Below are 57,292 nucleotides of genomic sequence, written 5' to 3'. Positions count from 1 at the left end.
GTGAAAGCTACTGAGCAAACGTTCAAATTGTTTGGCCAATTTTTATGTAAAATTGAGTTGAAATATGGTGATTTTTGTAGTGGTTTATGGTAAGATGTGGAACAATGACTGAAGGTTGTGGACTTGTGAGTAACTTATACCATCTGCTAAGTTACGGTCTCAGTCTGAAGCGGCTTTGATTTGGTTCGCACTACCTTGTTTCTTACGACCCGCCCTTCTCTGCTTCTGATTGGCTTGTAGTCCTTACCTGGGAACTGTGCATGTGCAACTCCCAACAAAGATTTTGTACAAGTAAGATGCATCACTCTGTAGCTCAAGAGCGGAGCGTACAACACATAGGGTCAAAAGAGGAGCTGCAGTAATGTGCAGTATGAGAAAAATATGGTGTTTTTTGAAAATTAAACCATGTAAACCTGTTCTGGTACAACAACCCCTAATTAAGATTTTGAACCTGAAAATGAGCATAATACCACCTCTTTAAGGGTTTTCAATTTCCCAGAAGAGTGCTGAATGTCCTTAAATGGATGTACAATTTTACTTAAAGATACATTATACTGGGGAAAATGGTATTACTAGGGTAAAAAATAAATACATGTACAAAGTAGACCGCTAAAAATGTTAGGTTAGTTAATGAATTACTTTTAAAGTGTTCTTAGTGTTCTTAGTTGATGAAAAAAAAATCCACTCGTGCTTTAGTTGCCACGAGTGGATAACAAAACAATTATAACCTCATTATGTCTGTGCCCACTTTCACCAAGTGGTTTACATAAACTTGTTAAACACTGTGACCTTTCAGATTCATCTTATGACCTCTGGTTTACACCCCTCAGGTTAGGAACCACTAGTTCAGGTAACATGGCTAAACTTGCCATTTGTTTATACTCTGAGTGATTGGCTCATATTTCTTGTCCAGTTGGACTGTGTTGTAGTTATGTTACCATGATCCCAGATGTCATTAACTCATTGTAAAACAACATTGTAAAAATTCCAAGTGATGTTAGTGAAAACATCCACATGTATATACAGTAATTCCATGTGGTTACTAGGTCAGATTAGGTGAGCACGGACTACATGTTGAACCCCAACCAACATTAGCTCTTTCTCAACGTACATAACGTTTGCCTTCTGCAAGGCAAGAGGAACAAACTACAGACAATATTAGTATAAATGTTAAGTGTATCTACTCATTTATGATACTAGTGCCATGCCAATTCACAGGGGCCCATGTGACGCCTCCCTGCTCTTTTTAGACAATGCTTCTTCAAAAAGTGCATCTCACATTGGTTTCACCTACAGCATTAAACTCACAACTAAACTAAACAACTCCGTTTCAACACATCCGTTTCTAACATATATCAAACTTGCATGATGATGAAAACTCCTTTTAAAAAATTCACTACATGGGAGAATATAAGCCCCACCCCTGCGTCACATGAGATCTGTTTTGAGGTTGCACAAGGGAGCTGCTCTGGTTGGGGTCATTCCTAAGTTCCTCAGTTCTAGGGTCTAGGGGCTTCGGGAACTTATCCTGTAACCTGACAACATAGAAATGCTCCCCCTTCTTATATACATGCTGCTACTTGGTGACATCATTAGAGAGCAAAATGCATGTTAGTTATGCAGATGACACACATCTCTGCTGAAAGAAATGATGCTGTAGTTAAAAACTCAATTAATACCTCGTTTGGCAATATATAAATGAATGAGAAATCATTTTTAAAATCTTAAATATTGAATCTTAAATTGTTACAGTTCTTGGTGTTATCTGAAATTCAGATTAAAGCTTTAATTAACACATTAACAAGGTGATGAAAACCAAATTTTTCCACCTTAGAAACATATCTAAACTTCATCAAAAAGATGCTGGATAACTGATCATGCCTTTATTTAAAGCCAACTCAATAAATGTAACACACTTTTTACTGTCAACCCTGAAAAACACTCTAAGAGACTTCAGCTTATTCAAAATTCTGCAGTCTATTAACCAGAACCAAGAGGAGAGAGAACATTAGTTCATTTTTAGCTGCTCTGCACTGGCTTCCTGTGACATTTAGAATTGATTTTAAGGTCGTCCTCCTCATAAACAGAGCCCTTAATGGCCTAGGACCAAGCTATGTTGCTAACTCTCTTGTCAATTTACCTTCAACAACACTGCAATCATCTGCCGCTGGTTTATTGGAGGTTCCCAGGAACAGCCATTGTCAATGCCCCAAAGCTATGGAACCCACTATAGATCTATAGATATCATGGAAGCCAAATCTAAACTAAAAATGTTTCTCTTCACTGTAGCTTTTAACTAGCTATGACTTTCCTGATACAGGCATGAAAATCCGTTTGCATTTTGCTTAGCATTTATGCACTGCTGCACTTCTGTGAAAATGCTGTATTTTACTTGATTTTCTGCATCCTATGTATTCTCAATGTATTCTAATTTTTAACTTTATTTTTATTATCATTCAGAGGCTTTTGGGTTTTTTTTTACATTGATTATGGCATCTCTGTTTTTAAGTTCTTTCTAGCGTGCATTAAAAAGAACAAAACAAAACAGAAATACAAAGGATTTCCCACCAGAAAGGCTACAAGCCTAGGCATTGAAATACTGTTTTGTTTTTTTATTTGTTCAATAACAATAATCAATTTTATTGGCCATCTACAATTTATACACAGTACAACACATGTGAAATTTGTTTGGGTGCAAATGCCTCCTATCACTCCGTCAATCTCAAAACAGTAAAACTGCTCTATCATGTGAAGGATGATGTAAATGTAAATGCTCCGTACTTGTATAGCGCCTTTCTATTCTTTTCGACCACTCAAAGCGCTTTTACACTACATCTGCATTCACCAGTCACACACATTCATACACTGAGCCTAAGTGCTCAAACGGAAACTAGCATTCACACTCACTCATACACTGGCGGAACAGGGTTCAGTATCTTGCCCAAGGACACTTTGACACGCAACCAGGGAGCCAGGGATTGAACCGCCGACCTTCCAATTAACGGCCAACCCGCTCTACCTCCTGAGCCACAGCCGCCCCATGTATGTAATTGATGTATGTAATTTAATTTTTGTAAAAAACTTTAAGCTGTTTATTTATATTATCAGAGTGACATGATTACTCATTTACTTCACACCTTCACACATTCATTACTTTCTTAACCAATCACTATTTATTTTTTATTTTATTTTATTTACTATTTTATTTTATTTAATGTTTGTTCCTTCAGTCGACTTCCTCTGAATGTAAAGCTGCTCTGGAGGTCTGATGTACGGCATTGTGCATCGCCATGCCAGCAACCTGGACTCCCAACGCCCTGAGTCAACACGCCCCAAGGACAAACCAGCAAGACACATAAAGCCTGAAGCATTAATTATTCAGAGTGGAGACAGTTGTCTGAGGCAGATAAATGTGTATTACAATTCTACTCTGTTTTTTGCTGCAATTTAAGATGAAAAAAAGGAGCGCAGTTGTCCATTACTATGCACTTCCTCTTCTCAAATGAACAAACCCCCCAAAACAAATGCATTTCAGTATATTAAATGGGAACAAATGCAAACAGTAAGATAGAGAGCTTTGAAAAGCCGTGTTAGCATGCGTGTGTGAACATCACATTGTCGGGAGAAAACCTTGTAACCCTTATTTTGGTGATTTTCACAAATGCACTGGAAACTATTTTGGAATGTTGTTTTGGGGAACTGAAAGACACACAGTGAACTGAGAGATTACAAAGGAGAAAAGTAATTTTGAAATCCTTTCTTCAACAAAATTAAATTACATATCATTATTATCATTTTGGTGTTTTATGTCTGAATTAAAATCTTTGATTTAAGAAAATGCTGTTATGTTTTTATAATACATTTATAATTCAGAATAAAATTACAGTGCAGTAATGGAGGGGAATAAGCTTTCACTCCGTCCTCATACCAGAAAGCATTTGATCAAATAATCAATGCTGTCAATCAGAGTTGGATATCAGTTTGGTCTCTGTGTGCTCAGTGGACAGACTGCTGCAGAACATGTTAGCTTGGTAGAGGAGCTAGACACAGCTAGCCTCTACCGAAAGAGGAGACATGTGACTCCCGGACTCCAAAGTTGAGGTGAGGTCCCCAAAAAGGTTCATGAACTGGCCCTGGTCAAGGAACCAAAAACAAGCCAGTAGTAGTTTTCCTACTCCATAAAATATTTTGGAGATACAAGCTTTCCCTTCTGACTGCTGTGATGTGTAAATTATTCAAGTGTGCTCCAGATTATGTATGCAAGCATGTGTATGCCCCTGAGTGTCTAAATTTATGTGTGTGTGTGTGTGTGTGTGTGTGTGTGTGTGTGTGTGTGTGTGTTCACTTCTTGCGTGGGCAGGAAGATCTCAGCATTGCTGCATGCTCTGTGACAAAATGCTCCACCTAAATGCCTCTACTACTTATCTTCCTCTAGGGATTACAAAGCATTGCAAATAAATGCCGAGCGGCGTAACTGACAACAGACACATTATTGTAGCACGACTGGCGATAAGGCATCGTGTGCACCGCAGGGTACTCTGTGTGGCCTTTCTGCTGCTATCTGAAAGTGGAACACACAGTGAAATAAGCGTCTTGTAGGAGAATCTTTTCTGTATGAAATCTCTGTGATCTTAGAATTACCGCTCATCTCAGAACAAACTCACAGACTGCTTCTTTGCCAAAATATCACCGGACCTGAACAGGTTTCTCTGCCAGCTGCTCCTCTCTTCACATAATACAATTCACTCACGTCTTTCCCCCTTAATTTCACCACGACCACCTCATCGCTTTCTCCCAAAACACAGCAGGCCCCCTCCGCACCTCTCTGCCAGCCAGGAGGACGGAGGATGTCCTTACTAGAGGTTATTATGGCACGTTTTCTGTGTCATCCAGCAGAAGACAAACCCACACTCTGATCTTCAGCAGCAGGGAGTGTATTCACAGAGGATTTTACATGAGGTTAATACATGGATGTTCTTAGTTGATGATTTGAATTTTTGCACAGCCCGAGGGCCCTTTATTCTCTCCATGGGAGGCTTTTTAAGGGCAGCTGAGGTTTTTGCTAAATCTTAGACTTCTCCTCTTATTCCAAAATCCTTTCAAGTCATACAAAATTACTTTATGAGATGGCTTCCACTTCCAAGACCACCCAATAAAAGCAAACTAAAACGAGTGATGTATGTGGCCTTTGGCTTTTCAAGGGATCTTCTACGGCTCTTAGCAGAAAATGGGATCACTTAATCCTTTTGTCTGCAGAGCTACCTTATGTGGCCACTGCTGTTGCTGTGGAGAGATGCAAATAACAGCCAGCTGCTCCAGAGGTGGAGCTGGACAGCTTCCAGCTGAGAATGCGTGCAATTGTATGAACTTGATGCAGGCCGTCAGTGGAAAACAACATGCACGCTCAGCAAAACCGTTGGCTGGGTGAAATAAGGTTAATAAAACCAACAGCTTCCCAGAGCAAAGTCATGATGGAAACCTTGTTCTGCACTGAAGGTTTCTACCAATTATATCAGATTATCTGCCCTTGAATGCTGCGCTCTCTGAAAACTACTGTCCCAGATGTTGGAAACTGCCTCGGAGCGGTTACCATGGCATCCTAGTTAACTCAATGCAAAGTTTAGATGTGATTTGTTTCTCTTTTTTTGGAGCCAATGAACCTGTTTTATAAAGGGCCAAATGGTAGCAAAGAGTACAAAGAAAACTTAATTTTATTTGTTACCATTTAAACCCAGGGGGAAGGGCAGCAATTCCGCTGCTTTCCTTTAGTGAGCAAGTGGGAAAAACACAGCTGGAGTCTGGTGAAAACAGCAACAGTCAGGGTTTGAGTTGCTCCCTTCAGCACTTCAAACCTCAAAAGACATTGGAATTGTGCACAACTGTGAAAGAAATGTCCCCATCTTTGATTGAAATGGATTGTTTTTCTGCTATATTATTTCCACACACAAGTACAGATCTGCTGATAGTTTGTTTTGTTGTGGCAACACTCATTCGGACAAAAGGGCACAGAGAGACATGAGCTGGCTGAAGCAGTCACAGAGCAAAAGCTGAGTGTTGGCTTCTGGAAAAGAACGAAAGATCAAAGATCTGTTTGTATAATGATGGAAATAAACTAAATCTGGAATATCTCATTTACAAGATGTTAAAATAATGAGGATTTGATTCTCCTTCTTTGTGTCCTATGTGCTCATTCGATATGTGTGTGTGTGTGTGTGTGTGTGTGTGTGTGTGTGTGTGTGTGTGTGTGTGTACTGTATACATTTGCATGTTAAATATGCTACTGCTGTCACCTGCAGGGCAAACACAGCACTGCATGCCATCCTCACTGTGTCCTGGTTTGTTTTTCTTCGCCAGGAACGTCAACATCATTAAATATAGATGTGGCTAAAATAGAGCAAACAGCTCATGTTTGCATGGATTTCTTGCCACAAATAACATCCAATGGGTTGTTAATGACATGTCGACAAAATCTAAACAAACCCTGCTGGCCTTCCAAAAAACAAATTGATAGCAGAGAACATAAAGTAGAGCTTCAGTCCAGATTCAAAATGCCCCCCAAAGAAGAGTTTTCAGGCAGCAATGTAGACGGAAACAAAGATTGTGACTGTGATCAGAATCAATCAATATCATGCAAAAAGAAGAAAATGGAGTCCAGGTTCAATATGGAAAGAGTTATGTTTTCACTTCTAGCTTCTCGTCTTGTGTTACAGTATCAGAGTTTCTTTTACTGAGTAGCTCCAACATCCGTAACTGACTGGATTTGAATCAGACAGCTGCTGATGATGATGAACCAGGTCTGAATCCACCGTTCTGACAGAAACACGTTTTCTTGACAGTAAATTAAAAACACCACATTGTTTAGTATTCAGATAGTATTCTTATAGCTTGATCAGAATGAAGTCTGTCAGGCAGCAAGACTGAGAAGCTTTGATTACACCTGATTTGATCACACAAGTTTAATGCCAGACTTTTACTTCCACTGTTCTTCCTCTTCAAAATAAAGCAGATTATGAATTGTCATCTTCTTTGCCTCCAATTAAATAATGTTTTGATGAGGAAATAATTATTTCCTTTTGAAACGTTGACTGAAATATTACTGAAACCTTTCACTTTTTCAAACACATTTATTCAGTGTTCTGCTTTTTCATTACACAGATAAGGCACATAATTAACATGTAAAGCTACACCAAGACCTGTTTTAAGTCATTATTTTTCATTCATCGCCTCCTTTCAACAACTGATACCAATTGTGTTTCAGTTTAAAAGGGGATTATGATCATGTTGTTGGACTTCAAAGGCTGCCGTCAATCTGTCCTCAAGGGATTAATGTGCAAACCCACCAGCTTTCAGAGATGAATAAACAAACATTTTCCACATTTTCTCCCGCCAAACATCTTGCTTGGCTACAAAAATAACATCATTTTCAAAGATGCTGAAACAGCTTCTGCTCACCTACCAGGGCCAGAACAAGACACTGTGGGCCCTGAGCAGGCTTTATCACAAATCCCAAATTTGGAATAGCATCACCAAAGTTTTGTTATAACATAAAAAATTGTTTCTGTGCCCCTAAATCCCAAAGTTTGATATAGCACCCCAAATCTGCAATTTGTCACAGCTTCCCCAAATCCCATTAAAAACTCACAATCTCATAATCTAGTGAAACATCCCAAAAGTATCCCAAAATGTGCTATAATTCATATACCACACTAAATCTGTACGTCTGTTTATGATGTAAAAACAATTGTTTTAGCATCCATAATTTGTGAACAACACCAGTAAATTCCAAAGTTCTGTATAATGTCCACCAAATTTGTCATAATTTTTAGAATGCCATTACTAAAAGCATTCCCAAAAATGTGTTAAAATTTGTTCTGCATAAGTTATTTTGTTCTAAAATTTGTTATCTCCCTATGACCATGGCAACCACAGAAACCACAGCAAATGAAAAAATAGACCGAATCACTGCGATGTCACACTAACAGCTCACTTCCAGGCAGACAACAGGCAGTTGGTATGAATTGTGGCAATATGTAAAATTGGCAAGTTTATTTCCGTTGTCATTTTCAGCCATAACTGCAACATTTAAAAGTATATAGAGTTAAACACGGTGGTCTGACCTATCTGACGTTTCTGCTGCGCTTATTTTATGTACTGTGTTGCTTTGCTAGTGTCTTTGATAAACCAAATCTAACCAACAGGTTTTTGAAGGTACAGCTACTCTATTTAGCCTCGTAATGAGATAAGACCGGATCTTTTGACAGAAATGCTATATAATACACATATCATAATGTTTTCAGACCTTACATAATGAACCATTAAGAGAGCATGTTTTGTCTCTACGTTTAATACGTTCGAAGAAGTAGTAGTTGAAGTAGTGGCAGTAGTTGTGTGGTTTGTTAGACGTAGGAAGAGACTTGAAATTTGAACAAATGAGGACCACACGTATTATTTAGCACAAGAGCCCACAGAGCATGTCGGCCACCGTAGCTTCTCCTGCGCGCTTGCAAAGGGTGGGGTGAGCAGTGACTGAGCAGCTGGTTGTAATTAGGTTGCAATGCCCAACCCTCACCTCTAGATGCCGCTAAAACCTACACTGAACCTTTAACAGTGCCCCACAAACTTGTTACTATTCGTAACATTTTTACAGTGCCCCAAAACCTTGAGGTGAACTGGTTCTCACGGCATGGTGTCCAGTCCCATCAGAAATCAAAAGTGTTTATAGTAGGTCCGAATGGAGAGGGGCGATATGCGATATTGTTTAATGTGGGTATAACTGCACACATTTGCAGTGTTGCTCTCGGTTGTTCACATGAAAAGTGAGAGAAAGGTTCTGTTAAGAATTTTTTTTAAAGTGCTAGAGAGACTCCTAGTGGGGGGTGGGGGCGCTGGGGTTTCTGAAGCTATTCCACCATCTGACAAGCTGTTCTGATGGAGAATTCTGGCTCCTTAAGCAACCACTTCATTTAGCCTACTTCTGCATTATGTCTCTGTCACAGATTATAACATCACAGTGTGTTTAGTGATGAGTCTCCACTACTGTCCAGAGGTCAGAAGCTAAACACACAGAAAGAAAACAAGCTGTAAAATGAACATAATCTCTATCTCAGTGACCCAACATCTCATCTGTTAACACAAAATTCATCTTACACTGTTTCCTATCCGCAATCCCCCAGAAAGAGTGTCCCCACTCCTGCCACATTTATCTTCCATTATATGTCCTGTATGTATACAGCAGTGTGCTGCTTGGGATAGCACAACGATGAACAGCATGCAGGGAATGCAAACAAATCATTAATCTCCTCCCGCAGAGCAGAAAAATAACCCACACTGTGAGCATTTCCTAAATACTTTAGATTAAGACTGTGAAGTTGATGCAAACAATAAGGCCACAGTGTATTTGCTTTAAAAAGGAACCTCAAACAAAACAGTTTATTAATATTTTACTGTGGGGAACAGAGAGAGAAAGAGTCTGGTGCCTGGATGTTAAGTGGTTTAAAACCTATGTGTTTGTGTGGAGTATGAATAAATAACTAGGAATAGCAGGACCGTCTCTCTCGCTCTCAATTACGGTCACAGTTGCAGCTTTTGCTATTGGCCTGTGCTGCCAAATTGTAAATAGGAAAAAGTAATAAATAAATGAAGGAAAAGAGAAACATCTGGTACTAATAGTAGAACAGTAACCTGTGAGGATATCCCTTACAATATGGCACAATGTCTGTGTTCTATTTTATTTAAATACATCAGATCTCTTTCTGATGAGCAGAAATCAGGCTCCTACACCGCCAGCGAGCACAGGAACCTTCTGGAAACTGACCAACATACACATGATGGGCAATCAGATCTGATTGTGTTGGTAATTGGAGAAGAGTTTTGTGTGGCTCCTTGGCACAGTTGTGGTTGATTGTGTCTGAATAGCCACTGATTGCTGCAGCCAACTGTGCACACCGTGAGTCCCATAACAAAAAAAAAAACATGTTCTAAAAATTGGTTCCCAAAAATGAAGAGTTATACACTTGCAACACCATTCAGGTCGTAGGTTTTGCCCGACCGTAGGCAATGAAATGACTCTATTGAGTCACCGTTGGAAATACATTTCAAGGGTGGATTTTATAATGACACTTGGGCAAGCTGAGTAAGGTAAAGCACCATGCTGTGTCAAATATAACACTGTAATACTCACTGTCTCCACCTTTACCAGTCACTGGAGTCACACAATATGCTTTTGTTAAGGGAGATATTTTTTGTGTCTGATACAAATCAACTTTGTTTCAAGACTTTTTTCTTGATTCAACTTATTTCTAGAAACAAACCAGGAACAATTGTAATTATTTCACCTAATTGGCAGTTCTAGCTTGTGAGATACATTTAAAAAATTCAGAGGGAAAATTGGTGAAGATGACAAGTTTTTGGCGATCAGACCCCTTCATTAAGCTATGATTTTCATGAGACATCAACCCAGTATATAACATGTGTATGTGAATACGCATGTTCATACAGATGTGTTTGTGTTCATACGTACATGTATAAGTGCACCCATGTTATTAATGTAAATGCTTACTGGGCTCTGGTGTACTAAGAACATATTTTTTTCCCATTTTCTTACTTTGCCAGAGTAGTGCCTTTTTCTCTAGCCTAAGTATAAAGCATGGATTAAATTGTGTTTATCTCTCTAAAGTAACAAGTTTCTCCCCTTTGTAGAAGTCAGCCCTGGATGCTATCAGAGTGTCAGCTAACATTAGCAGCTCTGTCCTCCTGCACTATTTGATTTGGGGAAAGCTTATGCTGTTTACTGCTAATGCAGTAAACTAAAGTTAATTTTTGTATTTACAGAACATCAGTAGAGGACTTTCAAGCTTGGTGATGACATCTTTTCGTGGAGAAAGAGGAGACCTCCTTATGAAAATAACTGGATAAATGTGACCTGGGGGGTATTCCATCAAGACGAATAAAGTCTCGCTAATTTAAAGCAGGAGTGTGGGACTTTTACATATAAATGAACGTCTGTTACTTTCAACCCAAACAATGCTGATTAACCCTAGAACTAAATCTCTATGTATTTCACAGTATACCAGAGTTTTTAAATCTGGTGTCTGTGGTGACATTCTCATGATGGCGCACTGGTAATGATGAGTTTTAACAGATTTTTATATTTGAACTGCAGAAATGTTCCATTATTGTGGCTTATAGGATTCCCTGCTCAGTAACCATGGTAACTTATAACACTGAACTAGCCTGCTCTGTAAAAGACTCGTTCATTTTCACTTGTTGCCGTGTTTTTTCTGGCTATTGATATGGAAGAGAAGAATGAATGTTGGCCGAGGGTTACTAGAGTCAGAGTCTTCATTCATAATTTTAAACACATTTAATATTATCAAGGCTGCTGATAATAGATCCAAAGTCTTACTGTATCTAGTGATCTGAATGTTCATTAACATGTACAAAGAAAACAGTAAGTAGGCTTGTGCATTTTTTTGCCAAGTCACCTCCCTCACCTTGTTAATTGTGGTATTATTGCCCTTTTTGGCGTCAAGCCTAGTTTCAGTAAATGTGTACTAGACACAGCTGAATTGTGTTAGTGGAACGGCTTGAGCCTTGAGTGGAAGTCAAAGTTAATTCAAACCAGGCTTTTTCACTTAAGCGCAGATTTCATTATCTACCTTGATCAAATACCTCCCTGGAGCAGGATTCCTTGAGAGCTGACTGAGCCAGGACTTTGAGCTTAGTCACATTTTGGGACCGGCTCTGAAGAAGAAGGCCGCAGAGAAATGGAGTGTGTCAAGGAAGCAGTGAAATGACAGCTGAAAGCAGTAAAGAGCAGTTTTAAAGTCTTGACAGTGACAGTGTAATGGTTAAATCAGATGGGTTCAGAGTAGTGGGAACACAATAAGCTGATCCTCAGATGACAGCACAGGAAATATGCATAAATATGTTAAGAGCATGCACATGAAAAGTATTCTTTCTGGATGAACTTTCACTGAGCTTTTAAACTTCTACTTCTACACCACTCCATTTTGAAGGCTGAACTTGAGACTAAATTGCTGTGACGTGCCATGACAGATGTTTCTGCTGGACTAGCCCATGGAGGACAGGGTCCCTGGTTTGAATCCAACACCCAGCTGCCCCATCACAGAAACTGACTGGCAACAAGAGCTGGGGAACTCCCAGTTGTGGTTGCGTGTTGAGTACATGAATAAAACTCAGGTTGCCGATGAAAAAACAGCATGCACGCTCCATAAATCTGCTCCCTGGATGCATTAAGGTGAAGAAACACAGAAAAAACCTAATTTATTTTGCTAATAGAGCAGCAGGGAAAAGAAGAAAAGTTAAAACCCATATGTCTCAGATGCGATAATGGCAACACAAACCACTTAATTCCAATAAAAGAAGTGTTTTCTCATTTTTGCACTGCAACAAATTCTTCAGCTCTGACTCAGAGCATTGGAATGTGTCCAGCTCCACTTGAAAAGTGAGGTTCACCTGATTGTCCCTGAAATAGAACAAAACAGCCATAAAGACCTCCCCCTGCACCCTGGGATGGAGTCTATTTTGCTGCTGTTGTGGAAAAACCTCACGCCTCCAATTTTGATGATTTTAATGTTTTATTCTAAAGGAATTAATCAATATTAAAGTGCACTTTGGGCCCAGAAATGTAAAAATTGGGGATAAAAAGCAGGACATGCAAAGTTGTTAGTGTTGTTTAACATTCAGCAAACCATATATATATACTGTATATGTAGCGAAGGACTACCGCTGCCGACAGGTTGGATTGACTGCAACCAATCAGAAAAGCACAGCACTTCGCTATATCTATAGCCGTTATTCAGCACGGGACAGCCAAGGGAGCTCTGGCGGGGAAGAATGACACGTTTACAGTGGGGGAAAAAATTATTTGATCCCCTGCTAATTTTGTACGTTTGCCCACTGACAAAGAAATTATAAGTCTATAATTTTAGTGGAAGGTTTATTTGAACAGTGAGAGACAGAATAACAACGACAAAAAAATCTGAAAAAAGCATGTCAAAAATGTTTTTGCATTTTAATGAGTGAAATAAGTATTTGACCCCTCTGCAAAACATGACTTAGTACTTGTAGTTGGCCACCAGGTTTGAGTCATTAAGGTTTCGAGGACAATGTCTGGCACCTCGAACCGTCAGCTCCACAGATTTTCTATGGGATTAAGGTCTGGAGACTGGCCTGGCCACTCCAAGACCTTAACGTGCTTCTTCTTGATCCATTCCTTTGTGGCCTTGGCCGTGTGTTTTGGGTCATTGTCCTGCTGGATTACCCATCCACGACTCATTTTCAATGCCCTGGCTGTGCAAAAGATCTCCCCCAAGATCTGACGGTACATGTCCCTTTGACGCGGTGAAGTTGTCCTGTCCCCTTAGCATAAAAAAACCCCCAAAGCATAATGTTTCCACCTCCATGTTTGACGGTGGGGATGGTATTCTTGGGGTCATAGGCAGCATTCGTCCTTCTCCAAACACGGCGAGTTGAGTTGATGCCAAAGAGCTCGATTTTGGTCTCATCTGAGCACAACTCTTTCACCCAGTTCTCCTCTGAATCATTCAGATGTTCACTGGCAAACTTCAGACGGGCCTGTACATGTGCTTTCTTGAGCAGGGGGACCTTGCGGGCGCTGCAGGATGTCAGTCCTTCACGGCGTAATGTGTTACCGATTCTGGACAGGTGTCTTTTATGGAAGTAACAAACGTTACTAGGAGCACTCCCTTTAAGAGTGTGCTCCTAATCTCAGCTCGTTACCTGTATAAAAGATACCTGGGAGGCAGAGATCTTTCTTATTAAGAGGGGGTCAAATACTTATTTCACTCACTAAAATGCAAATCAATTTATAAAATTTTTGACAGGCATTTATCTGGATTCTTTTGTTGTTATTCTGTCTCTCACTGTTCAAATAAACCTACTATTAAAATCATAGACTGATCATTTCTTTGTCAGTGGGCAAACGTACAAAATCAGCAGGGGATCAAATAATTTTTTCCCCCACTGTATATATTGAAATAGTGTTTGCTGTGCTGCTATTTGGGTGTTCCATAAGACTGTGTGTGCTTGCAAACAACCAGTATATAAACTTAACATCCAGCTAATTTACAACATTGACTTTACTGTATAGTATTAGCCGATTTACCATGATGCCTTATTGTTGTATGTACCTATTTGCCAGTTAAATTTGAGTAGATATTTCAGAGATATGAACATTTCCTCATTTAAGTTTGGATCTGCTTTGGATTAAGCCTGTGTTATAACACTAGTTAAGTCATGTCTAGCAGTAATGTGATTTAGTATGGTTGTTATAGTGTATAATTGTATAAGGCATTAATCTGTTGAATATATATAGATAGAGTGTACTAATTATATTTCATTTATCTCTGTTGTAGAACCACACACACAAACAAACCTTCTCAGCCTCTGTTTCAATAAACAACTAAAAGGGTCATCTTGTTTGGACTGCAATCTAACTGATGCTCCTGAGTGGCCACACAGCGTCCTAAACATTATATACAGTCCCTTTCCAGTCACCGAAAAAGTATATATAAAATCCACTTTCATACCAACTTATAGCCGTTTTTAAGGACTCAATACTATCAAAGAAAAGCTATAAAACCTCTTAAGACCAAATACCTTCCTGTGACATTTCAGGGGGGCGATTACACCTTGTAAAATAATTTAAAGCCTTGAAGGATCATTGAGCATCAAATGATTCTGTGCCGGGAGTTCATTTTTCCATGCTTAGGGGACTATAGAGGAAGCTTTTATACCTCCAGCCCTCCCTATGCTTCACTGCGTAGCCCGACCTATTCTGAATAGAAAAGATGATGGGTTTGAGTGACCTTGGTGGGCTATGGTTTGTCTCGTCACTGAGCACCAGTCCCGTCCAAATCAATGTCTCCCAGACTCAAGTGCTGCCAGTGGGAGAGGGAAAACAAGACCCCCAGGAACCCTCTGCTCCCCCCCCCCCCCCCCCCCCCCCCCCCCCCCCCCCCGGACACATACACCCGTCTCGCACTCCAGTCACGCCTTCTTCATTCACCCCACCACTGTGACATCAAGATGACAGCAGCATCAGTGTAATGTGAAAAGGTATATACAGAGATGAGAAACATGAGAAAGGCAGGTCAAGTGATGAGCACAGGTCTCACAGCCCCACCTTGTGTTCAAAAGCGGGAAGTGACACACACACACATCACACACACACACACACATCACACACACATCACACACACATCACATCACATCAAGGTGTAGATCGAGAGTAATGCCATACCAATGGAGCCAGAGAACTGAGTTGAAAGTTAGTTAGTGTGTAAAGTAATTATCATGCCTTGTTGTCACTCTGGGTCCCAGTGGCACCTGTCATGCAACTGACAATTGTTTTACACTGCATCTCTCTAGGGATGTCAATTTTAGTCAATTTGAACTGAAATGTCTAATAATATGTATCATATATTGGAGAGATTGAAATTTTGTAAAAGCATTCATAGTACACCAGAGGATGAATCCTTCTAATTTTGGTGATCACCTGGCTTTTCCTCTGGCACCAACATAAGGTTGACAGTTGTGGTTTGAGTGAAACTGCACGGATTGCCTTGAAATTTGGTACAGACAAAAATTCCCTTCGGTGGAATTGTAATCACTTTGGCAATCCATCCTTTTCATCTACCACCGTAGTCTTCAGACTCAACCGACGTTCACCCAAGTGACTTCACGCAGCGGCCTCTTTATGCAACTTTTTTCACATATGCAGTTCCAATTGTGAATTTTCACAACGAAAAGCATTGGATTCCGTGTGTAGGCTTTCTGTGTGTAACAATTTTTATTGGATAAAAGATTAGAAACACATTAGAAAAATATGAACTTGGTGTGAACTTTAGTCTTTTCTGCTGCTGCTTCTAAAGCCGATCATGTCCTCAGTTTTTAATATGTCATTAAACAGTAGAGTTTTACTGAAGATGAGATTGTGGTGAATCAGCAACACAGCAGAACAGAGGAATTGTGCTCTTGGAATGAAAATATTGCAGTCAGCCAACTGACGTGGAACAGATTTACTTTTATATGAATAGTGAGGATGTATTAAGTGTTTGCAATGGTAACATTTGGTGTCTATACTGATTTTATGCTTCCTGCAAGAACAAAAACAAGCTGAGCTCACAGGAGATTGGGTAGTGGCAATATTTAACTTTCCTCTCCCAGGGGGAACTCAGGGCTGGTTGTGATACCAACCAGCCCTGAGTTGCTAACATTTTTTAAACTTTTCTTGTAAATGCCACTTTGAGACAGTTGAGCCAGATTTTAGCCTGTTTCTACATTCCTTACAGTTTTAATCCCCAGTGAGTCATCTTGGCACCAAGAAAATTTCATTTTATCACAAATTACATGCTTGTTTTTTGGTTGGTTGCCTTAATTTCACAAAAATCAATTGCACATGAACTGATCATTCATGCACATTATTACAGATGGATTTCATTCTCTCTGTGTGTTTCTCCCTTCCGCCCCCCTTCTTTTTCCCTGCAACATCTGTGTCAAATCTAAAGAATACAATGTGACCGCACTCAAGCATACTTAAAACTTATCCACCCAATCTGCAGGCAGGTCCAATAACAAGGATCTGCCAAGGGACTCACAGCTTATTGCTTCTTGATTGGAGTAGAGGTGACCGGGCGGGGGGCTAGCAAACATGGAGGACCAGGTTTTGGATTGTTCTAGGGGTTAAACTTTATCCACAGGATTTCCATCACAAAAGCCTCCTCAGCAGCAAGCAGACGTGACCTTGGTGCCTGCCAGGGACAAACTGAGGAAGTGAATTCACTGAAGCGTCCTCTATTCACGTGCAGGCCTTATAGGTCGCTGTCTATCACACCAAGTACCCGACCCTTGCCCCACCTCCTTCTCCTCTTACACCGGCCAGAGTCCCTTTATTATGCTGATCTAATGACTGTGGAGGGTAATCCAAAAGACCTTCATTGGAATGAGGGTGGCATGTTCCGCACTCAGCCAGATCTGAACTGACACTAGGTGCTATACCTGCCAACTTGGGTGAGCTTCAAAGGGAGCACCAGTGGCAGAACCTTTTGTGTTTTTGTAATTAATCAATTTATTTATTTTGATCTCACAGTGGGAAATTTCTTTAGTAACTGAAATACCTACAGAGATACAAAGAGCAATCAATGCACTGCCCACACAGACAGAAAGCACAGGAAACTTGCGCCACTCTAAGAGAACTTGTTGCCGGAAGAAACATACAAACATACAAGTTTGTACGATGTGTCATTCAACTACAGTACTTCTGAGGGCAAAAGTGTTCTGAGCAGCCACACTCAAAGGCAAAAAACTTAAATTGTTCACACAAAGAGTGAATGTGACTTTTGTCATGAATGAAAATAAGAACTTGTGAGAGAAGTTCAAATCCTGCCTACTTTCACACCTCATGAAGTGGCCGTGATAATGAGATTGTCGATCTTGGAAAGTTACAAAATTATCTGAAATGTGGAGGGAGGTTCCAGATACTATTTGATGATGCAACAAGCATTTTGTTTGAGGCACACCAATCCCTTTACACAGTGACTGGCACCATGAATGCCCTCGAGGAGAGACTGTCTGAACGTGTGTGCTGTTTTCCCTGTTTGTGTATTGAATTGCATCAAGAAGACAAAGATATGCAACAAAAGACACAGAGTTATTGAAGAGACAATGGGGAAGCAGTGTGATACAGCCAGGAGGAGATATTGTGGAAGTTTTTTTGCGCCTCAAAGTGTGGCCATTTCGAAACAGTATAAACACTTGCCTTATACTTGATCGGATTACACAGCGTATGATTTCATTTCAAGAAATTTCGATCAGTCGGTCCACCACTTTCCACAAACTATCCACAACTATCGGATGGATTGCCATAAAATTTTGTACAGACATTCTGGGTCCCCTGCGGATGAATCACAATGGCTTTGGTGATCCTATGACCTTTCCTCTTGCACTGCCAACAGGTCCAGTGAAATATCTCAACACCTACTTTGATGGATTGGCAAAACATTTTGTACAATCATTCATGGTCCCAAGACAATGTATCTTAATAACTTTGATGATCCCCTGACCTTTCCTCTAGTGCCACTATCAGGTTGATATTTTGGCTTTTTAATGAAATACCTATTGGATGAATTGCTCTGACATTTTGTACTGACATTTATGGTCCCCAGAGGATGAACTATAATAACTTTGATCCCCCAACCTTTCATCAAGCGCCATCATTAGATCAAAATTTCATTCTGTCCAGTACTTTGGTTTATGATCAAATACCTGCGAAACTAATGACATTCCCATTAGCCTCAGCTGTACTTTGTGTTTAGTGCTAATTAGCAAATGTTAGCACATGAACATGCTAGCGTTATCTTTGTGAGCATATTAGCATGTTGAGATTAACATTTAGGTCAAAGCACTGCTGTGTCTAAGCAGAGCCTCACAGAGCTGCTAACAGGGCTGTAGACTCTAAGTCTAGTTTAATTGATAGTGAGAGCATTGCACTTCATAACTTATTGTTCTCTCACTGTTGCTGGTAAATGTGTTCAGCCCAACAGACTACTTGGTGAGTCCATTATTACAAACTCATATTGTGCACACAAAGATTGTGCAAACCCAGATCATAATTGTTAATTCTAGTCTAGAGCCCAAGGTTTCCCAGAAAACTAAATATGTTAGTCTGAATTACAGGGCAATGTGCTTATAATGATGCAGTAGACATCTGCAAGAAAAAAATGACTCCCCAAAGTTCGCATGTGTAATACACCATCAGTAAAGGATAGGAACAAATAAATAGAGAATACATACATATATATATATGCATATACATATATGTATATATCTTGGGGTGGTACGTGTCATCCTGAAGCTTGGGTCCTCTGTGAGGGTTCTGTGCAGTATCTTAGCTGTTCCTAGGACTGCACTCTTTTGAACAGAGAGCTCAGATGTCCTGTGCTTACATGGAGTTTGTGTTGGAATCTGTGTTGTACTGGGAGCCGGTAGTTTTTTGGATTTAGCAGACTCCATCTCGTTAGCTGCTGTGTTGTTGCTGCATGGCTCAGAATCAGAAGGCAAGAGGCTCGGGAGTGCGCATGCGGGAAAATCCGACCCGGAGTCTTCACATGGGATTAGGCATACTAGCCGTCAGAGGTAACAGAAAAACTCGGCAAGTGGATCTTATTTATGTGATGTTACAACACCTTCACACACAAGAAATAAAAAAGTGATTTACTTCATTAAAAAAAACACATATTGCCCCTTTATTGAATTGCCATTTTGTTTGGGAATTTGACTCACTAAATCATAACCACCATGTTATGAGTCTGAAAGCGGATACTGCATTACTATTTTATTTGTGTCAAAATTTACATGTTACTAAATTAATGTGTTTCACCAAATTACCACAAACTAGGGGTCAGTGGGGGCATTGAGCAGATGTTTGCCCTGGGGCCCCCTTGTGGGTTAATCCAGCCATGTTTGTGGGTCAAGCAAAATGAGTCAAGTTCATGAGCGAGATGTTCGAAACGTCACAGTTTAGCAAAATGAAATGCAGATTTTTGTCCAAATTCTAGATAAGTTTGTAAGCTATCTACATGAAGGTGTTTGCATGATCATGTGCCACCTTCCTCAGTCACCACTTGTGGGTACGTGTATTTCTTGTACAGAGTGATCTGTTGAGACCAGAAGAGATTTTTGACTTCGTCCGGTCTAAACTCCTTCAAAGTTGTAAAGGAGATTCAAGGCTTGAAAACAAGAAACCGTTCAGAAACCCTCACCCCTCTTTACCCACATTTGAACATTTTCACCTGGTCTTTTTCTTGTCTAAGGATCTGTTTGGCTTTTCTTTAGTTTGGTATTTACATTATTGTGGGGAAGGTAGTGAATATTTCTGGCATTCGTTTTCTGGCTAAAGTTCTCTTGTACTTTTTATTGATGGTTAGTGTTCAACAATGGATTAATGTTGAAATTAGATTGTGTTTAGTGTTACGCTCATAGTAATTCACTTTAGAAAGTGCATTTTACAATGTAAAAAGAAGTGAAACGTAAGCACACCTTGTACAGCCTTAAAGTATACTCATGTAAAACCTGTTGCTGCGACACACTGTCAAATTCTTAGGCTATAAATTTCACAGTGAAAATAAAAATCCTCGGTCCTATAAATTTCTATGTAAACAAAACAAGAATAGCATGCTACAATCACACACTGAGCCTTTATGTGTTTTATTGATCCTTGAACAATCACCCCCACGGCTTGCTTGTCTCCTCGTGACTGTGAGGCATTTTGGATAATAGTGATTTATTATTTTTCTTTATTTGTGGAAATTGTGCCAAAATAGGCATAACTATGTGTGACATTTCACACAGGAGGAGTATGTTTCACATCGAGTGCTGGTTTGGAGCCAGTTATTGAACAATTTATTCCTCCTAGTTTACAACTGAGCTTCCCCTCAGGCGTTTCTACAGATCTCAGTGGATTGACGCCTTGAGAAGGCAGAAGAAAAGAACAGTGCTTCCAGTAAGCTATTACCTCTGACTATGGGGTTATTAATCCAGACAATAAAGGCTTTAGCTCTCAGCAACCCATGTTTTACATTTACAGTCTGGGATTTTAGCTGGCGCTCAGAAGAGAGTTACAACAATTTCAAAAACAATGAGTGGTAACAGTGGTAACTATAGGTCTTATTAACAAGTGGAGGAAATATATAGATCTTTTAAGTAAAAGTAGCAATACTGCAACAAAAAAATGCACCATTACAAGTAAAAGTCCTGCATTGAAAATGAACAATGGCTCCTGGGCATGTTATACTATGTTATATTATTGGATTATTGTTCCTGATTACTCATCAATGTATAACTATAATACTATGCATCATATTTTATACCTCATATATTTTGTATGTAAAATCTGTAAAGTAACTAAAGCCGTGAAATAAATGTAAATGCTCCGTATAGCACCTTTCTAGTCTTTTCGACCACTACATCTGCATTCACCAGTCATACACTGAGCTTAAGTGCTCAAACGGAAACTAACATTCACACTCATTCATACACTGGCGGAATAGCCGCCAGGGGCAAATTGGGGTTTAGTATCTTGCCCAAGGACACTTCAACACGCAACCAGGGGGAGCCGGGGAGTGAACCACCAACCTTCCAATTAACGGCCAACCCGCTCCACCTCCTGAGCCACAGCCGCCCATGTGGTGGAGCGAAAAGGACAACATACAAAAATATCTTCGAAATACAGTGAAGTAGAAGTGTTAAGTAGCATGAAATATAAATATTTTAGTACAAGTACCTCATTTTTGTACATTTGTCATTAACGAATCAATAATGAGGAATAATTTCATAATTTCAATACAATTGTTAGTTTTTACATTTTACTTTTATTTTCAGTAATCATTTTGTCATTAAATGTCTTGTTTTGTTTTGTTTTTTTGTTTGTTTGTTTTTACAAAATATGAACTACATAATTTCAACAATTCAATTTAAAAAGTTTAAAGGCTTTTACATCCCCTGGTCACCTAGCAGAGAGTAGGCCCTATAAGGAAGATGTAATGGGAACTGGCAGTCATATGGTTGCAGTTATCTTGTTTTAGCTGTTTTGTATTAAACATAATGAGGGCCATCAAACGCCACTGAGGACTTCTCACATGTGACACTATAACAATTACATGTAAATGAGGCCAGCAGGAATGTAAAAACAAATACTGAGATCGGATGGAAATGTAACGATCTCTGTGGGGAATTTAGGTCATTTCAGCAGCAGAACTGAACATCAAAGATAAATACAAGTAAATAACATTAGAGTACACATTCAGGGTACTAGATCAGATAAATTAATGCAGATGGTAGATACACAGAACTTAAGCAGACGTGCAAGTGTTTGTTGTTATCATTTCACACTTTCTGATTCAAACTGAAGTCTATTTTGTTTTCAGGAACTCATATATACATTAAAGCTAATGTTTATTAATGTACACTGTCCCTGTAAACCATAGATCGTGGTTTCGGTTAATTATTCAAGTGACTTTTTCCAACCAAAACCACAATCTTCTTCTAACCCTTAACCAAGTGCTCTGAGTGAGGAAAAAAAGTTAAATAATGTTTTAGTTGCTATTGTCATGGAACATTTTGCAGATGCGTTTTGGATGAACATTTTATGTTGTGACAGATTTGTTAATTACATTTCCTCATTATGGCGGCATTTCTTTCAAAACATATCTGCTGTTGAAAATCAGTAGTGTATAAACATAATTTCTAGGATAATAGTTGGAAAAATGTGAGGATTCATGTAAATCTACACAGTAACCTGTTCACAGAGAATGAGATAACATCATTATGTAGGCTACATGTGCTCGCTGAATATTCAGAGCCATATGCCTGAACCTAAGTCGCTCTATATTTTTAAATGTTTATTAACTATATTTCAAATTACTCATGTTTGGAAATGGGGTAGAAATTTGCAAAACAGTCTTTAGCAAAAATACAACAACTCCTGTAGAGAAACTACAAAAAGCAAGTTTATTATACTGTTTATTATTCAGATCGAATAAAACCTGGAGTTTCCTGCACAGATTGTAATCAAGAGACTATTAGGCCATGTATGGGTTTCCCAGCCAATTAACAATAAAGATTGTGCCCCAAAGCTGTAGTTTAATATAATAAAAAGAAATATGTCTGGTCATTCACCTGTAAAGTAATGTGTGGAGGTGTGTGTCAATGTCAGCTTATGGCAAAAGTAAAGTCTGCAAAATGGATCCATTCCTGGTTTCTGATTTTACTTGATCATTTGGCAGACATTTGACCTGAAACCAGTGTGGACTGAAACATGGTTTGCCTCGTGGTTGCACGATGGGGACTGATGTTAGAGATGGAGTAAGTGTTTTAGTGCTTTGTGGTTGCTTGGCTGAATGATGGGAGAGTTTGCACAGTTGCACAGCAAGTGGGATTACACTTACTTTAAATATTCCATGAAAGTGCTACAGTAGCACAGTGATGTTTGAACTGAGAGAATTGTTGAACAAAGTATTTAATTCATGCATTGACTTTTCCCCTACAGTTTAAAAAACATCACAGAACTATTTCTTGGTTTGTAGATGTTCACCAGCCTCTGGTTGGTCGATCATATTGTTCTGCCTGCCTGGTGTCGAGCCTCAGGCCCTGTTCTCATTTGTTACACCAAAACAGACAATGTTATTCTGTTTCAGTGCTGTAGTTATTCATGGATAACGTGGATTAATGGAGTACAGTGAAAATGTCACAAACCACTCTGTCAAAAAAAATGCTGATAAATGTCATCCATCCCCAGACTTCATGGTGTATTATAAAATGTATGCAGACTGGTTCAAATTGGAAAGTTACATGTGGATGATGCCCTCTGGATGGTCCTACACCTTTGAGGTGCTTTTTAGTAGATTGCTGTGCTTCTCATAACAAATATGAGGCCTATAAGTACACCATATTACTCATACTGCAGGAAGATTCAGCTCCCCACATCCCCTCAGAAGAATTAAAAAAACTCACCTCAATGAATCACGAGTTTCAGTTCCTCTTTTAAAGGCAATCCTTGCACAACCTTGTGTGTGACTCTGTGTGACACATGCACAGTTCTTTCTCCCACCATTTACACTGTGCTGTGTCCACTGATGATGCAGCTTTTGTGCAGGCCTCACTCACACACACCACAAAATAAATGCTAATACCAATCTTGACAGAAAATGTAGTGTGACACCAACATCTCACCTCAACGCCCACTTACTAGCCTTTTTCACAGCTTACATATCATGTAGGTAACAACTACATGTGTGACAGGTCAGACTGATTAATCCAAAATTCAAGTTTTAAGCATGGAAGTACATTCTTCACTTTTTCCAACAGTATGTGTCACCAAGTAATCTATGCTTAACATCCACTTACTAGCGTTTCTGAGATTGCTGCATCATGGTCTTCTTCGCTGAATCATGTGACTGAACGCTACTAAGGGAATTGTGGAGTTTATATGATTTTATTAAATGGCAGTTTTTTTTCCTCTTATGCTTTCGCTCCTGCTGTTTATGCAAAATCATGAAGTAGCCATACTGTTCGGAATAAAACGTTAATTCTTAGTACCACTTGAGAAATTTTCATCTCCAAAGTACACCATGAATTGGCATCATGAAGGACAAATCTGTTAATGTTTGGTTGCATGCATTCTCTGAGCTTCTGAATTTTCCTTCGTGTTGAGCCTGAAAGCACAATTAGCCACCCCACCCCCATTGCTCGCTGTCTGTTTATAAGTACAAAACTGGTACTGTTGGACCAAATAAGAAGTAGTTTGAAGTCACCATGACGCTAAAGTTGGCGACAAGAGTTTGTACTAACCAGGAAAATGTCTTCTTGCCAACTCCTTTTTCATGATGCAGAATTACACTGTCATCACTGTTTTAACTGTCACAATGCTATGCAGTGTGGGTTATTCCCTTGAGCAAATTCTGCAGACTTAATGGAAAGTGTGTGTAAAGAGCTCAAACACTTGCTGGTTTCACAGTGGGACAAGTCTGTGAGTGCTTAACCTGGGATATTGGAGCATGGGCCCCTGAGTGCAGACTTTAGCCGGTGACCCCACGCTTTCATGGCAATACCTCATTCTGATTGGCTAATTGGGCGAATTAAAACATGTTTACCCAAAGTTAATGATGTGATGGGTTAAAAAGTTAGTCTGTTGTACAAAGAGGATGGTTAGCAAAGAGGATGGCAAACCAACCTTTGTATTTTGGTCATTAAAACTGTCTACTATTGGGTCCTAAAGGCAGGGATGCCTGGATCAATCTGTCAAAATATTGGAGCAAACTCTGTGTGTGCATATGGTGTGGACATTGGAACTGGGCCCATAGTAGCCCTATGATGTGTGCATTGCAATAAGGGAAGAAAATGCAAAGGGCCAACATTTCCTGCAGATCGGGGCCCATCTGCAGCTACAACCCTTTATACACACAGGAGAGAGTGAAAAAGACATTTTATAGACACTGTCAGCTTACATGTAACAGGACCAACACTGTTGTCTTTATTTATTTTTTTTGTTTCTTCGTTGATTAATTAGTCTATAGAGCATGGCCTCCTGCAGGCTACTTCTCTTACCAATGCAGCCCACGTGCACGAGCAGTGCGCGCAGGACGGGAGCGCGCGTGGAGGCGGTCCGGGGCTGCCTCAGTTTTCTGTAATCGTTTTTCTGCTGCTGCTACCTCCAGTTAAATAGCTAGGACACGGGAGCGAGCAGACGGCCGTGTGAGGATATACTTTTTTCGGTACCTTGGGATTACGACGCGGAATTGCAGCATCGACGGCCAGCCGCCAGGTAATATCGACACACGCATCTAAACGCCCCCCGTAGATACGCGAAAAGTAAGTAAATGTCCCGTGAAAAGTGTCGTTTTCCAGTGAAAGAAAGAGGAGGAGGAAAGGAGAGAGGGGGGAGTGTATGTGTGGGACGAGCCTCCCTTTGTGCCGAGGAAGGGTCACTGCTCTTCAAGGCACAATGTGGACACTCCAGAAACGGCCAGGATCCGCACATTTCCCCTCCGCTGTCCCGCTGGCCCTGCTGTTGACCGTCCTCCATCAGCCCTGCCGTCGGCTGTTTCGGACGAGTCCGGCAGAAACGCCTTCTTCTATGCGTATTTTCTTTGAGTTTAAAAACAGCGAGGCCTCTTCTGCTTTTCCTTTCTTTTCTTTTTTTTTTTTTTTAAATACCCCCCAGCGGTAACGCACCCTACTTTCCACCTCCTTCCCCAGGCCTCGTAACGTTAGCTAGCTCCCAATGATGTTTATAATCGCTTTTGTAGGACTGCTTGATTTCAGCCCCCCCAGACGACCCCTATTGTGTTTTTCACCCCGACAAATGTGGACCTACACGGTTTGACAAAGCAATTAACTGATGTCTGATATCACACAAACATCTTAACTTGTTTCTGTTGTTATTTTGGGGGGCTATAACGTCCCCGCCTCGACGCTGGCGTCTAACAGGGCTAATATTGAACCGGGTACATATAACCGTTGATGTCCCTATCATTACCGCGAAACGCCCCCCCCCCCCCGGGAAAGGCGGGCTGTCCGTCACTTCACTTTGTCGTTTTGATTAACTTCATGCCTATCATAGTTCATATCGGTCTGCTTTTATATCACATTTCAAGCACAACGCATCTGTGTCAGCCGTGTCTTTGTCGTCTGTAAAGGGGGGAGCTTGAAATAGTGTTAAACAAAACCTGGGCAATGCTCGTCCTCACGGATGGTATCTTCAAGTGTCGTTTCTGATCTGTCACTGATGATATGTGTATTACTTTTGTTTGTACAAATTCAGCCTGCAGGGCTATTAAGAGTTATGTCGTCCATCTGTTTGGTCAGACAATTTAACCCCAAAACCTCATTATTATCCAATTGTTTTGTTTAAATAAAGGGAAAACCACAACACAGGGCAGCAAATAGTCTGTCTTATAAACCTAGGCCACTAAAGCTACTCATATAAAGTCTTCCAAACAACTAGTCTGTAATTTATAACCTGTAGTAGATCATTAGGTGAGTGGCTTATTATATTGTTTTTAACAAGGGCTCTATAGCTGTAATTTGCAGCACTGTGTGTTTTGACAAATGTCTTTTAATCAGCTCACACTTTGCACAACCCTGCTCTGTTTGACTCTCCACATCCAATTGTAAATTGATTAAATTTAACCCTTCTTACTGTGGCTTCCCTCAAATCTACCCATTTTGCTGACATGGCGCATGCAAGCAATTTGACATTATATAGTCTTTATTGCCCATCCAGAGTGGAAACTTGCTTTGCCTTGCTCACGTTGCTTGTTATGTCTTTTCTTTCAGGGCCCACGATGTCCAGCGAAGTGCAGAGACCGGATGACAGCCCCAGCACGAGCGGGGGAAGCTCAGATATTGAACAAAGGGAATCTGTACCACCTGAACAGGAGCGAGAGCAAGCACAGCCCAAAAAGAAGGAGACTAAGATCTCGAGTAAAACCGCTGCTAAACTTTCAACTAGTGCCAAGAGGTAAGAAAAGTCAAAAAGGCCTGTATCTGGCTCTGGAGAGCCGAGCAGCATTTACACAGGAGTTGTTTGTTAAAGTATAAGCCTCTCCCCTTGTGCCCAGAGGGTGTGAAGTTATAAAAAAAGACTATAGTCTCTCAGGCATTGTCATTTCAAACATCCACGCTATTCAGTGTGACACTAAACCCACAGAAAGGTGGTAAGTCACACATCCTGGCACATGAGTATCATTGCTGTCATTAGAAAGAGATATTCCCATTCCAGGCTGTTTGTTTGAGTAGACCGCCAGCACCAACACTTACCTCCACCTGTCTTTGCATTTATTCCCCCCCAAAAAAACAGGTGATAACATAATTATGCAACCGTATGAGCAAAGGGTTGGCTGAGGTCGCTGAGTCTTATGATAATGGCGACTGATATTATGAACATCTCCCTTTTGTATGTCTGTGCCACTTAAAAGCAGGCTCTATGAGGACCTTTAGCACAGTAAGGGTCTGTAAGATGGAGAGGCTTCATTGTTGTCTGAAGTACTGTGTTTATATTAATGTGAGTTTAGCTGCAAAGTTTGCACTCCACAGTCTGAATCATCATTTTGTACAGTTATCTGAAAGTAGTCATAATGCAGTCATTTATCCTCAATCATGATGTTCCTTTTAATTCTGTCTATGCACCTCAGACACGTGGCAACAATGAGGAAGATAAAAGGCATAAAACTTTAATGATTTATCTTGTATTTAAGCTGGTATGATAAACTGAAATCTGTGGCTTTACTTGATTTATGCCCTTCATATGGACAGCAAATAAAGTACCATTTGACACAGTTTACAACCTGCATGTTATTTGTTATTATATGAGATCCTCTCAGCAGCTATGAATACTGTGTTGTTAACAGCTGTAAGTCCACATGGTTGAAAATAGGGATTAAGAGCAACATTTACCTTATCTCAAGCTCAAAACACTGACTTGATGTACGAGAGAATTGTCCATTCCTTCAGCTTATATCCTCTGGAGATTTGCCCTCCCAACACCGCTTTTTTACAATAAAATCTATCTCTTCCAGGATTCAGAAAGAGCTTGCAGAAATAACACTAGATCCACCTCCAAACTGCAGGTAAGAAGATGTTATCTTTTCAAAGCATTTCTCCTTTGAATCATAAGACTGTATGTACAGATGCTCAAGCTGTAATGGATGTAGACGGCAGAAATGTGCCTTTTAAAAAGTAAAGGCTGCGCTTCGATGCACTCGCTTTTGTCTCCTTTCCCATAATACTGTTTGTGTTTTTTGTTTGAGATAGTAGTCTCAGGTGAATTAGAGTAACTGTAGCCTATTCTTGCGTTGTTGTTGTTGTTGTTGCTGCATAATGCACACTGCAACCTCTTGATTAAAACGCAGCCTTTTAGGTCACAGGGTTATGGTTGCACTGAAATGGTGGAAAATGAGCGGCAGTGTGACTTTAAAAGCTGTTTCGATTCTCATGTGGTTCCCCCCTCACTCTGCTGGGGATTTACCACAGACAATGGTTATTGTGTGCTACTCTCAGCCCTTTGAGGAAGAGATATGGTCGCTAGCGAGTGGCAGACCACATGTGCATCAGTCTCTCTTGACTTTACAAAAGGAATGCCTTTGGGATGCAGCGCAGGAGCCAGCTTTTATTAACCTAAATAACACAAAGTGACACTGATTACGACTCTGTTTATTACAGCACAATAATTACTCTCTGAATCAGCACTCCACGGCAAATTAATAAAGAAAATGGAAGCCAGTCCTCGCAAGATCGAGTACACTCGAGATGCTGGTGTTTTTGGACCATGTTGGGTTGGTCGTATTCGTTCGTAGGCACCTGCTTCAAATGTTTAGGAAAACAGCTTTGTATGACTCATCTGGCGATTTGGAATTACTACACCCTAGATGGATTTGTTTGTTGCATGAATTAATCACCCCTGCTGGGTCTCATCAGAACCCCACCCTCATTAACGATAAACATTGAGCTAACCTTTTCATTCCAGCACATAGCCCAGTTTTGTTATTGTACTTGAGGCTAAAAGATATGTTGTTTTCCTCGAGGACTCTAATCTATTTCAACACCCCCCACCCCCAGGAAAAAAAAACTAGGTTGACTCACATGGAGGATTTAGCTGGAGGACACGAGTAAGTCATTTGAAAGTAAAATAATCGCTAGCGGAAATTTCACAGTCACCGTCTTAGTGGGGAACTAGTTGCCTGGGAAACAATTAAGCTACTTCAAGATAATCCTTTTCTGTGTGTGCATACGTGTTCCCTTTCTGTACACTTATAGTGATACCAAAATCTAATAATGTGTTTTCACTGATGCACCCAAATAGATTAGCCGTCTGTTAACAATGGCGGGGGGGTCAGATGCATCAACCACCAAATTTCTCATGCCAATGATCACAGCACCATTTACATTCGCATGAATGAGTGCACACGGTGGAGCTAGTGTCGTCATTTGTATGCCACACGCTCCTCGCTCCCGGCCAGGTTAGCCTGAAAGGTTATTCATTTCATTCCCCGCGACAAATGGAGTCACCGACTGTTGGCCCCCTTCAGGAGGCAGACGGAGAGTTATGTTAAAGAGATTCACTTAGGTACATTCAACAAACGCGGTGCTGCGGGCCAGTTGATGTATGTCATCTCATCTGTTTCTCAGCTGAGGAGCTCAGACTCCCTCGCCACTTTGTCCTGGTCAGAGAGAATTTTCCATCCTCATTGTGTAGTTAAAATCTGTCTCCTTCGCATCACCTACAATCTTTTCAGTATCACCTTTGGGGCTGTAGACAGGATCATGCTGAGTTTTCTCTCTGCAAAATGGAGAGCTCTGCTTCATGTCTTCCAGTGTAGATGTGTGCTTTAACACCTTGGACATGTTGAGGATCTAATTTAGTGAAACATCTGTGACAGGAGGTGTCCATTTGATAAGTCTATTAAAACCCCCCACGCCTTTTTCTTCTATCACCTTTTTTCTAGCATCCATCTATGGTTATTGTGTTAACCATCAGCTGCATTTAATATCACTGTCTGTTTGTGACGTCTCTGTTAATAAATCACACGCTTTCTAATGTTTCCTGGAATGTAATATAAATGCTTAAGTCGTTTTAAAATAAAATCAATTTCCATACAGTGTGAACAAAACTGTCATACTTTTAGTGCTATGTCACTACTTGGAAAACGATAGCAAGTATTTAAATTAGACTCCAAGCTTTATCTCACTCTCGGCTTTGTGACAGCTCGCATGTCACCTTGGCAGTTGTCATGCATCAAACAAACGGGAAAACATTGAAGCCCAAGAGGATTTGACACGGCAATTATTCTCCCTGTCACACACTTCATGTATATTGTACATGCAGCTTGTGCTTTTACACCTATTGTTGCAAATGAAGCAGCTTCTGTTTTCCTGCATGCAAGTTGCACAAATATTACTAGGAATAAAACTTTGATTTGATACGCTAAAAGAGAAACATGATGGCCTCGTTGCTGTTATTTCCAATGCCATAAAGATTCATATTCATGCTGTCATCATATGAAAGAGTTGTGTTGCTCCGTAGATAGAAAATACAGTGACTGAGGTTGTTTTGAAGTCTTTTTTTTCCCCCCAATTTTTGTTTTTAAATTGTGAACCAAAACTGTAGTCTAATGCCTTTAATTCACCTGTGTACTTCCTCTGTGGAAAAGTTTTACACTGAATGCCTGATACTAGTGCTGCAACTATCAATTATTTTCATTATCGATTCATCTGCAGATTATTTTCTCAATTTATAGTTTGGTCTATAAAATGTTTTGTCCGCGCACCGGTCCAGAACCCAGATATATTATGTTAGTAATGCTATAAACACAGAAAGGCAGAAGCTGGAATCAGAATCAATGTTTTATGGCATTATGGCTAGATTAAATGACTTTTAAAGATAAAATAGTTGCAGATACATTTTTTCAGCTCTACCTGACATCATGTTTGAACTTTAGCTAAATTGGTTAAAATATTATGTGTCTCCATAGACCATAGAACAATAGTAATACTAAAATGTAATACTAGTAATACTAATAATACATTTTAAATGGAAATAATAATTCTTCTTTATCTCACACTGAAACATTCCACATCTCCCACATATGATATGCCCCTGTCATAAAAATACTCCTTTCTGCTTCTCAGTTTATTTTTACCCACCTATCACGTCTGTCTTTTGCATTTGCATTGCTGTCACAGGAATTGTTTTAGCTGCATTTGTTTGTGATGCCGTGTCTGTGACTGTTGTGACTTGTTTCTATTCCTTCCTTGTAATGTTGATCCACCAACGGCAACCTTTCAAGCAGAAACCCAAACAAAGACACTTTTACATTGTTAAAATAACAGCTACTGGGGATGTACCGTGCAGTTCTGGACCACTGTGCTGTTTGATGTGTTTATCTTCTTCGCACATGTGGACAAACAGATTTTAAATGCTGCTACAATGGAGTGGTAGCAGAACAATGTTCAGCAGCCTAAAACATGAGAGTAAATGTCAGGTTTTGGTGTCAACCCGTCCAGATTCAAAGATGTTGGGTTCTTTTTTAAAGCTGCCTACTGCACACTGACGTTCAGCAATCACAAGAATAATCCATTGCAGAAGAGGCACAGATAACATTTTCCCATCCTGAGACAACTCAAATAGATTTAATGCAATGCAGCAATGCAGCTGCAACCCATGGTGCATTTTGAATAACAGGTCACAAGTCATTCTGGGAAAATGTAAGAAACCACAATGAAGTGGGTGAAGATAAGATTTGAGGGAGAGCTGATACAGCAAAAGTAATTTATAAAACATCACAGAATAGCTCATGTAGTGCTTTGAACATTTAGGAGTTGTTTCTGTTTGTATGGAAGTTTGAAATTAATAAAGAAAATAATCAAATATGGTTACCATTTCTTGATTGAATTTACAGAACCATTACTGTGTAGTGATAAATACTGCTCTGTTACATAAAAATAACAAAGTGATAGAAGATTTTGGCCCCTGCCCGCTGCTTCAGCGTGTGGTGAAATCCAAAGCTTGACAGGCCGATTTACAGGTACTAAACTATGATTGGACAATCTCTGTTTGGGGGCGGGGTTTAGCAAACTATTGTTAGCATTAGGGCTGTGCGATCTGTCGAAAACTTCATATCCTGATGTAGGTCATTTCATATCCTAATAATGATATATTTCCCAATACAGTGTTTCCGCCATAGTTTCAAAATGAACCGAAACATATTTTTACAACTCATAATATCTTACAGACCTCTAACGTTGTGTTTTGTGGGCGCTGTTCTGTGCTACTGTAAGCTCGCATGCTCAGACACTTTGGCCTCCGACTCGAGACAACCACTTTTCAGAACTTCAGAACATTTTTTGTAAATTGATTGAAATATGGCATTTCCAACTGTAACTTGGGATATTATCTGGAGAAATCCGACACCAGGACAAATTCCATGTCATAGAGTGAGCAATGACACAGCAAGTAATGTAACTAATCTTAGGTAGGTTCTGGATTAGCAAACTGATGCTACTTGCGGCTGCAAAGCTAACATGAGAGGACAAGAGCATAAGCAGCATAGCAGGTCCAGACAGTGACACTCACAGCTCTCCTGCTACTATAGCTAACAACACTGGTGGCACAGTGGTCCAGTGGATAGCCTCACAGCAAGAAGGTCCTGGGTTCTAACCCTGGTCATCATGGCCTTTCTGTGGGGAGTTTGCATATTCTCCCTGTGTCTGCGTGGGTTTCCTCTGGGTGCTATGTTTTCCCCCACCATCAAAAACATGTCAGGTTCTTCAGTCAGTGCCATTGACCAGTGACACTGATATAGATCTGGAATTGGTCCCCATGCGCTGTACAGCGGCTGCTCATTGCTCCCCTAAGGGACTGGTTAAATGCAATAAAGTAAAGTACCTTTCTAATCACAACAATAGCATGTCTTTGCAAACTATAAAGTAAGCTGAATGTCCACGGGCAAGTCATTTAACGTTACCTGACTGACACACACATGATGGCTGGCACTGCTGGATAGTGTTGTGTTGCTTGTCCATTATTTTTAATGCAAAATTCTTCTTTGCAACACCAGCACGTGTGGAAGAACGGACCGCAGTGAAGTTAGTTTCAAGTTGGATATTAATTTTATGTTGGGCATTGGATAGATGTCGAATTCCAACTTCAAACTTACTTTACCTCCAGTGCAAAGCGCCTTTCCCTCACCAAAAATGTACAGTAAAGTGTGGAATTTGCAACACAACCAAATAAACGATAGAGCATAATTGTAAACAATTTTTCTATCGTCGATAGAAAATATCGATAGATATTATCATATCGCACAGCCCTAGGTAGCGTATTGTTTGTCTCTTGATTAGAGCATCAGCTGAACAACTTGAATGTAATTCCTCCTTTAGTACAGCTGTAATATTTGGCTGGTCTTGGGAAGAAATAGCCTTCTTGGGTCCCTGAATTTTCCTGCCATGATGTAATGTCCCCATGATGCCCAAAACAGAGCTGTCACTCCCTGATGACATCATGCAAGCTGCAGGGAACAGGTCTTCTCACAAAACACACACAGCTGGTCACTGCATCACATGCTCGCTGGCTTAAAGCCTTGACATGAATATGTATCTCCATCACCATCAAGTCTCCCCAAGAAATGAGGCACTCTTTATTGCAGGTTCTGATCTCCAATGTTCTTCTGGCTGATGGGATCATCTTCATGTCTGTGGAAGCTGCATATTAGTTTTGTGCCATGCCTCTGAGGGATTATGTGCGAGTGACACACCCAGCATCATTTTTCACAGCGTAACCATTAAGCACAGCGGGGAGTGTTATCAATATTCATGAGGGGGCGGAGGGATGTGGACCAGGGGCAGGGGGGGGATGAGCTGCAGGGATACCTCCTGGGTGTTCGAGTTGATCACTGTATTGTGCATGGCAACTTCACTGACTTACCGTGGTTAGGATCTTTGCAATGTGATGTCAGTTTGAAGGGAGTAAAAAAAACGTGAATGCTTGCAGATGACAGCTACATTTGACCTTGAATGAATCAGACCTAATCGATGTCTTGTTCCATAATCACCCCCTTTATAAATATTGATGAATTATAGGCACCCATCTGTGTCAGACAATGGCATGTTCCTGACCTTTCAGTGAAGGTCTTGTCCATTGACTGCAAAATCTAAGAACTGTCATGAAGGCAACGCTTCAGAATAATTTTGTTCACCAGGCAGAATAAATAAAAAGGCATAAGGTAGGGTGAGAGACTAATGACGAGGTGTGGACAAAATTGAATTTAAAATTGACGAGGAGGGAGCAAATACAAATGGGAAACTAATTGTTATAGAATTTACCTCATAACCACATTTCTTTTACGGTGGAATTACTGTAAAATAGTGTAATGTATGTATTAAATCTCAGTTAAATAAAAGTGCCCTCAAAGGATCAGAATACAGGGAGAAATATGCTATCTGGAGAAATAAAAAAACTACCTTAAGATAAATAAAGATGGTGTAGCTGGTACAGAGCATAATGATGTTGTAGCATACAGATGGATGGTGCCAGACTAGGGTCTGCTGGTTTGTTATGGCCACTATTCTCCTTCTGCACCTATGAAACATCTGCTGAAAATAATTTTCTTCCAGAGCAAACCAGTCTGCTTGAATATATTTCTCCTCCCACAAAGTCGTGAGTGGAAAAGAAATATATTTGCTCCTATAGAACAACGGTAACATATGTTCTCCCTCTGACACCGGCTTGAGTTTAATTTATCCTTAATGTTTTCCACTGCGGCACTTGTTTGACAGTGAACATGGCCTGCCTTGATTCATGTGTGCCACTGAATTCTCAACGTTCTCATTTGTGAGGTAGTTTTTTGGCAAACGTTCGTCCAGAATGTTATTAACGCATTTGTGGGGAAGCCGAACATGAAGCACGGCGTGTGAACATTTTGTGGTGCAGTGTTGTCATTACACCGCCGGTTTCACAGAAGAAGTTTAGGTCATTGAGAATGACTGAATGGTAATATGAGGCTGGCACAAAAGCAAACAGAAGAATCTTCTGGCAGGAGAACAAATACAGTAACACTGAAGTAAACAATTGCTCTAAGATCCCATTACCCCTGTGACTGGGATCTCAAAACTCGAAAAATAGATTTCCCCCTGAAGTCAAAAACCGTAGCTCCTGCCAAGAAGAGTTAAAGTGTCTTAAAGACGTATTTGCGGTTTGGGGGATGAAATGTTAACACTCTTAAACATTCTGTTGTAAATGTTGAAATAAATAATTACCAGTGAATAACATCCCAACTGAATGCCCTTTGCCTCTGTGCTGATCTGTTTAACCTACAGATTAAAAGTCTTGTTTCACAACCTGCAAAACTTGGGACAAATATGGTGTCATTGGAATAGACTAACAGAGTATCAGGCTCCACAGCAGATCCGGCAGCTCAGCTTGTCCTGATCACTGACCTTTTGGTAATAAGTCCGTTCTCTCGGCCACAGGGCCAAATGGCTGCCCATGGTGCTTTTGTGGAGGGAGCAGAGAGGCTTAAGAGACTGTCTGAATAGGCTGTTGTGGCTGAATAGACTTTTGGTGCTGGGCTGGGAAATTAAAAATATTAACATCATACTCTTCACTAATATAGATAATAAAGGAGCAAGAGGCTGCAGTTTTGTCTTGTATGCAGATTTGTTTTTAGGCAGTTTCCTTTCCTGAAGCAGTGTTCCTGTGAATCCCTGACCAGCAACACAATTCGCATGTCAGCACAAATTCTAACTTGTTTTATTCAAGCAAAGCAAATGTTTATAATTACCCCTCAACTAGAGAGACACACACACACAGACATTTTTTCTTTTATGTTCTTACAGAAACTATTTTAAAAAACGCTGCTGTCCACATCTGCGATTAATATCTCAACATGCTCTTCAAATGTTTTTATTTTCTGCCAAATTGTGCAACTTTAGTTTGAGTCATGAGGTCCTCCTTTATTTATTTATTTTATACTATTAGTTGTTGTGTCATCCTTCACCCTGGGTACACAGCAAGGCTTTGTTGGCTAAGTGATATTTTTATGACTCATGATGTTGCCTTTATGCAAAGCCTGTGTATTATGATAATAATATATGCTCTGCATTATTCATTTTTAGCCAGAGGCAAACATTTGCACTGCATCAGACGCTGGGTGCATGTAGCAGCTCGGATGCGGAGAAGAAAAATGCTTACCACACCAAAATCTGTTTTACCTCAAAAGCATCTTGCTGAATTTAAAAGGAAGGCTGAGGATAATAAACAGATCCCCTGCTTTATTTACAGCTTTCTTAACACGACTTTAAACCCCAGTGAGAACAAACTTCCTGAGTGAAAGGCCAGTTCTTCAAACCTCTTTCGAAGTATACTTCCTCAGTTCAGTACTGGCTGCTTTTGAGATTGATTCAGCCCAGCATGTGAGGTTGCCCTACTGTGGGAATAGAATTGTGTAATTCCGTTCAACTTGGAAAGCATGCAGCCACCTACTCAACCATTTCCCTTGTTGCTGGATAAACCGTCCGGTCAGTAATTTCAGTATTCACTGTGCAGATGAACAATATAAGGCTTGATTAAAAAACAAACCATGTCATTTGAGACAATAAAGACGAGCGCACAGAGGAAGGAGGTGTCACCTCGGCCGTTGAGCTGCACAGTAATTGGTCTTGGGGCTCTTTCACGGTCGGGGAGAAAGAAGATTGCTTCATTAAAGTTCCTCTCCTGATAACTGCAGCAGCCACACTGATAGAAAAGAAGATCTTAACTGAATGACGGTGCCATTAGGGGGGAAAAGTGCCTGTGGGGAATGAACTGGAATGGCGAATAATGCAGATAATGGCTTTATTTGTGCATGGCGGTATTCACAAGCTCCAAAACATACTGATTCACATTCAATTACTGGTTTACTTTCCTGTTTTATTAATCAGCCCCGTGGTGCAGTTATTGGCTCAGTCAGGTATTTACCTGCTACAGTAAACAGCTCGCTGTGAGACAGGCTGCTTTAGCAACACATTGGTTTAATGCTTGGTGGTATCTCTGTGATTGTGTTTGCATGATTAGTTTTCTGAGCTTTTTTATGTTGCTACGTTAGTGATATTCCACCTATCCGATCTTTAAATGTAACCTAATCTTTTGAGTATTAAACACTCACCTCCTTTAGACTATAAAGGTAGCTGTAAAAAGTGTGTAATTTCTTATTTCACAGATCGCACCAGCTGTGGTCAGCTTGGATTCATGCCAGTCACAAATGGATTCCTACAGGGACCAGTTTTTATGGTGGTAAAAATAAAATCATTCAGGCTTTTCATACCACTCCTGCAGCACGTCGCCACTATCCGTCCATATGCTCAGTATGTTCCAAAGAATCATATTTTCACGTAAATATGACTTAATACACTGCTTTCAACTAGGTGCATCTGTTACAGCTGTTTGTCATTGTAACTAAATTCAGCCAAACATTCTCGTGTTTGTGAAATCAATATCAGTATCAGCTGCAAAAGGCGGAGAAACACATTTCTTTGAAAGGGTGTGAATGTGTCTTGACAGTTTTCTGAGAAAAGAGGTAGAAGAACATAATTTTACAGCATTTTATAAGGCTGGACATTTCACAGATTACCCAACACCACCACAACATCTCACATGCCTGTGAGTTACATGGTTAGTTTTATATAACTAGGCAGTGAGTAAAAAAAAAACAATTAAAATCCTAGAAGCCTGTGAATTGACAGCCAGCACTAACATAGCCGGTAATCAGAGAGACAAAACTAATCTTTGAAGCCTTACTAGTGCCGTTTCTCTGGCAGTGGGCAGGCAACTGTATTTTTGTATTTTGTCTAAATTACTATCTGTTGGACTTTCTATTGGTACCACACACAGTCATTTTAGGTATACAAGACTGTTTGTTCCTGCAGTTTCACAGCAAATGTGGTTTTAACTCTTGCATTCTTTTACAGTGGTTGCTTGCAATTTTGTCTTTGTAAGAACTTGAGCTTATTCTGGTCCATCATTTCAATCTGTGTGAAACTGTGAAATTTGAATAACTAAGATAATTTTTTCTCCCTGTAAATATAATCAAAGCCAATCAATTTACCTCACCTTATGAATTCACCTGTGAGTGGCACAGGCCTATCTCATGACTGCATCTCTTTCATCTACTTAACCTGAGCCCTGATGTCTGTGGGAATTGGCTCTGGGTGACGAGATAGGTTAGCGATTTTGTGGAGATTATCCCAGCAAGATAAAGGTTATCTGTTGGCATTGGCACCAATCAGCAGTTTGCCCTGTCTGTGAAATAATAAGGCAATGTGGATGATTAAATGGCCAAAAAACTGGTCTCACATACTGCACTGTATCATGGGAAGGAAAGGTCATTCAATATATATGGAAATTATTAATGCTGTCTGTGATTATAGGGCGCAGCTCAGATAGTTCAGCAACGGAGAACGAGAGGAAAAATGACGAAGTAGGTCTATTGGAAAGTGTTCCCTTATATTGTATGAAGAAACCGTTTTCTTAGTCCTCCTACTCCTCTGGGTTTCAAAGTGTCCATTCTTTCTCAACCTTGTGTCGCTGATGAGTCTTTGTTGAGGTGAAACACTGAACAAGGTCGGTGTGAGATGCAATTACTCGCTCCCTCTCAGGTGCTACAAACACAACCTTATGACTGAACCATGCTGACTACACAAACTGGTGTTTGTACTACGTTTAGCAAAGAATCTAATCCGTTGTTTCTATTAAAAATAAGAATAATCACAAGTCCATGAACTGTAAGGGAAAAAAGGACAGATCACAAAGAAAGAGAGCAGTGCGAATACGTGGTTAAGCACTATTTTGGTGCTCTGTTGCGGAGGAAGCAGCCCAGCTGTCAAAGTGGGCTCTTACATGAGTATAATCTCGGAGGACAGGGCAGTGGCAAGATTCTCATGGACACCCGCGCCCTAATGTATCCCAGACCCTTGAAACAAATGACCCAAATACTCACTGAATCAAGGCGTTTGGCTGACAGTGCACTGCAGATGTAGTTTTACTTACACAGAGGTTATTATTAGTGCAGACTACAACAAAGCCCATAAGCAGCACTGTTACACCAGTTAACGTCATGGATTTGTGCTGAGCAGATCTGTCTATTTGAAGAGAAGAGTGTTTTTCCCTAGAGAGATAAAAAAAAGACAGGCTGACTGTCGCTCTCCGTTCAGGGGCTTGGTGTTGCATTATAGTGCGGTTGTTGTTCTTGATGCCCTCATTGACTTCAGATTGATTCAATGATACAGATTTTTTTCAAAGCACAAATGAACACTTTGCAGCAGTGCATGACAATACAGAACCCTGACGTTTGGAGAAATGAGCCTGGTTTAAAGTTTCACTTGCAGAATTGAAATCTATATGATGCCTTGATTACCCAGTAATTATTGTGAATTGAATATGTCAGTTGCAGAACATAATGCTCCGTATAGCTATTAAACGGGGTCAATGAGTCATCAGCCATTTAACTCCTGATTAAAGCCTGGTGAATGGGATCTCATACAAACACTCACTGATGCTACGAGTCTGCAGATTGACATGACACAACGTGAGTTTCTTACGACAGCCACACCGCTCAACTCTCCCAAAACTAATGGCCCAGTGATAGACTGTCAGATCCTGAAAGAGCTGGCCCTGAACCAGCTGCAACAAAGCACCACAGGAACGCCCCAGACGGTGGGGGGAGGAGGTCTCCAAGCAACGGCCAGCGGTGGCATGCACATTCAGCTATTGACTTAGCCTTTATCCACAGTCTTGTGTGGTTGTCAGATCCCCTACAGCAATCTCGCTGCTGAGCGAGGACCTCTGCCATGCCCGCGCATCTCTATCTTTCCATCCTGTCTAAGTTATTATCATCGCTACAAACTCATCTGCCTCAAAGAAAGTGAGCATCAGTCTCAATTGGAGATGTTTGAAAATAAAATAGTCGGCTGTTTCTTTCACTGTGGTGTCAAGGAAGCTTTTGAATAGTGTGATGGAAGTGTTACCTGAGGTGTGTGTAGCACAGACGCGTAAATGTGAGTTTCAGAAAGGGAAGATTGTCTTGACAGGGCGCTACGCTAACCTTTTTCTCAAGGAGCACATGTGCTCCTAAATGAGAAAATTTAGGAGCACACAGAGTTTAACAAATTATTTATTATATACACATTTATACTATGTGTTTGCTTCTTCTCCTTGTGTTCAACTATGGTGTGAAACCATTGGAGGACTGGAAGTGAAGACCCTTGTATCTGTACACTTGGCATCGGCCTTAAAATTTTGTTAAAGCTTTTTAAAATATTGAAACAGATGTTTTGAAAATTTGACACTGAAAACAACATTTAAAACACTGATCACTCATCACAAAAAACTTTACTGTGATTGGTGCTTGTGTAGTTTTTGAACCAGAGATGAATTCACAATACACCAGCAGCACCCACATAACCCACACTTAATGTAAACAAACTACTGAACAGTATTACAATAACTTTAGTAAAACAGAACAATGGTTGCTCTCAGGAGGAGGCTAGAAGGAGCACATACTGGCACCCTGGCATCCTCTGCAGTGGAAAGATGCAGATTTCCACTGCAGAGGCTCTTTCACACAACATGGAGGAGAAACTCGTTTAAATGAGTGTATTCGTATTTATATTATTATAATAATATTAGATAAAAATGTCAATTTTAATCTAATAGTATACTGTATGCTAATATATTAATGATTTAATTTTATTATATGCATTGTCATTTTATGTAATGGTATACTATACAGCCCACCACTAGTATAAAATTAATTCCAGTTGGACTAAAGAGTATTTTCATTTTCATTCATTAAGTCCTTGTGCAAGAAAAATGGCGTACATTTGCCTCTTAACTTGTTAATGCTACTATCTCCTCAATAATCAGAACTTTTCATGCAGAACAAGTTCAACATCTGGAAGTTTACTGTAGTTCGTCAATCTTTCTTTATGTCCAGCCTGTGATTGGTCTGTTGACAAAAAGTGAAATTGATAAGCTCATCGACTTTATGAAAATAACATGTTTCAGCAAAAAGCACCTGATATACCTGAGTAGGCAGCTCGCCAAACCCACAGCCTCCTTATCTTCTCCCTGCTGTCTTCTGTCTCACCGCTCCAGCTGCTGACAAGTTATCTCTGTCTTTGTTTTAACGAGCTGCTCAAGGAGCCACCGAGAGACCCGCCCACCGGTGACCAACTGGCTTTTTTCCTGCCAGAGTTTCGACAGCTCTCATTTGACTGACATCACCTTTGCGTCGTGCCATGCCCGCTAGTCAGGGCGGAGTGCTTTGAACGATAAGCGGCGCGTTGCACTGCGGCGGGCGAGGTGGAAGGGGATTACGGTAGGGTGTAGTTACTCGCACATGTGCTCATAAATAATTAATTCAGTCATCAGCCACATTTGAAACTCAGATGTTTCTATTAATCAATCTGTCAGGTTCACACTGCCTAATTACAAGCCAAACAGCACTTGTATTCAAAAGTCACACAGAATCATAAGTAAAGGCGGGTGAACGCTTGAAATGAACATGTTTGTACAACATGTTGTCCGACCACATCTGAAGTGTTGCTAGTGTTTATAGCAGTTCTGAACTGCCCCACACAAAGACGGGGTGAGAAGCAGGCTGTCAAAAGAGACGAGCGAGATGCGATAATCATTCAAATATGACGATATAGGAGCAAACTTTAAGACTATCTTTCCTTGAAGGGATTCATAGTGTAGCTATCATTTGTAGAAAAAAAGTGCCAGAAGTAATTTTATGAAGAATGAAAAAAGAGAGCTTAACCCTTGCCTACTTTCTCACCTCCATACACCTGGCCAATATCTACTTGCAGTGGACATTCTTGTTGGATTGAAGCATGTGCCTTAAGGCTGCCCTCTCTTAGCGGCCATTCAAACTGTCATTTTATTACATGACAAGTAGTTACATCTATGGTTCTTTGCTAGGCACCAGGGGCCTCATTAAAGAAACGTCCCGAGTCTGAAATCCTATCTTATCTCAGTGTAGGATGACATTTAGGATTTTTGGTCTTACTGAAACATGTTTTCTAACTGCATTTAGGAAAATCTATCTTATCTTGGGATAGGAGTTTATCTATTAAAGAACAATCCTAACAGAAGAATTTCTTAAGTTAGGAATCCTAAACAAGCTTTAGGTTTCATGTATAAATGGGTAAATATTAGGGATGCACTTAACGTTCAGCCTCCGAAATTAATCGTCCGAAAATAACAAATAACAGCACTTTCGGTGTTCAGCCGAATAAGTCAAAAGACCAAATAAATTTTACAGAACATTACGTTGACATGTCGGTAGTGTGGAAGCACTTCAGAGAGAAAGACGCAAAAATCGCTGTTTGCACTGTTGAACTGAACACTGAATTGTCTCCTAGCACATTAACTCCATCTGTGGCTGACTTCTTAGAAAAGGGAAAAAACGGTCTGAACCGCTTTGAGTTTTTCTGTCACTCATTTGTGAGAAGGGGATTAAGCTAGCTGCACCTAAATTTGGAGTGCACACCCATTCAAGCCTTGATGGTAAATCCTCTGTTTCTCTCTTTACAAAGACAAGTGTTGTAGTATGAGAGTCTTACCTGAAGAGAGGCTATAAAGTCTTCATGTTACGCAAAATAAATGGAAAAAATGTGAATGTACTTGTTCAGTATTCTGCAATTTTTTTCCATTATATTCGGTTTCGTCTTTGGCCAAGAATTTTAATTTCGGTGCATCCCTAGTAAATATCGACTGCCAATATGATTATATTTTAATTGAACGTATTACATCTGTTCATGTCTTTATCCTGGGCCTATAATTGGAAAGAAAACATCCCAAAAAGGTGGTGTTTACTGCCCTCCACTGACACGATTAATGCCTTCGACTCATTGGAGGTAAAATTGAATGCCTGTCTTTTCTTGTCCATTATAGTAAACTAGCTAACTATTGACAAGTGAAATGAGACCGGTGTTGTCAAGGATACATGCAGTCTCGTGTACATTCCCAACATAGATACAGGCATGACAGGAGGAGTGTCGATTGAACAATCAAGTGTACAGTTTTAGTTAGGATTTAAGATAGTCAAGATAAGATACAAAGTCTGAGATAGGATAGGACAAAGCCATGCGTTTAGGAATCACTTCTGTAATAGGAAGATAAGATTTTTCCTAATTTCAACAAGCAAGTTATGACATTTTATCTCCAGACATCTTTTTGCATGACTGCATTCATCTGCAGAGGGACAATAAATACTGAAGAAATAATTGGACCAGTCAAAGAACTCCTGCGACTAGGAGAATTAGAATTTCTTTAGTCAAGGACAAGCTCTTAGGCCATTTAGGCCATTTACTGAACAGACTTTTGGCAACCTGACATGTTAAATGTTATGGAAATATGGAATCCCTCTGTTAAATAACACAACAGAAGAAGGTAGGAACAGCTGAATATGACCAGCAGTTTGTGCCGTGGTTTGCCCTCACTTTATATTACATGAAAGGCTTTCCAAGCACACCTAACGGATGGTTATCAGATGTCAACATCTGTCTCTGTGTACCTATAAATCCCTGTATTTCGAGGTCATTTCCTGTTTTGGTTCAGATATTGCACGACCAAAATGCAACACCGTTTGTTTGGAAGAGAATCAAAACCTGCAATTTCTGGGTATTTGGTGCCATTTGGTCAAATAGGGATAGCAATGCTTGTGCCTTCCAAAACAGATGGAACCAATATTGTTAATACAAATAAAACTCCATTAAACATGTTTAATGTGAACATCTTCTTTAACACATTTGACATCTGTCCTTTGTACAGTAAGCTTGTATGTGGTGGAAGTTATCAATTACTGCGGCACCAGTTTAAGTATTAGGTTCACAAAGACGAAAGCCCAGTATATGTCCCCTTGCTATGCACCAACATTGTCCAGCACGATCCGGGTACATTCTTTGCTTTTGTTATTTTATTTTCACTCTTTCAAAATTCCAAGATTTTCTTTGTGCCTGAAACAACACAAGTCCAGATTGGTCCTTATCGACGGTGTATTTTGAAGTAATTCCCCAGAGAAGAAGTAATCATAATTAGCTAATTAAAGAAGGCTTAAGAGAGGGGCTGAGTGAAAGAGTGGCAAAGTAGATTAGTGGAAATGTGCATGTGTTGACACTGAAGGAGGAAGGAAATGTCTACTGTCTAATTTCTATTTATGGAGAATGATCTATTTTCAAGGGCATGCTTAGAGCCAGATGCTGCTTTTAACAGTTTGCTGTTTGAGATTATTACACAGTCTCGTTCAGGAAATCTCTGTCTGTGATTATTGGTTTAACTAAAGGTGAACAGTAATACAACGGCCTTGAGTAAAAGCAAAACCCTGTGTGTCGGGCAGTTTGTATACACATTTGTGAGCCCATCTGCCAGCAGCTAAGGGTTTGCGTTAAACACCATCCCTGGTAATTACATGAAATCGGAGGGATTGTTTATTGTCCCGGGCTTTGTGATCTGGACATTGTCCCGGTTTCTTCCTGGCTCTATGCCAGCTCAGGGTCTTACCACAAACAAAAGTGGGGGAGGGAGCCCTTAATATGGAAATGGCATTAATTACTGGGCCTATATAACAGATGTGACCTTCAGTCTCCGTTCAGCATAAATACTCATCTCATGAAAAAAAACTGGATCGAATATGAAATAATTTTGTAATGGTTGGCCTATAAATACCATTTTTTACACAGTATCTCCTTTCTTATTATGTAAAAGTCTTTCTTTCAATCTTTGGTTTTACTGAGCACTCAGTTACAAGCTGAAACTGGTTCACTGGTGTGTGTCAGTATGGTGTGTGCTTTAGTAACTCAACTCCCCAAGCAGGTGATCTAATCTTCTAATCAAAATTTTGAAAGATAATCTAAATTCTACTAAAATAGACATGAACTAAAAACCCTCAAACCTCCATGGCTTTGGCATTCCCCAAATCGCCGTCATTAACTTGTCAAAAGCTAGCATTTACTGCCTGAGCTGCTTTTTCACTGGCAGTTTGAACACCAGGCTGTCGATTCCAATGCACCGTGCTGATTAACATATTAACACATCCTTTTTTTTTCAATTTTCTAGCGCTGGCCCCAAAGGAGACAATATCTACGAGTGGAGGTCGACAATCCTGGGACCCCCGGGCTCCGTGTACGAGGGAGGCGTCTTCTTCCTGGACATTGCCTTCACGCCAGACTACCCATTCAAACCCCCCAAGGTCAGCAGGCAGTAGACATAACTGTTAAAATATTTGTATGTTTGGGTAGCTGATCAACGTCCTGGGAAACAGTGGAGAATATATGTAGTCATTTAAAGATCTGGAAAAGTTCAGAGATGGACCACACAATCTGTGACCACACATTTTCTTCCGCCATCGATAGGCTTGGGCGGTATCATGGTAATATGATATACCAGGGTATTTAGAAATCCTTATGTTATGATTTTCAATAGCGTCAAAAATACAGACACTCCACTGTCTTTTAAACTGATATGGAGGTGCTGTTTTTAATTGTTTGTATTATAGTGTAGTCTCTCAATATAGGTAGGTGACTGTAAACTGTAACACCTACACCTCCCTGCTCTCCTTTTCATATTCTCTGCTGGGTTCTCTGTTCTCCGCACTCTTTCACTCAGCCACACACTCATTATGTACACAATAAGGGCTCGTCTGCGACTGCAAGTGATGGGATAACGTTACAGGACTAGTAAACTAGAAATATGCCTCTGCCCCTGTTTGGGAGTATTTTGGTTTTAGTCAGATGATAAATATGAACCAGCCAACACAGACAAAGCTGTGTGCACATTAGGGGTCGACCAATAATCGGTTTGGCCGATTATCAGCGCCAATATTCAGCATTTTAGCAATAATCTGCATCGGTCATTTCAAAAACAGCTGATATAATCCAGGGATGTGATTTTTTTCAGTACAGGTACAGGACCTGGCCGAGTGAAATGGAAAGGATCTAGGGTGACGTGTGTAAAGTTTTCTTCCTTTATAAGTATCAAGGATGTTCGTTTACGCTCATCTGCCAATTCCACACCTGCGCAGTGTGTACCACAGGCTCTCTCGCGCATTAGTGGTACGTAATGTGTTGCGACCGCGCTGCAGCTCAGCGGCACCGGACTTTATGTTGTTAAAGTCAGCTGTTAGCCAAGAAGCTAAAGGACAACTGGAGAACAGGGAGAGAGAGGTATTTTCGACAGCTGTAAGTAACGTTATTGCCATTACTGTGTCACAGTCTAAGATGCAAAGAACGTACCAGCAAAAAGTTTTATATCGCGAACAGTACTACATTTATACTTGGGCTAATTGAAGCATCAGCTAAAGCAACACAGCAACGTGAAACTGCTGCCAGTGATGCTTGGACTCATCGGGAGAGAGTGTCTATCACCCAGTAGTGGGCCTAAGTAGAGTAGCTAATATTACTTTTTTAAAGAGTATGTCTCTAGCCTATGCTAAGTAACTAGTAGTTAATATTATTTCCGATCTGCCGGCTTGCTGCACTTAATGAAAGGTATGGAGCAGATTTTATCCGCCTCTGAGCGGGGAAAGATGGTGACAGACACAAGACAGAAAGACCGAAAAGCCACAGCTGACATGCCACAGCACGGCGCTGGTTCCGGTAAAGCCGGACCGCTATGTGAAAGTACACATGATTACGGGATAAAGCTGCAAACTTGTTCAGTATGAATAAGCGAATGCGACATATATGCGGATATTCTTTCCGCGCTGATTTCTGTATGAAAGCGACTACACTCTCACTCTCCCTTCTCGACTCCCCTAACCCCCACCCCCTTACAAATCTACGCCAATCATACACAGGTAACATGAAAGAACATAAACAAGAACCAATGAACGCCCCTAATCAGTGTGTTACACGATTTTAGATACCTTGGTACATCGGGGACCAATTTAAGTGAGATATACAACCAGCAAGCACGCCAATCTGATGATAATTACCATCAAATAGAAAATATATGCCGAATATATTTACCCATGAATGTAGCGGGTAGACTTCCAACATTTGGCTGCCAAACGGGAGATCCACCCGCATGTGGCGGGTGTTAATTCCATCCCTGCAGCAGAGACAAACGAGCAAAAAAAAAAGTTCAAGGTAATTCCCACAAAATAGCCAATAAAATCAAGTCATTTTTATTCAGTTTTTTGCCAAATCATATTGTTTCATTGCACCGCCCAAGCAAGTAAAGAAAATTAAAGGACAGATGGACTGATGATGTGTAGATTTTATGCATGTTGGCGGCAGCATAATGTGAGAAAATTGAAGTACCATTACAAGGAAGTTGCTAGTAGAGCACATTATATCACACTGGTGTAAGACTGCTGCAGCTTTTTGACACAGCTTCTTCACAGCTTGGTTTGCACTTTTCTACACTTTTGTTTTATGGAGAATCATTGTGATTGGAGCTCGGAATCTGGGTCGTGCTCAGCTTCGGAAGAACTCCTTTTCTTGTTTTATGTGGTGTTTGTCTGCAGAGTACTTAAAGGATGTGGAGTAGATGTCATTATTGAACATGCAGACCGTCAGGGCCAATCTCCCTTTAGTTTTCAGTGCACCCCATTACCCTTTCACTTGGCCTTCATTTTCTCTCCCCTCTCTGTTATGCACACCCCTCCCCATCCTTGCTCACCCTCTTCTCTCCCTCTTTCTCGCTCTTTGTGCTGTGTAACCACCAGCTCTGTGTTTGACAGCAGACTCAAACAAATCCACAGGCTCCGGCCCAGCTTTCTGTTGCCAGAGGGACTTGAGTGTTTCCGCCCCCTCCAATACCTCCTACCCCTCTCTACACACTGTGATCTGCAGCCAAAACCCCCTGCACACACACACCAAACCCTTCGGCCTTTAGCTGCCATACACCTCCCTCACTATAGAACCGCTCCACTGAAGCTGTTGAATATACTCAGACCTCAGACATTTGGACCCAGAACCCAACTTTTTTAAATCTCAAGACTCTAAAAGACAAACAAGAGCTGACAAGTTCGCCAGGTGGATGTGTTTCTGTCTCTGAACTCAGGCCAGGAGAGGAGCACTGTGCCTGCAGAGGCGGTGGGGGTGGAGAGGTTATTTTAATGTCCTGCCCTGGGTGATCTTTTAGGGGGCGGGGGATGCCAAGGCTCATTAGAGGTTTCCTCTGGAGGGTCAGGGTGGCCAGATGTTGGTGAGTGGTCCTGACACTTGACACCAATGTTTGCCCCACTGCTCCAAACAGATGTCAAGCTCAAATCTAAGCCACGACAGACTACATAAACAGTGGTAGGTTGGTTGTGTGCTTGTTGAGGGTGCTTGAGATGAGCACAGGAAACATTAGTCTACATGTTTTGGGGTCAAGTTATTGGCTGTTTGTGGTGCTTTGATTTTAAACCATGCTGCCCTCTGTTGGCCAGTGTGATTCACTAAAATATTAATAACTTCAATAGGAGATGTTTCTCTCTGAATAGATGGAGTAAATGCTGTTTTAAAGCCATCACAAAGCCCAGAAACCAAAAACCTAAATTATATATGGTTCACTGACTGCAATAAAATACTGTCCTTTTAGATATACTGTGTATTTGTGGCTACATGCTCATCCAGCGACAGTGACAAATGGTGTTAAATGGCCCTCAGTGGAGCAATCAAGCACACCCATTATACTGGTAAAGCAGAAAATAGAGGTGGAAGGCCCACAGCAGCTTTTAACTGTCTTCCATGTCTCACCTGTTATTACTCCCCGCTATGACAAACTTCTCAACCTGGCAGACTACACAGCAAATTATGTCTCTTTAAGGTATTAAAGGTAATTTCCAGGAGACATCCCTGAGTCCTTAATTTTTACTTCACCTACTGCTAACATGCTCTTATTTGAGGTTTTAACAGATCACTTGTTGCCCTCTTCTTAACTCTTTCTTTTCTCTGCAGGTCTGTTTTCTGTGATCATACTAGTGTAACAGGAATATTGTATACATATGAAGATATAAGAGCAGTGTTTTGTGTTCTGTCTTTTGAACATAATTAATATTGGTTACTTAAAGTGGTGGTAGTTGTAAGCCCATTTCATATTGCTTTTATCATAAAACCTAGTTCACACTACATGATTTTGAGCCCGATTTGCCGGTCGGTGAGCTGTGATCGGGGGTAAATCAGCAATCGATGGGCGGCCACCAGTCATTATGTGTGAACTACTCAACGACGCATCAAAATGGCTCCCCGACACATCACTGCCACATCGCCGACATCTGCCAGATATCTAGAATGCCAAATATCTGGCGGAGTCGGCTGATTCCACATCTGCATCCGGCCAATGAGAGCAGGCAGCTACTTTTCACCGCAAAACCCTTTTTACCCACCTGCAGCTCTCTGTACCTCAGACAATCCCTGCTATCTGCGTGTGCTAATCCATTCTTTCATCCAGAGTCTTTGTCTTTATAATTCCTATAACAAACAACAGCTGTTTTGTGTTCTGTGTAGGTTAGCGTCAATTTCCATTTCACGTGTGTTTTCTTGACAAAACGTGGTTTGGAGACCAGCCGTCAGGTGACACAGCCACTGTCAGCTCGGGTAGTGTGTGACCCCCTGTCACCGATAAGTCAAGTAGTGTGAACGACACAAGGACTTCAAGACTCCCGTCACAAGACAACAAGTTGTGTAGTGTGAACTGCGTGGCCGTCGGCCGTGGCTGAAAGTCATGTAGTCTGCACGAGCCTTAAGTTGCTCTAAAAAAAAAACCTCAACTATTTACCAAATCTGTAACTGTGCAGTCACTACTTCTCCAGCCACTTTTAAAAGGTCATATTACCTGCCAATCGGATGGACATAATGGCTGATGTAATGGTGGTTTACCTGACAAGACAAAACTCTACTGCTGTTCTTCAAAATACACCTTTCTCTTAGTGAGTCTGCATCTATTATGTTCTTCATGGTCATGGAATGAACTAGAGCTTAAGTGATAATTCAGCAACTATTTTGATTATGTTTTGTTTTGTTTTTTTTGTTTTTTTTTTTTTAGCAAAATGCCAAAAATCACTGGTTCAACTTCTCAATTTTTCTTACATGTAAGATGTTTGGGAGTTTTGGACTGTTGGTTAGACAAAACAACAGAATGCATTATAATTGAGAAAATAAACTTAGATTAATTGATACCTTAAACTATGATTAGTTGCAGCCCTAGTATAAACCTCAACATCAAGTGGCATCAATCTTCTGATGCCTCTTTTGGCAAGTAAGGTAGGGACAGTATCTCCAAAACTAAAAATATTCCTAATAATTTCTAATTGATATAATAAATGTAAGGGATTTGTGTTAAAATGGCCACATCCTTTAGTTGTTTCCTGGTTATTTTTGTAAATATTTGTACGTTATTTATCTAGTACAGTATTTTCTCACTTAGGTGTTCTTAACAGTTCCAGTAAAGTACAAGTAAACAACACTCATGACAAATTCTCATCTTTTCATCTGGATTTTCTGTTCACACAGTTCCTGTATAATAACTTTTCTTTGTAAGTCCTATTTTCTTGTACTTGGCAAATGAGAACATTCTGTTTTTAAAAATTTCTAATCGGTACTATTTTTGTATCTGCAGGTAACTTTTCGTACAAGGATCTATCACTGCAACATCAACAGTCAGGGGGTGATCTGTCTGGACATCCTGAAGGACAACTGGAGCCCCGCACTTACCATCTCTAAGGTGCTGCTGTCCATCTGCTCCCTGCTAACAGACTGTAACCCAGGTAAGGTAAACATCTTAATGCATTGGCATTTGACATTTGTTAAATGGTATTTATTATAAGACTTTTGTGTGAGGTCTGCTGGAGTGGCAGGAAGGGCTCTCTTTATCTGTCTTACTGATCCGTTACACAGAACAACTACTCTCAAATTGCCATTTTTTTTTCTTCTTATTTGAATGTAATGTTTATTATGATTCAAGGCCAAATTACAAGTTGACACGCAGTCAAAATTATGTTTCCAGACTATTAATGGAGTATTAAGTAAGCCAATTGAAACTGTCATTGTTTCCCAAGGCCGTCTGACACTGACAGATCTTTGGCACAGTCGGTGGCCTGTTGTAAATAATAAAATCACATTTTCACAGCAAGTGAGCCGCATAGAGAGGAGAATGTTTTAATGAAAAACTAATATTACCATGTACGATATAAAACTTTCAACATTCACTTTTTTGGCTTGAGAACAAAATATTGTGCATCGCTGCTCGCACTCTTAAAGCACCATCTTCCATCACAAAGCAGTTAATAGTTGGGAGGGGAACGAGCTCAGGCTGAGTGTAAGAAGCAAGAAAATTCTGGACCACCATCGAAGATTGTGTGCTGTCTTACATGCAGCAATTTTCATTTCAGTATGAAATATGTGACTAAAAATTTGTCTGCTAAATGATGTAGCAGTAGTAATAGTAGTAGTGTTATTAGTACATGTGACCATAGTGGAACCCAGCCAAAATACTTAAAGTGCAATTATGAATTGCTTGAGTTTGCAAATGATAGTTCTTGGGTGATAACTTTAAATTTGAAGAAACTTTCAAACGCTGAGCTGCAGCGTTCAAAAGTGCCTTTTGAATGAAACTGTGATTTATTTATTTATATTGCATTCTCATTTACTCGATGTGCCCACATTGGGAACAGATCTTAATATATAAATTACTTAGGCTGGGCTGTTGGACTTGTGAACAAACACAGCATGTCCTAGGTAAAAGGAAGCAATGCCATGGACAGACAGACATTAATTTTTCATCACCTTTGCACAAGACTTGCTAGCTACAGCTACATCTTGTAGTTTTTGCTGGGCTTGTTTAAGCTAGCAGAGGCAGAGTTATGTGACCTTCAACTTGCTGGGCTGATTTTTTTTATTTTTATTTATAAGAATGGTGTCATGCTATGGCCATACCACAGATGTGGTGGCAGCTGTGATCTGACCTCAGTCAGGTGTAAATGCATCCTTGACCTGGGACATGCCATGTTGTTACTCAGTCCAACTCTCAATAAAGGCTGCTTTTGTCATCGTCCAGATAATGCATCCAGATCACGTTAATAGCAGGTGTAGATGAGTCATCTAAGTCACATCAGTCGTACATCTACAAACAAAAAATATGCACTACAATATTTTGAGGGCATTGGGAAGTGTTTGTCACCAACAAATTATGTTTGCAAAAAAAATTATTTGCATATGTTACCAAAACACTGCATGTTCCAATAGATCCAAAATAAATGTGATCATTTTTGTAATATAACACATCCTCCTTCGCACAATCTGTTTACAGTGATTCCTGCCCCGCGAGTTCTTTACATATCCTATCTTTCTTTCTGTCTTTGTACCTTTCAGCCGACCCTCTGGTGGGAAGCATCGCCACACAGTACCTGACCAACAGAACAGAGCATGACAGAATAGCCAAACAATGGACGAAGAGATACGCCACATAGACTCCCCGCTGTGAACCGTCCCCTCCTTTACCTCCCTCACCCTTCACTGTACCTCTCTCTACCTCTTGCTCTCACCCATAGTCTGTCAAAGCACACTCACTAAGTGCAACGGTATACCTGCCCTCCTATCACCCTCCTGCTCCTCCTCTTTCTCCTCCTCCCCAACATTTTATCTACCTTTTCTGTGTAAAAAAAAAAAAAAAATAATAATCAAACAAGACAAAAAATGTCCTTTGTTCCTTGTTGACTTGAAAGCTTCTTTTTATACAAAGAGTAGATTGGGATTTTTATTTTCCAGTAACTGAATGTTGGAAGTATTGTATTGGAGAAAAAAAAACACAGAATATTATAATTATCATACGCATTGTCCTCCAGCTATACAGTATGTATTCTCATTTTCTTAGTGGCACCTGGAACAAACATGCAGAATATATGCTTTTACTTTGTTTTTCTTGTTTTGGTTTGTTTTTTTAGTTTTTTTGTATTTGTCATCAATACGTTATCTGCATGGAACAGGAAGGTTTGCATCAATGGATCCTTCATGCTTTTTAACTTCCTCTGATTTTGTTTGTACTGTATGTATTTTTTCAAAGGCTTTTGAGGCAGACCACAAAAGTATAGGTCTGCCTGTGAAAGAGGCAGGACTTGTATATTTACTGGCTACCGCCACCTCTGCAATTGCAGAGTGGTTTGTTGTGCACTTGTATTACTGAAGCACCCAATAAAACACACTGTGGTTGGCTTGTGAGAAAAACGCTCTGCTCTGTCTGGGATTTGTTTGACTTCAGCCTCTACAAATATTTACACCTATTCAGTGACCTTCCATTCACTCAGTCCAACTCTCAACTCAGGCTGCTTTTATGTCCTGATTATAAAACTTTATAGTCGGAAACATCATCTTAAATCAAATAATGCTCTTATCAAAGATTTGCTTTAGTTGGGTGTGGCTCATTATGACTGCCGTATCTTGTGGCTTTTATTACCTCTATCAAGGAGGTGTGATGTTTTCTTCTGCTAGTCCCTCTGTCTGCAGGATATCTTAGAAACTGAATGGATCTCTGTGAAATTATGTGGATAGACTTTTAGGCCAAAGAAGATGTGATTGTGTTTTGGCAGTGAGCCACATCTGGGATGTTCTTAGGGCATGTTTACAGGATAAGGAAGTTGAATTAGGGTCTGAACAGAAGTACTCATGTTACTGTAATTAAAAGTACTTTGATGTAGTGTTCAAGTACATTTAAATGGGTAAGTTTTTATTTTATTATTTTTTTAAGCCAAGTTAGCAGCGTGGCTCTCTATAGCGAATGGCAATATGGATCTGCCGGCCGGTAAGTTCACCACTTTGTTCCAGATAGTAATTTCTCAACAACTATTTAATGGATCGGTACAGATATTCATGGTACCCTAATGAATTCTGACATTTCTTCTAGTGTCACCATGAGGTTGACATTTGTGGTTTTAAGTAACATTTCTGGACAGCAATTAGATTGGCTGTATTGGAATTCTGTACAGATGTTCATTTTTCTCTCTCATTATGGTGATCCCTTTCATAACCACCATCAAACCACCATTTAAATTTTTAAATTCAGCCTCATCTGTACTTTTTACTTTTCCGTTGTGCTAATTAGCAAATGTTAGAATAACACAAAGCTAAGATGGAGAACATGGTATAAACATTAATTCTGCTTAACATCACTGTGTTAGCATTGTCATGTTATGCATGCTGGAGTAAGTATTGAGCTCAAGTACAGCCTCACAAAGCCACAAACACGGCTGTAGAATATTTTTTTAAATTTACTACCAATCAACACAAGACAGAAATGAACAGAATAGACAAAAACCGAAGACAAAATAAAATTTTACAAAATAATACCTGCACAATATAGCCTACAGTATCTAGACATTTCAGATCCTTAACAAAATTAAACAAATATTTTCTACCACTTCAGACCATATTTCAACATTTTCTGCCTCCACCTCATCTTTTCTGGCTGCCGTTTCTTCTAAATAAATAACAACCAACCAAGAAGTTATCCAATGTCTCTGTGATAATATGAAGGTTTTGGTAAGTGATTTTTGCGGCTTTGTTGTAACCATAATAAATGGTAGTAATATATTCAGGGTGATACGGAGTTGGTACGGTACACTTCACAATCCCTACAGGATATGGCTCATGAGATGGTACTATGGGATGAAGAAATGTAAAATCATAGTATCTGATTTTTTCATCATCTTCAGTTTTATGGTACAGCTTGATTACATTTTGTTCATCCTCCAAACATGGCATTTTGAGGGTTAAGACATGTTGATGCCTTGTAGCAGTGCGAAACAAAATTGCTGCACATCTGGGTTTGTTTTTTTTCTGTCTTTCCAAGTCACACTCCCACATGACCTCTGCATGAAGGCCGTGGTCTCTTTATAGGGATGAGATTTTTGGACTGTGGTCTTGGTTACAACACCTCTCACAGCCATGAAAAACACACCCTATAAATGTATAGGTGGTGTGTGTATTTGGTTCATAGCCATCTGTGAAAAAAGGACCCCATGGTTAGCTGCATGAAAATTCACAATAGATTACTTGTGTGAAAGAAACTGAATGGAGGCTTAATAACAGTGTGTTTTTGTTTTGGTCTGTCTTACTACCCTGGTGGGTCACTTGTTTTTTGTAGATGCCCATACAACACAACACCAGAGTTGTACATTTAAAGGGATCTAAACCAGAGCGCTCAATTATTGTTTGGAGGTAGACTTTGCATACTTCCTCTACACAATATAACCATTGACTACATACACCTGGTGTTATACCACTGCATGAAAGCAACCATTTCGCTTTCAGTCATAGTGTCATACCCATAATAAGAAGGTTTTATTATTTATTTATTATCCCTGGTGTTGAATCTATCAGGGAAATATCCTTTTTCCACATCAAAGAGCTCTTTGGTAAACACACAGACAGAAAGACTCTGCTTGTATGCAGGATCATACAGGACCCTACTGCCTCTCAAGGTCAAGTTAGATGCAGTACCCTGCTTTGTAAAGTAGTCGTGTGCATTGAATGAAGAGCTGCTGTATTTCTTGCGTTGTAAGAGTTTCAAACAGTCTGCACCAGTGGCACACCGCTTTCACCTTTAAATGTGACAGCACAGACAACGTTGGGTTCATATCTACTTTCAAAGAAACAACATTCAAGAAACGTTCTATCTTCTTCTGAGTTATAGCCTTAACATTTTTCACAGAATGGCTACATAGTGTAACCTGTATGTTGGATGCTTGTATGCTCTGTACATTTTAAGGATTTGCATGGATGGCTGTTGTAGTCTGACATACATTGCAGTGTTATGCAGTAAAGTTGTACTTGGCTTGTAACTCACCAACATAAGGTGCGGCAAAAAAATCCTGCTTTATTCGTAATACCACAATAATGATTGTCATGTAGATAAAACTTCTCTTTTTTGTGCAAAAGCCAATTTGTGCTTTTCTTAAGGTGTAGAGTTAATGCAATGAGCAAGGCACAGTGAGAAACAGATTGTTGTCTGTTGTACTGACTAAATCCTAACATAGTCTAGTAACTGGTTGCTAATACAGCGGATTAAGTTTAGACGTGTGCCCGTGCAGCGTCTTAAATATCATACGGGGACTTCGGTAATGTTACTATTAACTAGCAAGTTTATTTTCCTCCATATCTCATACAGTGGCATTATCTTTGCTCGTAATACATGTAACCAACACCATCGTGCCTTGCTCACCCCCAGGCTAGACACTAGCACATTCAAAAACTGTTTGCTTCCCAAATCAGCAACACCTGTGTCTGGGTTTCCTCTACGTAAATAACCCACACCTCCATGACTCGAGATCAGCTGGACTGCAAAGCACATATAGCCCCCTAGTGGCACAAGACAAGAATTACATAAAAGAATACAGAATGAAAATGGCTCATACACTCCAGCCCCTAATTGCGTCTGCCAGAGCAATTACACCAAATTCAAAAGAGCCATAAATACCAGAAATATGGCCCAAGGGAACCAATTACTCTTTAGCTTCATTAAGCAAGCATATTTTAGTTATGGGTCGTTCAATGATGTTTGTCTTGGTCTTCAAACGAACCACACGTACCAGACCTCTTTTATCAGGGAAGGTTTCCAGGACTCTTCCTAGCATCCATGACCCACGTGGTGCTGTAGAGTCCGCCACCATGACCAGGTCTCCAGAAACAAAACTCCTCTTCTCCTGGTTCCATTTTTGACGCTCCTGTAAAAGTGGTAAGTACTCACGGATCCACCTCTTCCAAAACAAATCCGAAATGTACTGGGTTTGTTTCCACCTTCTCCTTGCGTAAACATCCCTTTTATTGAACGATCCAGGTGGAAGAATTGGTTTTCCTTTGAGGAGTAACAGATGGTTAGGCGTCAATGCCTCAAGATCGTTGGGATCCTCTGACAGTCTTGTGATGGGGCGATCATTAAGTATAGCTTCAGCCTCACAGAGCACGGTATGGAACCCTTCATCATCCAAGTTTTGCTGACGGAGCACAGAGCACAAGATCTTCCTGATCATCCGTATCATGCGCTCCCATGCACCCCCATGATGTGACCCAGCTGGAGGATTAAAGCTCCACATGACTCCCCTTTTCGACAAGGCTCTTTCAATGCGGTCATGATTCAAAGAGGCTAAGGCTTCTCGCAACTCCCTTTCTGCACCCACAAAGTTGGTGCCATTGTCAGATCTCAAGTGCGAGACTTGTCCTCTTCGACAGATGAACCTTC

The 57,292-nt window shown here is 40.3% G+C and overlaps 1 protein-coding gene across 2 annotated transcripts; it reads left to right on the top strand.

The window, feature by feature from the left end:
• The first annotated feature begins 25,201 nt into the window (after nt 1-25,201).
• LOC123968822 (ubiquitin-conjugating enzyme E2 E2) lies at nt 25,202-53,283 on the top strand. Of its 2 annotated transcripts, none has more exons than XM_046045797.1 (6): nt 25,202-25,410; nt 26,878-27,061; nt 28,119-28,169; nt 45,191-45,323; nt 50,681-50,828; nt 52,432-53,283. In XM_046045797.1, the coding sequence occupies exons 2-6, from the start codon at nt 26,886-26,888 to the stop codon at nt 52,527-52,529; spliced, it is 606 nt and encodes a 201-aa protein (XP_045901753.1). In that variant the 5' UTR covers nt 25,202-25,410; nt 26,878-26,885; the 3' UTR covers nt 52,530-53,283. The 2 variants fall into 2 exon arrangements, with proteins under 2 accessions (XP_045901753.1, XP_045901752.1); XM_046045796.1 differs by having other exon boundaries at nt 25,203-25,363.
• Nucleotides 53,284-57,292: the final 4,009 nt, after the last annotated feature.

Source organism: Micropterus dolomieu, linkage group LG03 (assembly GCF_021292245.1).
Source record: "Micropterus dolomieu isolate WLL.071019.BEF.003 ecotype Adirondacks linkage group LG03, ASM2129224v1, whole genome shotgun sequence".
In the NCBI taxonomy this organism is placed as follows: domain Eukaryota; kingdom Metazoa; phylum Chordata; class Actinopteri; order Centrarchiformes; family Centrarchidae; genus Micropterus; species Micropterus dolomieu.
Note: the sequence above shows the minus strand (reverse complement) of the source record. Positions and strands in the feature narration are given on the sequence as shown.

Coding starts and splice junctions, on each gene's coding strand:
- LOC123968822 (XM_046045797.1), top strand. CDS start 26,886: ATGTCCAGCGAAGTGCAGAGACCGGATGACAGCCCCAGCACGAGCGGG. Junction 28,170..45,190: donor GATCCACCTCCAAACTGCAG/GTAAGAAGATGT, acceptor TCAATTTTCTAG/CGCTGGCCCCAAAGGAGACA. Junction 50,829..52,431: donor GCTAACAGACTGTAACCCAG/GTAAGGTAAACA, acceptor TGTACCTTTCAG/CCGACCCTCTGGTGGGAAGC.